Source organism: Phocoena phocoena, chromosome 4 (assembly GCF_963924675.1).
Source record: "Phocoena phocoena chromosome 4, mPhoPho1.1, whole genome shotgun sequence".
In the NCBI taxonomy this organism is placed as follows: Eukaryota; Metazoa; Chordata; class Mammalia; order Artiodactyla; family Phocoenidae; genus Phocoena; species Phocoena phocoena.
Genome location: NC_089222.1, coordinates 75,731,515 through 75,803,603, shown reverse-complemented (window position 1 = coordinate 75,803,603; position 72,089 = coordinate 75,731,515). Strand labels below are relative to the sequence as shown.

Below are 72,089 nucleotides of genomic sequence, written 5' to 3'. Positions count from 1 at the left end.
TCACCTGTGAAGCCATCTGGTCCTGGACTTTTGTTTGTTGGAAGCTTTTTAATCACGGTTTCAATTTCATAACTTGTGATTGGTCTGTTCATATTTTCTATTTCTTCCTGGTTCAGTCCTGGGAGGTTATACCTTTCTAAGAATTTTGTCCATTTCTTCCAGGTTGTCCATTTTATTGGCATAGAGCTGCTTGTAGTAGTTTCTTAGGATGCTTTGTATTTCTGTGGTGTCTGTTGTAACTTCTCCTTTTTCCTTTCTAATTTTATTGATTTGAGTCCTCTCCCTCTTTCTCTTGATGAGTCTGGCTAAAGGTTTATCAATTCTGTTTATCTTCTCAAAGAACCAGCTTTTAGTTTTATTGATGTTGGCTATTGTTTTCTTTGTTTCTATTTCATTTATTTCTGCTCTGATCTTTAGGATTTATTTCCTTCTGCTAACTTTGGGTTTTGTTTGTTCTTCTTTCTCTAGTTCCTTTAGGTTTAAGGTTAGATTGTTTATTTGAGATGATTCTTGTTTCTTGAGGTAGGCTTGTATACCTATAAACTTCCCTCTTAGAACTGCTTTTGCTGCATCCCACAGGTTTTCGATCGTTGTGTTTTCATTGTCATTTGTCTCTAGGTATTTTTTGATTTCCTCTTGGATTTCTTCAGTGATCACTTGGTTATTTAGTAACGTATTGTTTAGCCTCCATGTGTCTGTGTTTTTTACCTTTTTTTCCCCTGTAATTGATTTCTAATCTCATAGCTCTGTGGTCAGAAGAGATGCTTCATATGATTTCAGTTTTCTTAAATTTACTGAGGCTTGATTTGTGACCCAAGACATGATCTATCCTGGAGAATGTTCTGTGCCCACTTGAGAAGAAAGTGTAATCTGCTGTTTTTGGATGGAATGTCCTATAAATATCAATTAAATCTATCTGGTCTATAGTGTCACTTAAAGCTTGTGTTTCCTTATTAATTTTCTGTTTGGAGGATCTGTCCATTGGTGTTAGTGAGGTGTTAAAGTCCCCCACTATTATTATGTCACTGTCGAGTTCCTCTTTTAGAGCTGTTAGCAGTTGCCTTATGTATTGAGGTGCTCCTATGTTGGGTGCATATATATTTATAATTGTTATATCTTCTTCTTGGATTGATACCTTGACCATTATGTAGTGTCCTTCCTTGTCTCTTGTAACATTCTTTATTTTAAAGTCTATTTTATCTGATATGAGTTTTGCTACTCCAGTTTTCTTTTGATTTCCATTTGCATGGAATATCTTTTTCCATCCCCTCAGTTTCAGTCTGTATGTGTCCCTAGCTCTGAAGTTGGTCTCTTGTAGACAGCATATATATGGGTCTTGTTTTTGTATCCACTCAGCGAGCCTGTGTCTTTTGGTTGGAGCATTTAATCCATTCACATTTAAGGTAATTATCGATATGTATGTTCCTATTACCATTTTCTAAATCGTTTTGGGTTTGTTTTTGTAGGTCCTTTTCTTCTCTTGTGTCTCCTACTTAGAGAGGTTCCTTTAGCATTTGTTGTAGAGCTGGTTTTGTGGTGCTGAATTCTCTTAGCTTTTGCTTGTCTGTAAAGCTTTTGACTTCTCCATAGAATCTGAATGAGATCCTTGCCAGGTAGAGTAATCTTGGTTGTAGGTTTTTCCCTTTCATCACTTTAAATATATCATACCACTCCTTCTGGCTTGTAGAGTTTCTGCTGAGAAATCAGCTGTTAACCTTATGGGAGTTCCCTTGTATGTTATTTGTCATTTTTCCCTTGCTGCTTTCAATAATTTTTCTTTGTCTTTTAATTTTTGCCAATTTGATTACTATGTGTCTTGGTGTGTTTCTCCTTGGGTTTATCCTGTACGGGACTCTCTGTGCTTCCTGACCTTGGGTGGCTATTTCCTTTCCCATATTAGGGAAGTTTTTGACTATAATCTCCTCAGATATTTTCTCGGGCCCTTTCTCTCTCTCTTCTCCTTCTGGGACCCCTATAATGTGAATGTTGTTGCGTTTAATGTTGTCCCAGAGCTCTCTTAAGCTGTCTTCATTTCTTGTCATTCCTTTTTCTTTATTCTGTTCTGCAGCAGTGAATTCCACCATTCTGTCTTCCAGGTCACTTATCTGTTCTTCTGCCTCAGTTATTCTGCTTTTCATGCCTTCTAGTGTATTCTTCATTTCAATTATTGTATTGTTCATCTCTGTTTGTTTGTTCTTTACTTCTTCTACGTCTTTGTTAAACGTTTCTTGCATCTTCTCGATCTTTGCCTCTATTCTTTTTCTGAGGTCCTGGATCACCTTCACTATTATTATTCTGAATTCTTTTTCTGGAAGGTTGCCTATCTCCACTTCATTTAGTTGTTTTTCTGGGGTTTTATCTTGTTCCTTCATCTGGTAAATAGCCCTCTGCCTTTTCATCTTGTCTATCTTTCTATGGATGTGGTTTTTATTCCACAGGCTGCAGGATTGTAGCTCTTCTTGCTTTTGCTGTCTGCCCTCTGGTGGATGAGGCTATCTAAAAGGCTTGTGCAAGTTTCCTGATGGGAGGGACTGGTGGTGGGTAGCTGGCTGTTGCTCTGGTAGGCAGAGCTGAGTAAAACTTTAATCTTGTCTGCTGATGGGTGGGGCTGGGTCCCCTCCCTGTTGGTCGTTTGGCCTGAGGCGACCCAACACTGGAGCCTACCCAGGGTCTTTGGTGGGGCTAATGGCAGACTCTGGGAGGGCTCATGCCAAGGAGTACTTCCCAGAACTTCTGCTGACAGTGTCCTTGTCCTCACAGTGAGACAGAGCCACTCCCTCTCTCTGCAGGAGACCCCCAACACTAGCAGGTAGGTCTGGTTCAGTCTCTATGGGGTCACTGCTTCTTCCCCTGGGTCCTGATGTGCACACTACTCTGTGTGTGCCCTCCAAGAGTGGAGTCTCTCTTGTCCCCACTCCTGTTGAAGTCTTGCAATCAAATCCTACTACCCTTCAAAGTCTGATTCTCTAGGAATTCCTCCTCCTGATGCCAGACCCCCCAGGTTCAGAAGCCTGACGTGGGGCTCAGAACCTTCACTCCAGTGGGTGGACTTCTGTGGTATAAGTGTTCTCCAGTTTGTGGGTCACCCGCCCAGCAGTTATGGGATTTGATTGTATTGTGATTGCGCCCCTCCTACCGTCTCATTGTGGCTTCTCCTTTGTGTTTGGATGTGGGGTATCTTTTTTGATGAGTTCCAGTGTCTTCCTGTCAATGATTGTTCAGCAGTTAGTTGTGATTCCAGTGTTCTTGCAAGAGGGAGTGAGAGCACGTCCTTCTACTCCGCCATCTTGTACCCCTTATTTTTTTTAATTATAAAATATTTAATTAAAAAATTCCAAGGGGAGAAAAAGAATTCCAGGGACTTCTCTGGTGGCACAGTGGTTAAGAATCTGCCTGCCAATGCTGGGGACACAGGTTCAATCCCTGGTCCAGGAAGATCCCACATGCCGTGGAGCAACTAAGCCCGTGCACCAAAACTACTGAAGCCTGTGTGTCTAGAGCACACTTCTCTGTGCTCCGCAACAAGAGAAGCCACCATAATGAGAAGCCTATGCACCACAACGAAGAGTAGCCCCCACTCACCGCAACTAGAGAAAAGCCTGTGCACAGCAACAAAGACACAACGCAGCCAATAAAACAAGTAAATAAAATAAAATTTAAAAATTCCAGGAATATATAAATATAAAAAGTAGAAGCTCCTTCATTTCTTCACTTCTTAATCCTGATATCAAAGGGTTTATTTTTAAAACTATTTGAAATAATTGCTTTCCTTTTCACTTCATAATATAACAAATGTTTATAATAGCTATATAATATTCTATTAAGCGGAAAGTAAACATTTACCAGTTTAGTTAGACAATTCTCGACATTTAGGTTATTTCCGATTGTTCACTCTTATAAATCCATGATGAACATCTTTTTGCCCACAACTCTTTCCACATATTGAATTATTCCCTGAGAGAAGATTCCCCCAAAGTGAATGACTGGGTCAATGGAAATCAACATTTTTATGACTCTTAATAAGTCTTGACAGAGTTCAAAGGGTTTTGTTAATTTACTCACCCACCCATAATCTCTTATGAGAATGACTCTTCCATCATACTCTCATCAGCATTAGATTTTGATAATTTAATAGGTGAAAAGAGTTTGCTTTGATTCACAACAATCACTAGAGAGGCAGCTTGGTGAGTGGAAAGTCCCTAGTCTTTGGAGCCTGACAGTCGTCATGGGGTCAGTTTCAGCTTTGCCAGTTGATATTGGTCAATAAGCTACCCGACCCTTCTGAACCTCAAGTTTCCTCATTTATAACTTAGATTATGGCATCTAACATGACTATGGTTGTGAGGATGAAATAAAACTGTATGCAAGATGCTTGGTGCCCAGGCACGGGTAGTCTCCCTTCCTTTCCAGCTACACGTGTTAACATTTTTCAGACCATGTGTCTTCTTGCACTTTCTCCTTAGTCAATCATCTGTGCATGTCCTTTGCCCATGTATCTCTTGGGTTCTTAGTGGTTTCCTTTCTTTTTAAAATTAATTTGTATGGGTTTAGGAACATCAAGATATATTAACCCTCATTCTGTCATATTTGCTGTAAATCCTTATTCTTTGATTTTTAATATTTTTCTTTATACACAGTTTATATTTTTTATAAAAACTCTATCCCTAGGGGTGGGATAGGGAGGGTGGCAGGGAGATGCAAGAGGGAGGGGATATGGGGATATATGTACATGTATAGCTGATTCACTTTGTTATACAGCAGCAACTAACACAACAATGTAAAGCAATTATATTCCAATAAAGATGTTAAAAAGAATGAAAAAAAACAAAACAAAAAACCTCTCTACCTTTCTTCAGCTAAGAATTGAGAGGTCTCTGATAACACTGTTTACATTGGATAATGAGCCCCTTCGCTGAGGTTTTAGAATTTTATAGTGGTCCTTTGGTATCTGTGTGGGGTTGGTTTGAGGACCCCACCCCCCATAGGTACCAAAACCTGAGAATGCTCAAGTTCCTTATATAAAATAACGTAATATTTTCACGTAACCTATAAGCATCCTCCTACATACTTTTTAAATTTTTTTTATTTTATTTTTTGGCCATGCTGCACAGCTTACAGGATCTTAGCCCCCAACCAGGGACTGAACCCAGGCCCATGGCAGTGAAAGCGCCGAGTCCTAACCACTGGACTGCCAGGGAGTTTCCCCCCCTCATGTACTTCAAATCATCTCTAGATTACATATAATACCTAATACAATGTAAATGCTATGAAAATAGCTGTAAATACTATATATATAGTATTTATATAAATAGTTGTCAGTGAGCAGCAAATTCAAGTTTTGCTCTTTGGAACTCTATGGAATTAAAAAAATTTTTTTTCAGTCCATGGTTGGTGGAACTCCTGGATATGAAGGGCCTACTGTACATAAATATATTTCAATGAATTAGCAGAACCTTTGAGTGAGTGAAGAAACAATATACCATAATTTTCAAGTGCTCTTGGAATCCTTTTAGTCTTTGTCTCACCAAGCTTTGTAAGGGATACTTGGAGGTACGGTCGATACTTCGGAGTGTTTGCCCTGTTTGAGACCACTCAGCACCTTGGACGACCCTTCCTGTACTTGGGGATCTCCCCCATCACAAGACCTGCCACACCAAGATAGAAGCCAAGACCTTGCTTTCACAGCCTCTCTTGTCTGTGGGGTGCAGGCCTATGACTTAGCACCATAAACCAGAGGCACCTGCACATGACTTGTATTTGGAAGAGGAAATAAAAGGTAGCAGCACCAGATGGTGTCTACTTTTCTGTCTTTCAGACACAGAAACCTAAGGTGCCAGTATCATGCCTGGGGGCAGTGGTGTAAGCTGTGGGGTCTGGGTGGAGCAGTGGTGGCAGAGGGGTTGTCTTTGCTGGAGGGCTCATTCCCGCAAGGTGATCTGGCCATTGTTCTCCTCTGGGGATCTTCCAAGTCCCTCCTGGAGATTCTGTGAGACATCTGATGTCCTTTAATAAGACAGAGTGGATGCTCATCTCTGCAACCAAGAACCCCAACTAACACAGGAGATTACTTCAGTCAGGATTTAACACTTTTCTCTCTCCAAGAAAGTAATAATAATAGTGCCTTGCACCTACTGAGTGCCTACAGTATGCCAAGAACTCTGTTAGGATATCTATATCTGTATGTCTATATCCACACATATACATACATATATATACACATATACATACACACATATACATTCTTTTGACAGTTCTGAAAGTTACATATTATTGTCCTCATTTCATTTTTTAAATGAATAATTTTATTGCTCTTACTAAAATAACTCATGTTTGTTAAGATAAATTCAAGCATCATGGAAAAGCATAAAGAAGAAAGGAAAAGTACCCACGATCCAGTAACCAGCGTTAACATTTAGAGGACGCCAGGTGAGACAGCTCTCTCCGTGCTTGTAGACGGATAGTGGGGGAGAGAGAGAATAGGCGGAGATAGATAGGTGAGTAGGTATAATTTTTTAAGCATGAGATCACAACATAGAAACTCTTTTTCAATTGCAACAAGACATTTCGTTTTTAATTTGAATTAACAGAAGAAAAATCAGTCGAAGTGAAAATGAAATGATTGCTAAACTTCAAAAGATGTCTTTAAGAGATATTAATTCCAAGGACACTCCTCCAAGATCAAGAAAAAAATACTGTGAAAATCCATAATAGATATGTTATTTTAAAAAGCTCATTATTTAACTTTAAACAGTATGGATTGATGTACCAGCTATGAAAAACAAGGCAAAGAGCATCTTATTCTCCTATACCTTCTGTTTTGGTTACTTGTATTATTTTTACTTTGTCAGGGTTTTGTAACATTTATATTCTATTTCCAAATCTTAATTCTTTCATTTTCTTAATTCCGTGTCTTTATCTAGACAGATCCAACACATATCCCTCGTAGCTTCTCCATTCCCCAATTCAGTGTTTTTGTTCCTCTCTTGGTTGGCAGGACTTCACTATGGAGTGGTTTTTCTTGGGTGCTGGGTTCCCTGAGATCTTTTCTTTTGGATGACCTCTGCCTATTGCTTTGACTAAGTGGAAAACCTTACAGATATTGCTTCATGCCTTCAAGCTTTGCATGTTGCTGTGAAGAAGTGTGAGACTAGCCAGATTCAACCCTCTCGAAGGGGACTTCCTTTATATACATGACACTAACCTGGTCTTAAAAATGGAAAAAAAACCCCACCAACTACTAAGATGTAGGAATGACATAGCTTTCTCAAGGCATTATCCTCGTGAGCAGTTCACTGGAGCCCAGGACTTGTATCCAGATCTGTCTCTAGAACCTGCGTTATTCTCTCCCACTGCACGATGATGCTTCTGTCTGGCAAAGTACAACCAGTGACACTGGGAAACGTTGGGAAAAGTAACAGTCTTCAGCTTCCCTGGGCCTCAGTTTCCTCTTTTGTAAAATCCAGGGCTGGACCAGGTCAGTGGGTCCTAGATTTAAAGGTTTTAAAAAACTAGTGATGTGGAGGGGACTGACAGAGGTGCTTGCTGAAGAAGCATGGGTACTAAAAAATAAGCTGCCATCTGCTATTATCATTTTTTCATAAAATAAGGGACTTTTTTTTTTTTTTGCGGTACGTAGGCCTCTCACTGCTGTGGCCTCTCCCGTTGCGGAGCACAGGCTCCGGAAGTGCAGGCTCAGCGGCCATGGCTCACGGGCCCAGCCGCTCCGCGGCATGTGGGATCTTCCCGGACCGGGGCACGAACCCGCGTCCCCTGCATTGGCAGGCGGACTCTCAACCACTGTGCCACCAGGGAAGCCCTCACTATTGCTATCTTACAGAGGAGTAAACTCAGGATCAGTTTGGTTAAGAAATCTATCAAGGGCACACAGCTAATAAGCCGTAGAAATGAGTTTCAAATCTAGGTTACTCTGGTTCAAAAGCTCATTCATACCACAAATTCTCACACAACAGGCTTGGAAAATATTAGCTACTGAATAAGTGTTTCTGATTTGAATTATTATAAAACAAACCTAAAACAACTTAGTTGAAGAATTTTAATGATATAAATGTCCCATGGTGTTGAACTAGGAATCAAGCAATTCACTCAAGGGTAATAACCAGTGTTAACGTCTTTTCTTGTTCGTGTCTAAGCCCAGTCAGCAACGAGGCTATGTTGCTCTTAGTCACAGGGTCCCAGGCCAATAGTGGCTCCATCTCAGTAGATATTTCCATGACTGCTGAGGCAAGAGAAATGACCACCACACACAGCTCTTAAAGTGCCTTCCCAGAAGCGACACATTTCACTTCCCTTCACATTTCTTTGGCCAAAGCAAGACACACGGCCATATTTCAAAGCGGGTGGGGAAGTTTGGCTACCAGGTGCCTGACAGGAGGAAAGCTGGAAATATTTGGTGAACGGCAGAAAGCCCCTTCCCGACCTTCCCGACATGAGCCCATGTGCTGCAACTACTGAAGCCTGCATGCCTAAAGCCTGAGCTCCGCAACAAGAGAAGCCACCGAAATGAGAAGCCCACGCACCACAACGAAGAGTAGCTCTCGCTCACTGCAACTAGAGAAAGCCTGCACACAGCAACGAAGACCCAACGCAGCCAAAAATAAATTAAAATTTTTTTTAAATCCCCAAACACAATAAAAAAAAATAAAGCAGCAGTCCCCAGCCTTTTTGCCACCAGGGACTGGTTTCGTGGAAGACAATTTTTCCATGGACGGGGGGATTGTGGGGGGAAGGCTCAGGCGGTAACACAAGCGATGGGGAGCGGCTGAAGAAGCTTCGCTCGCTGGTCCGCCACTAAGCTCCTACTGGGCGGCCAGGTTCCTAATAGGCCACAGACCAGTACCGGTCCGTGGCCCAGAGCTTGGGGACCCCTTGTCTAAAGCCACCAGGGAAAATGAAGCCACAGTTAGAAAATGAAGACAGGAGGGGCTTCCTTGGTGGCGCAGTGGTTGAGAGTCCACCTGCCGATATAGTGGACGCGAGTTCGTGCCCTGGTCCAGGAAGATCCCACATGCCGCGGAGCGGCTGGGCCCGTGAGCCATGGCCGCTGGGCCTGCACGTCCAGAGCCTGTGCTCCGCAACGGGAGAGGCCACAACAGTGAGAGGCCCGCCTACCGCAAAAGGGAAAAAAAAAAAAGAAGAAAATGAAGACAGAGCAGACAGAACCAGCATGAAGTGTGGAGACGGTGGAGGGGGGGTGAGGGCACTGGCTGACTCAAACGCCACACCTGTGGGAGAATACAGTGACGAGAGGGGGGACTGGGGAGAGGAGATGGAATTAGGCTACAAGCAGTGTTAAACGCAGAGTAAGACGTCCCCACCCCCACCCCAAATAAATAAGGAAGTCATTGTGGGATCTGGAGCAGCGGGCTCCTGACGGAATGTGCTCGGGGGGTTAATCTGTGGCGGTATGCAGCCACAGGGTGGCTAGAGGCGGATCAGCATCCACGGGAACACACTAGTTAGGGACCAGGCCCTCCCTGGCCCTCCACTCGGCACCAGCCCTCCAGCGCACACACGTCATGTGTTCTTGGCAGAAACCTCACTTCTGCGCTGATGTCCCAGGATTCACTGTTAAGGCACTCGGCCACACTTATCCTGTCTCGCTAAGAGGCAGGGGTTGATCAAAACTATTCCTGAATGCCCCAAACCCAGCTCTCTGAAACACACTCAGGCCATGGGGAAAGTTCACCTCCCAAGAGGGTGGGAAGCCGCATTCCCGAGCAGGCATCACAGGAGGTTCTTCAGCCAAGATTGAGGCTATAAGCACAGAGCGAACCCAGGTGTGGGGCCAGGACAATGATATGTTCCGCAAGATAACATCAGTCACTACCAGTATCGGGACGTCAGACTTGGGAAGTACTAGCCCAGGAACGGAAGAGACCTAAAGTAGACAATGCAGCCCGGCTTCCTGATCCCACTGCCCACATTCCACTAGAAAATATCCGTAGATGACAAGGTTCAGGAGGCTTGGTTACTTAGCAGTCCCATCCACAAGCCCTCTCGTGAACTGATCTCATTTTGTACTCCCAAAATGCTGGAGGGTGAGAATTCTCATCTTCATTTTACATACCAAGAAAGTGACAATAAATAAATCATGGTAAAACTGAGATTTAAACTTTCGTTTTCTAACTCCATGTCTTTTTAGCAGGCTTCTTTTATCAAATATGAATTCCTGCCAGATTCTTGGCCAGATCTGAAGATGAATAAGACAAAGATTCTCAAGGAGATGATGATTTAATTGGAAGCAGGCATGAAAACAAATGCACAGAATAAGAGGCTATAAGTGCAACGGAAGGAGGACGGACTACAGGGGAGACAAAGAGGTAGTCATGGCCTGTACGTGCAGACACGTAATAAACAGCCACTCAGTGAAATCCTTCCATCAATCTTACTGAGCAACTACTATGTGCCAGGCACCAGTCAGGGTGTGGGGGATCCAGCAGTGAAGAAACCAGATAAAATCACTGCCATAACATTCTGGTGGAGGCAGCTTACACTCTCATTTCAGATGGATGGATGGATGGACAGATGGATGGATAGATGGTTGGGTGGACAGACAGATGTGTCTGGGGGAAAACCATGGAAGTTTTCATGGAGTAGATGAGTCTTGAACTAACTTTTTCTTTTTTTTTTTAATTTTTGGCTGTGTTGGGTCTTCATTGCTGCGTGCGGGTTTTCTCTAGTTGCAGTGAGCAGGGGCTACTCTTCATTGAGGTGCACAGGCTTCTCAGTGCGGTGGCTTCCCTTGTTGTGGAGCACGGGCTCTAGGCACGTGGGCTTCAGTCGTTGTGGTGCACGGGTTCAGTAGTTGTAGCGCACGGGTTCAGTAGTTGTGGCGCACGGGCTTGGTTGCTCCATGGCATGTGGGATCTTCCTGGACCAGGGCTCAAACCCGTGTCCCCTGCATTGGCAGGCAGATTCTTAACCACTGCGCCACCAGGGAAGCCCTTGAACTCTTGAAAACTGAAGACAAGGTGCTGGTCAGGGAAAGGAGGGGAAAGCCGGGAAGGCCCTGCAGGAGAAGCAGCAGCACAGGGAAAACCATGAGGGTGTACATCAGTCAGGACTCTCTGGGGACCTTCGAGCCATTCCCTGGGGCTAAAGTGTTGCGGGCAAGCAAGGGATGAAGGTGGGGAGGCAGGCAGGGGCTACAGAACTTGGATTTGTCATGCAGGTCATAAGGAACCAGTGAAAGGTTTTAAAGAAAGTTGATAACAAAGACAGTACAATTAAGCACAAATACGAGGGGTTCATATGTTGGGAAGAGTCCTCTCTCAAAGTAGCTTGTTTAGTAATCTTACTCTCTACTAGAAAAAATTCTAGAATAGTCACATGGAAGAGGCAGTGTAGCCTAGAAGAGAGAGGCTGGGCTCAGAAGTCCAGGAAGCCAGACTGAAACCCTAACTTTGGAACATGGTGTGGCCTTGAAACAGTCACTTCCCCTCTCTGAGACTGAGATTTTCATCAGTAAAACGGGTGTACTGCCACCCACCCGACAGAGCTGTCGTGCGGATTAGACACACGATATACGAAATGTGTGGCATCTAGTAGGGGGTCCCCACACGATTGTTCTCAGCCATCAGAGGCTAAAGGAGTCCCTAGACTTCTGCAGTTGCATCATGGCGATGAGGTCTGGCCTCCCAGGAGCCATCCTTGGTCCTCCTGACAGGCACGCACATTGAACTGCAGAGGCTGAGGCAGCCCAAATGGCGAACCTTGGGTTCTTTTAAGAATACCTTTAACGGTGTACTAGTGCAGAGAGGGTTTGTGCTCCATGGTTCCAACAAGTTTAGAAAAGTGACCCAGAAATTTCCCCCAAGACAGGAGGGTTAGAAATTGAATATTTCCTGATGAGCCCACCAAGCACTGGTATTTGTATTGCTTTACGATAGCAATACGCCTATCGCCACCCCAAACTTACATCCCTTCCTACAGGGTTTGAAGAAACAGCAGCCATTGTCTTCAAATAAAATCATTTCACAGAGGCCAGTTCATATTATTCATCCTCAGATAAGCCACTCCACAATGACTGGCGTCCACCAACAGGCCACCCACCCAGGCATGTTTTAAATTGTTATGCAACAGACTCACTTCACAAGCTCAGGTCTTTTACCAAACTGCAGAAAACTATACAAGAGTCATAACTGGTTCCCCCACAAAAGGGAAGAAGACCTTGCTTCCCCAAAACAGGATTAAACCATTCAACACTACCTAGAGACCCAACTTATAAAAATGTAGCTTTTCTTTTCGTCATCGCCTTGGGAGAAAGAGGAAGAGGCAATTCGCAGAATCTGCACAGTCAACTTGCGTGCTGTGGTGCAGCCCATGCCCTCCCCCACCCCGCTCCCACCCCTCCCCCACCCCTCACAGCACTCCTCCCCTCCCCCACACACATACCTCTTTGGAGCACCAGGCACATTTTGGGTGGATTAGCAGACATTCTTCACAAGAGGTGGCACTTCCACTAGTGCATATGTTGAGACCTTCAAAGAAAGATAAAGATGCACCAATTAGTTTCTGGCCGTAATCTCTATTAATGAGGCTTTTGAATGGGGCGGGAGGAGGAGTCACTTCCTTTTTTTTTTACCAGGGGACCTCCGCGAGGCTGAGGGGTGCAAGGCCCCTGTGCTAACTGCAGGTGAAGGCTCACTGGCCAAAGCTAAAGACGGACAGTTTTCGAAGCACCCACCACGTGCACACTTGTGTTAGCAACTCCCATTCCTTCTCCTGCACCCACTTAGTTCCCACTGCCTTCTCCAGTAACACAGCAGGTCCTGCCTCATTGAGGGGGAACAAGGCCCCTTTACACTTAGTCCAGCCAAAATGACAAAAATAGTACAAAAAGGCAAAAAAAAAAAACCGATCGATCTTCTTCAGGCATAAGAAAATCCTGAATCAGGTACTGTCACACCAAATCCACAGTGTACCAAAAGAAGCCAGCACAGCCCTTAAAGAAGAATACATTCCAGGAATACAATGTCAGCTTAAGATATGGGAAATCCATTAATTCAATATATCTACTAGTAGGTCAAGTAAGAAAAAAACATACCACCTCAGGAGGTAATAAAAAGGCATTTGAGGGGCTTCCCTGGTGGCACAGTGACTGAGCGGCCGCCTGCCGATGCAGGGGACACGGGTTCGTGCCCCGGTCCAGGAAGATCCCACATGCTTGCGTACCGCAAAAAAAAAAAAAAAAAAAAAAGGCATTTGATCAAATTCAAAATCCATCCCTGATTTTTAAATAAAATCAGAAACTAAGATTAGAAGGAAACTTCTATATTGCTATAAAAGTCACTCATTTCAAGCCCAGGCCAGTACCTCCTCCACCCCATCCCTGTGCCGTTCATCTGGGGAGGGGCCTCCCGAGGCAGGCTCCACTGTGGTACTGAGGTTAAAGCCCTTGTCCCCTCTCCTCACCTACCTCCCTACCTCACTCTACCCCACCTCCAGCTCCCACCCCCAACAGCAAAGACATTCTTGGTGAAACTTAGCATCCAGTTCTTTTTCTTCCTTTCTGAAACATCCCTGACAGATTTCTTTTGACCAAGAGCAGAACTGGTTGGTTTTTCTCTGAAATAGAAATAACTTTATTTGGTCCTCACAGCACTAACAGACCCACTGGGTCTCTTCTGGCTATTGCCCAGGGGCACAGCAGATAAATAGAAAAAAGAAAAGCCCAGGGCCACCAGCCCTAGGAAGAAGGGCTCAGACCATAAAGGGGAAAATAAAGAGTCAATGAGATTAACAAGAGAGAGTGGAAGAGAAAACACCGGGAGGCGGAGACTATTCCCTAGCTCCACAAAACAACATAACAATATTGGTTGTAAGACATCTTAAAACTGTAACATTTCCCTAATTTGCTCATTTTAACTGTCTGCTTCTTCTTTGTCACTAGCAGTGAAAATCCTCAGAAAGTGGGTGACGCAGGAAGCTGCACCGTGTCACCCCACACTAGAGGGAACAAATACCATTTGGGATAATAATGGCAGCTGGGATGGAACCTGAGGTGCTAGGAGGAAAGGCAGGGCAGCTTTGGGAGCCCACAGAGGGCAAGAATGATGGTTTTCCCCAGCCAGAGACCCCAACCTGAACCCTCCCCACCAGCCATCGCCCTGTTGGGACCCCTGCCTCATACCCCTGGAGCTGGGGGACCACAATCTCACTGCCAGGCCTACAGCAGGACCTCCTGGGTGCAGTAATGGACTCAGAACACATTTTCCAGAAGAAACAAGCTGGGACCAACCACCATGCACGCCTCATTTCAGGAGGTAGAGTCTTTTCCGGGTCCCAAACACTCACCAAGAAGGTCTTAGAATCCAGCCCACGGGGGAAGTTGGGCTTGCCTGCCTCCTGCCCGCCTTGACAACCCCCTTTCTCATTGTAAAATGAATCCACTCACTTGGAGACGTTCAGATAGACACTTTTTAAAACACCTTTTAAATAATGCCATTTGCAGCAGCAACATGGATGGTCCTAGAGATTGTCATACTGAGTAAAGTAAGTCAGACAGAGAAAGACAAATATCATATGATATCGCTTATATGTGGAATCTAAAAAAAGGCTACAAATGAACTTATCTACAAAACAGAAATAGAGTTACAGATGTAGAAAATAAACTTATAGTTACCGAGGGATAAGGGGGGAGGGGAGGGATAATAAATAAAACAAAATATAATAAAATTAAAAAGCCTTTTAAAAAAGAGAATGATGGCAGGAAAAGTTTCAAAATGCCAGTTCCATGTTTTGGTCTAATCTCCTTACTGGAATCGCTTTGCTGTACAGCAGAAATAAACACAACATTGTAAATCAACTATACTTCAATTTTAAAAAAAGATATTCCCCAGAATACTTAGCTTGAAGTATTGACATTAAATAAATAGATGTGGATAACTGAAAAAAAAAAAAAAACTCCTTACCTGTCAGAAACCACTACCTGAGGGGGTGAAAAAAAATCAAAACTAGAATGAAAGTGACTTTTCTTCTGCTCTCCTCAACCTTATCAAATACATACTCAGGCCCTTGTGGCATGTCATTTGCTTTGATGTATAAAATCATTTCTATAAAAATAATGGAACTGCAGAACCCTGGAGCTAGAAATGCTTTAGCATAAGCTCGTCAAGTCACCTCATTTTACAGTTGAAAACATGAGAAAACAAGAGTGACTTGAAAGAAGGAGCCCAGTCTACAAGTAAGCGGTCGGAAGGGGCACTGGGGCTTCCCTGGTGGCACAGTGGTTGAAAGTCCGCCTGCCAATGCAGGGGACACAGGTTCGTGCCCCGGTCCGGGAAGATCCCACATGCCGCGGAGCGGCCCGTCCGGAGCCTGTGCTCTGCAGCGGGAGAGGCCACAACAGTGACAGGCCCGCATACCACAAAAAAAAAACAAAAAAACACAGAAGGGGCACTGGTCGGCAAGTGCCCACGTAGGGTACCTGCCTGGGGATCCCTGCACCATCCCAGACGCAGGCCATGTGACCAGTGAGCTCCAGGGTCCTCTGGAGGAGAGAAGTCCAACAGGCCCTCAGTCAGAAAGGAATTTGAGATTGGATGTCTCATTTATGTCTCTGCCCTAATCAACATAAATTCACAAACACCGCTTTCTAAATAGCAGGGCCTCATCACTGAGCTCTGGGACCTTGGGTCGGGGTCCAGGTTCACAGCATTAAGGGCTCCTCTGTTCTGACCCATATCAGACTGGGCTCTGGTCGTCTGCTTTGTCAGCCCCAAAGACCTTGGACGTAATCCTGAAGAGGCTCCAAGGATGTGACAGGCATCTGGTAGGAAAACATACTGAACAACTATAAAATATTTGTCATCCTTAATTGTTTCTGTTACTCTTACATATTCACATGCAATAGTAAAGTAGTTTCCCTGCACTCAAAATGATTCCTCTAAAATCACATTGCTATCATCTGTAGTAACTGTAAATGGAAAGTAACCTTTTACAATTGTATAAAAATTAAGAATTTATTTTAAATATAAAAACAAAACTAGGTTGCTGTTGGGACACATTAAAATTCAAGAAACCCTGTTCTAAGCATGTCCCAAACGCCAAGCACCGGACTAGGGGATGCTAGAGATACAGAGATGAATGACCCAGGCCTTGCTCCCCAGGAGCTCACAGTCTGCCAGGGACCAGGTAGCAGCCAGGAACTCAGGGAACCAGAAGCACAGACTGTGTGCTGATATGAGCCACGGTGCCAGCCTTACTCCCTCTGGCATCTCTCCTCTTTCCACCTATTAATATTTCAGTAAGCTTAGATTTGGCTGGATGAGTCACTTGGCACCAATAGCATTTTGAAAGGAAGGAAGCAATGAAAAAAACGTTAAACAGCTGCAGTTCACAAATGTCAGAGTGTTGCGTCTAGGTCATGGTAATAGATGCTAGCGGCCCAGACAGTGGCCACAACTTTTCTTGGTTACTGTTTGCACAGTGACCATTCCAGCTCAATGTCAGCTGCCTGCAGCCCTTAATGTCTCTGAAGCCAGGGGTTTACTGCAAACCATCATCTGAAAACACTGTCTCCTTCCCAAACTCATTGACTCATCCTTGCCTGTCAACAGTCATATCCAGGCAGCCGCCATGTCCGGCCGATTCTGCCTTCAAGATGCGTGAAATGTTTCTCCTAATCCATCCCTTCCTGCCCGCACCCTCCTCCAGCTAGGTGAGAGAAACACAATCCCGAATTACATTTTACTCATTGTTTTCAAGACAACAGAAAATAAAAACATTTCATCATTCTTGTTTGGGGTGGGGGAAAAAAGTGGTAAGGCACTGGAGTGCCTCTTCCCATGCCCTGAACCACAATCCCCACGTGTGACAAAGTCTTTCCAGTGCTGATTCTAGCAATTAAAGAGTCATCAGTCTAAAGATGTTACCATGAAGTGTAAATACGCCCTAGGAAGGATCTGTCTTGTTTATATCTTTACTGTCTTTCTGAACAGCAGACATCTGCAAAAACACGCGACAATGTCGGCTTTACAGATGTGACTTGGTTTTTTTAAAACACCAATTCAAATCCTAGAATACTACGTGGCTTTAAAACAGAATGTGCATGCTCCCTATTCCCTGCATACTGATATGAAGCCCACTCAGATATACTTGTCGCTAAGTTAACAGAAAAGGCAAGGCACAGAACAGTGTGTTTAGTGCCGCCTTTCAATAAAACTGGGGGAGGGAGATTTGTAATAAATGTACAGAAAACACTATGGATCCATAAGAAACTGACAGGGATGGTCTGTGCAGGGAAGGGGGTGTGGGCAATGTCCCAGACTAACGGGCAACAAGAATGGAAAAAAGATCTCTCACCCTACTCTTGTTATGCTTTTAAAAAGTATGTGAATATATTACCTATTCAAAAATTTATTTTTAAAAAGACAACTGGGGACTTCCCTGGTGGCACAGTGGTTAAGAATCTGCCTTCCAACGCAGGGCATGTGGATTCGATCCCTGGTCAGGGAGCTAGATCCCACATGCCGCAACTAAGGAGCCCTGGATTTTCGTTAATAATAACATATTGATGTGGTTCATTAATTGTAACAAATATGCCATATGAATGCAAGATGTAAATAATAGGCAAAACGGGAAGTGGGGCATACGGGAACTCTCTATACCACCTTCTCAATTTTTCTGTAACTAAAATTGTTTTTACATGTTTAGGAAGTTGAGGGTTTTAAGGTCATTGAAACCATGGTAGGAGTGGCCGGCCGGGGAGGACCCAACTGAGTACCAATCATTGTGTCCGTATCAGGGACCTAAAGGTAAGTGAGACCCGGCAATTCACCACGTAGCAGATGAGGCAGCCCCCAGTCTCTCTAACAGACAGAATATGCTATGAGAGCAAGGGAAGGAGAGGCCAACTCTGCTCCATCTGAGGGATGCAGACAAGGCTTCACAGAGGACGGGACATTTGGGCTGGAGTCATGGGCTGAGGAAAAGGCTTTCCTGGCACGAAAGATCCAAGTACTTGTTCTGTCACTTATTGGCTACAAGTCACTTAACCTTTCCTGGCCTCAGCATCTACCTGCAAACAATTCCAGGGGTGGACTAAATGGCCTCTCTCATAGATTCCAGCTCAAAAAATCTTGACACACTCAAATGAGTTCTCTCCCTCACACGATGAATGTTTCCTCCTAATAAGTTACAGGCATAGTCCCTGACCTCAAAGCTAGTTGGAGGAGGAGGCAAGGAGGTGAGGATGGGACACTCCGCCTCCAACACACACACACAGTACCAAGACGCGTGTTCATCCATTCATTCAACAAGTATGAGTCAGGCACTGGTCGAGGCACAGAGGATACAGTGTCAAACAGAACGGACAAAGCTCCCTGCCCTCACGGAGCTTACGTCCTGGTGAGGGGCACAATGCTCAGAAGAGAGGATGGACGATAATCCAGATAAGGAAGTACATTAGATGGTGATAAGTGCTAGGGAGAAAGATCGAGGAAGGCAAGGAGACAGGAAGAACGTGGGGCAGGAGGCTGCAGCTCTGGCTGAGCTGGAGACACTGAGAAAAGGCTGGGGGGTGGGGGGGGGGGGGTGGAGGCGGCCCGCCTGCAGGGAGAGCATTCCAGGCAGAGGGAAGGCCTGCAGCTGAGCTTGAAGACAACGAGGCCCTCGGTGCTGGACTGAAGTGCATGAGGGGAAGTGGTGAGAGGCACAGGGGGCAGGGGGCGTTCATGGAGAGTCTGGCAGGACACTGGCAGGACTTCCGGAAGCCACTGGAGGGTTTGAAGCAGAGCGACACGATCTAACTTGAGTTTTAACAGGGTCACTCTGAGCGAGAGTTGAGAATAACTCTACAAGAGACAAGCAACCATCTCTGAAAAACTCTGGGGGGCAGTGGGGTAGGGAACTAGCCTGGAGCGGGGGAGGGGCACTCTACAGCCCTGCTTCAAGCATCCGCCACAGGGGAGGTGTCAAGGCCTGTCTGGGAGCAAACTTTTCACCACGTGGCCCAGTAACCAAACCCTGCGTTCAACAGAAGCAGCAGCCTCACCAACAAATGGGCACCTGTAAATCAAGTGTTCCTTTACATTTAGAAAGGCCATTAATCCCATAACAACTAGAAAGAAAGAAAACACACCACAGCCCTCCGCCCCGCCCCGACCAACTGAAAATACCTGTGAAGCGACCCCACCCCATTAACACAGCTGCACACCGCCACGTGAAAGGGGCACCATCGTTTAAGTACTGTGTAATCGTCCCACACGATGTTAAAACTTCTCAGAATGTTTCCATGAGCTGGCTGGAGGAGAAAAAGTAGTTACCAGGGTAGGCAGGCACAAAGGGCCTTCTGCCAACTACTTAGATATTTTAATTCTCCGTTGCCTCAGTAGCTAAATAAGCATGGAGAACAAGCAGGAGAGGAATACTAATTAGAGCTAATTAGGCCCTGCCCTCTTCTGCCTCAATCCCCTTTATTGAAAGTCCCCCTAATTCAAGGATGATGGCGCTAAAGTGTAAATACCTAGGGTAAACAGCAGCCAACACACCAAACCCCCTGTTTGCATTTCTGAACCTTTGCCTGGTTACCTGAGGAGGGCTGCAAACCCAAGGCCAAATTCCAACAGCCCCAGCATAGACCACGGAATCATGGGGGGAGGGAGTGCTGCCAAGAGGAGTGCAGTAAATAGGATAAAGGGCTCTCCTAGGATTTCCAGCATTCTAGCGTGCAGGACATTCACCAGAAGAACATTTGATTTTTTTCCTTTTAATAAACAATGATAGCAAACGTGACTCCAGTTCCACAGCCCGATCAATGCCACACTCCTCCCTCCTTCTTAGCAAAGATCAAGGGCCTCACCCCAGAGAAACCCTTCCCTGGTTATGTGGGAAGGCCACATCTTCGGGTCCTGTCTGGAGGCCCTCGGCAAGGGGATAATAAGGAGAGCAGATAACCCTGGGATGGGGGCTGTCAGCCTGCCAGGGACTTGTTTGAAGTGAGCCCCCTTAAATTAGAAGTCTATTTCCTGATGGATTAAACACACAGATGAAAGATGTATACAAACTTTGAAAAACAGAAATCACAACGCAAATGGAAAATAATGTATTGAAAGAATTATTTGCAACTGGAAGTATTTAAGGTTTTACTAGAATCAGAATGTCAAACTGTAAGGAAACTAAGAAGTCATCTCCTTCAGCAGTCCCCAAACTTGGATTTCACAGATTATTAGGATCATTATGATTTAAAAAGAAAACAAAAAGAGAAGGTAAAATGTATATAGGACTGCCAGACTTTTTCTTTTGCTCAAAATGAAAACCACTCTCTATTATCATTACAAATTATTAAAAAGTTTTCCCACCAAAAATAAAAAAGACATAATTTCAAATTAAAGGACAGTCCTTGGGAAGCAGGGGGCTGTTGGCAATGATATACTCCTGTGTGTGACACAGGATACATCCTTCTCTTTGCCTTTCCCTGGGGACCCATGAAAACATCAGCAATGGGCACTGGTTGCCAGATGGGTGTTTGGAAACCGGTGATCTACCCCAAGCTCTGGAGTGAAAAAAGAAACCTGCTACAGTAATAAGTTTGAATTAGGCCTTGAAGAAAGTTTTTGTTTGCCTAGACCTCTCCTCTCTCTCAGACAGAAACCTCCACTGCCTTCATGTAAATGAGACACGGCAGGGGACAGTCCTTCCCTCCCTCGCAGCCAGACATTTGCTTCACGAGAGCAATCAAAAATCTCGGGCTTGAAAGTGAATCGAGCACCCCAACACAATTATCTCCTACGGGGAAAGGAGAAAGTTTGGAGCTTCCTGCGTTTGGGGGAGGGGGGATGGGATGGCGGTAGCTCATCTGCCCGGCAGCCCCAGCGCCCAACAGAGCATCCCTCCGCTGTGGCCTCCCAACTGCCACATCCAGCCCCCTCCCAACTCCGAAAACTTAAAGCAGGTAACTGAGGGCTCCTCACGCAGCCGCCGACCCCGGGCAGTATCGCGCGAGTGCAACTGCACACCCCCCGCCCTCCGTTCCAGAATCAATCCTCCAGAATTAAGGGAGTGTGCTGCTCGGGGTGTTTGTAAACTCCGGGATAAAGCCTGGCAGAAGGAATCAGACTGGGAGGTTCCAGCTGGGGCTTGGTTCCCAGGTGGGGCTGTGGTTTGGGACGCGGGTCTCCCCTCGGGTATGCGAGGGCTTGGGGGAGGAAAGAGGGGGTTACATCTTTAAAGGAAGGCGGCTGGCCTAGGCGCGGTGAAACTCTAGGATTCGCTACGAGGGCCTGAACACCAGCGGTTCCAGGAGACTAGCCCTCGGGAGTAGTAGCCCTGGCCCCCACGCTTTGGCTCCAGCGAAGACTCCGGATCACGCGCCTCCAGCTGCCCTTCGTCTCCCCGGGACCAGGGTACCGGTGGCATCACTCGTCGCCTCCAGCAGCCCGGCCGTCCCCGGCCGGCCACAAGGGCCGCTTTGTGCCGGGAGTGCAGAACCCAGATCCCGACGCGGGGCTGGCGGCGGCCCTCCCCGCGCAATGGGCGCGGGCGCTCGCGGGCTGGGTCAGCAGACAGGCAGGGCTGTTTACTCAGGAAGGCTCCTCCTCGCCCGGGAGGGGACCGGAGGCCGACGACCGCCCTGCGGGGCTGCGGCGGGCCGCGCGCGGGGTGGCGCACGCAGTTCGGAAGCCCCCCACCGGGCCGTCCCCAGCGGCTCGCCACCTGAGAGTGCCCCGAGGATGCCTCCCACCTTCAGACAACGGCCCGGGGCCCTGCCCCTCCGAGACGCCAAGGGCGGCTCCGTGCGCCACAAAGTTTCTTTGCACCGCCAGCGGCACGGCTTACCTGGGAGCCGGGGCACGAGCGTGCAGAGCCCGAGGAGGCAGGCGTACAGGGGCGCGGGGACCCGCGGCATGGTGGGGCGCCCGGCTCAGCTGCGGCGCGGGCGGCGGACTCCGCGGGGACGTGCGGCCGGGGCACGGGGGCGGGGGGCCGGGGGCCGCGGCCTGGCGGGAGGCGGGGGCGGCTGCGCTGGCCCGCGCCCCGCCGCCACCATCCCTCCCGCAGCGCTTGCCGCCGAGTCCCGGGGCCGCCGCTGCGCCGGCTCCCCGGCCGGGACGCCCGGGGTGTCGCCGCTCGGGACGGTCCCGGCGGGCGGCTCTGTGCAGGGAGGACTCCGGCTCCTGGACGCACCACGGGCTGAGGCTCCCCCGCGCGCCGGTACACTGTGCCCGTCGCCTCCGCCCCTTCCCTTTTCTTCCTCCCTCCGGCCCGCGGGGCTCCACTTTCCTCCTCTCCTTACTCCTCCCCTTCTCTCCCCGTCCCGGCCCCCGCCCGGCTGCCACAAGGTCAGCTTACGGCGAGGCGGGGCGGGCCGAGCTCCGCCCCTCCCGGGGACCGGCCAGCACGGGAGGCCGAGGGCATCCAGGTGGAAGTTGCTTCCGGCGCACCTGGCGGCCTGGGCAGGGGTCGAAATCCTGGGGTAGCGTCTGGCCCTGCTTCCCTAGCAGCTACGGGAAGGGGGAGGGGCACGCTCCACGGGCGAGCCGAGATTATACTTGGGGTTGCTGGATTTGAGGAGAGAGAGCGGGTCCGGGGCGGGGAGCGGGGAATCGTGCCGTGGCAGTCTAGTCCTCTCGAAGCCGCGCTCGCCGGAGGGACGGAGGCACCGGCCAGTGTTACCGCGAGGCGACGTGCTCTGTGGGGAAGTGAGGGCACGTGGGGCGTGGAGACACACACAAAACGCACTTTTCCCTCCCTCATTAAAGTTTTGCCCCTTACGCGGATTCGAGACTGGCCAATAGTCACTATTCTGCGTTTTTCTTATGTCGATACGCTGGCGGTTTCCGTGAAGCCGAACAAATAAACTGAAGAACAGATGCTCAGGTTTTCACCTTATCCTTTACACCTGAGCTGGTTCTAAAATTGACTGTAAGGGGCGGGGGTGGGGAGCTTCCCCTAACAGCACGTGCAAAGCACCAGGTGGGCTTGGGCTGGGCCACGATGAGTGGGTTAAGACTGGAATGGTTTATAGGCAGCAGGAGAAGAGGCAGCCTTCATGTACCAATAGAAGGAAATAATAGTAGGATGCCTAACACGTACAGTACAGAAAGCACACAGCTAGCCAGGAACTGAAATGTAAATACTTACCTTGTTAATTCACAAAATCCTCCCCACAACCCTACTGTTATCCAGATGAGAAAACTGAGGCACAAAGGGGTTAACTTGCCAGGAGAAGTGACAGAGCTGGATGCATTGTCCAAAAGTTCAGAATGCTTCGACTAAAAACAGAAGCAGTAAGCAGTAAAGAGAAAAGTGATCTGAACTTTGCACATCAGGAACCAGTTGGCAAGATGGCTCTGAGTGGGCAATTAGTTCTAACTGCCCAGATTAGGGAGCCGGAGTTTAACTGTGCACTCCCACCCTACACTCTACCAGGGTGGTGCCCTACTGCCAGAGAAAATAAACTTCTCCTTGTGGCATCGTGTGCATAGAGGCCAAGCTCCAAATTCCACTTGAAGGACAGTGTTTTATGCTTAAACTCCATGGAAGTGTCATCGTACTCTAAATATTCCCCACGTTTATTCTGATGGAAGAGTTATGCTTGTCCCTAAACATTTTCCAGTAAACTTTGTGCTGCAGGGCCTGCCCCAGGTTTATCTTGGGTCTTTCTGCCTTAGCAGAATGGCCTTGCGGCTACTTTTATCCAAGCTTGAGAGGCAATGATTATAACTAATGGGCAGCCGGTGAAAGAGTTTGAACTGGGAGGTGTCAGTGCCAAGTGGTGATTTTAAGACTTTTCTGGTAGGGATGTGATGGATGGATTAGATGCAAGGAAAGTTAAGTTGCAGAAACTGGGTAAATATTGCATTGATAAGGACAAACAAATCTTGCATTTATCAAGCATCCTCTAAGTTTAGGCCTTGTGTTGTCTGATCTGTGCATCACCTTCCCCAGCCCAACATGGCGCTTTACTGTTCAGACCCAACACACACCCCTGTTTACCTGGACTGCACCTGGAAAGTGCTGCAACCCAATCTGCCCTCCTCCTGTCCCACCTGGCGGTTTCCAACCTGCCCAGACCTGCCATAAACAGCTGAAGCCCAAGTGATGACAACATTCTTCCACATTCCATTATCTCGGAACTAGGCTGGAGAGGATAGACGGCTCTTCTAATTCCTCCCAAGCTTTTGTTTTCTGGTTTGTGGCTTTTTCTTGTCCCGTCATCCTTCATTCTTTGTACTAAGCTGGAGAGTGGAAGTGCCTCTTAAATGCTTTGACTTCCTCTGACTGGCAAAGTCAGCGTGCACTGATGGCCTCCATCGGTGCTTCCCACAGCCACTGGCACAGTTCCCTTTGTGGCTGCCTCCACAGCATCCCATTTCTGATCATTGCTGAGCTTCTGGGCCCAGAGGAGGCTGCCGGTTGCACTGAGTTTGCATCTCAAGGTTTGAACACAGATAACCCAGAGGAATTTTATGTTTCTTATTAGTTTTAAAATAAGATTAATTCCTCAAAAAGTTAAATATAGCATTACCATATGATCCACAAACTCCATCTCCCAACTCCCAAAAGAATTGAAAGCAGGGCCTCAAACAGATGGTTATACACCCACATTCATAGTGGCATTATTCCCAGTCACCAAAAGGTGGAAATAACTCGAATATCCATCAACAGATGAATGGATAAATAAAATGCAGTATGTACATACAATGGAATATTATCCAGTCTTAAAAAGGAATTAAATACTGACACATGTTACACAACACATATGAACCCTGAAAACATTATGCTAAGTGAAATAAGCAAGACACAGAAGAACAAATACTGTATGATTCTCTGTATAAGCAAATTAATAGAGTCAGAAAGGATCAAAGAGGTTACCAGGGGCTGGACAGAGGGGCAAACAGGAGGTTATTAGTTAATGGGTACAGAGTTTCAGTTTGGGATAATGGAAAAGTTCTGAAAATGGATCATGGTGATGTTTGCACAACACTGTGAGAATACTTAATGCCACTGACCTGTACACTTAAAAATTATTAAAACGGTAACTTTTGTGTTAGGTGTATTTTACCATGATTTCAAAGAACATGAAATCGGATTAGTTAAAACTTTGCTATTTCATAATTCAGATTTACATGCTAATTCACTCGCACGACGAGTAGTCGTACTGTGCAATTCGATCTATAATCCAGGTCAAGAGTCTTTTACTGATACATAGTTGCGATGTAATATGCAGGGGAAAAAGGTGGAGGGGGAAAAGACAACAACCCTACAGTATTCACCTTAGTTTAGGGAATATGCTTAATGTACTCTGCTTTTAATAGTCATGCCTGGGGTTTGTCACAGTGCCGGAAATGAATGACCCTGATGACGGAATATTATAAAATTCTTTTGCAGCAATTGATAGGGCTATGAAACATCTATACAATTTTCTTTAATGTTAATTTTCACTTTTTTTTTTTTTGGCCACACTGCACAGCTTGTGGGATCTCAGTCTTTTTTTTTTTTTTTTTTTTGGATCTCAGTCTTTGACTGGGATTGAACCTGGGCCACGGCAGTGAAAGCCCGGAATCCTAACCACTGGGCCACCAGGGAACTCCCTAACTTTTTATTTTAAAAATATAAAATTATATTCTTTTTTATAGGAAAATGTTCTTTATAGGTTTTTCTCCCCCTATGTGACGTGGTGTTGGTTAAGAAAAAATACTCCCCATGACAGCCCTCAGAGTTTGCAGCCCGTACAGGACGGCCAAGGACAGACCTAAAGGCACCATCCACATAATGGATGAACACAGGAGATGGGCAGATGACAGGCCATGGTGAGCACAGCGGGTTCCATTTTGGTGAAAATAGCCTATTATGTTAACTGGCATATAGTAGATCTCTCAGCAATTTTTGTTTGTTTACTTTGGGGTTTATTTTGGGGACATCGTGGTCATGCGACAGCTGAGACGGGTGGAATTTCATATTGAGAGACAGAATACAAAACAAGTCTTGATGGAAATTTTCAACAATGAGGAAAGGTGTTTCTCTTTGTTGTTGCTTTTAATGTACAAATGTAAGTCATAGAAATGTACCATTTCTCTGAAGCTAAGAAGCACATACAAACATTTTAACCTTATTTATGGAGCAGCTAGCACACCCTCGATAAATAAGTCATGTGCTTTCAACCTCTCTACTCATAGAATTATCAATTTTGAAAACGCTTATGAATTATTATATCTTTCTGTAACCAATTTTCAAAGGTTAGTTTTGAAAATATTTTTAAGATTATATATTCTGGAGGGAATATATGTTTTCCAGCTTTCATGAACTGAAATATTTTAAAACAGTGTCCATTAATAAAATTACAGTAAAAGTTGTGATATTTTTCAATGAATTTTGGCATATGTTTTCCTTTTTTTTTTTTCCTTTTTAGAAAACTTTTCTTTAAAATTGCCTGTAGAGCTTAGACCCAGAGGAGACTGCTAGAGTCTTCCTCTAAATGCCCCTTTTCCACTCTGGCAAAACCATTACAATTTGTTTCTCTTTTCCTAGAAGTTATCTTACACCACCTAAAGGGCACAGATGCTTTTCCAGTTATTTAACTAAAAAGTACAATGAATGAAGACAAGTACACAGACACACTCACACACACATACCCCTTTTTAATCATATCTAGAGACTTCTAGCGTAAACACCAGGAAACGAGTGAGTAGGGAATGGGGAAGGAGCACAGAACAGGTATGGTCCATGCAGATGTGGCCTGGGAAGAAATGCCACAGAATGAGGGGAGCGTGATGGGATAGAGGGAAGTGAACACCATAGACGTTGGCAAGGATGATATCTGAAGAGCAGAAGGAAGCGGCGGGAACTTGGGAATGCTCTTGGAGGCTGAGCTAGCATTCTGCCCTCGGCCACTTGAGTACCACTTTTTTATAATCCTCCTTTTCACCTACAATCCCCTCCGTGTCACCCCCCACTTTCATCTTGCCTTTCTCTTCTGCCTTTTCTTAGCTCTATCAGTGGTCCTTCAGACAATGCTGGAGCTAGAAATTCAACAGCTTTTCAAAAGGTAGGACAAGCTTCTGACCCTTACCCCTTTCTGGGGGCCAGGTTTGGGGGTGTGATGGGGGGGTGGAAGCTGAGCAGCTTGCTGAAGGACCAGGTCTGCAGAAGTCAAGGGCCAACAGGCCCGCAAAAAGCCTCCAGCCCGGGACCCAACTTCGGCCTGTGTACAGGGGCTACTGCACCTTTTGTAGACTATAGCTCTTCATATTTAATTGCTAGTAGAGAAAAACTATAAATCTGGACTCAGAAGAATTCAGTTCCGGGCCTCAGTGCTATCAACTAGCTGAGCAGCCATGCAATTACCTGCCCCTCTCTGGACCTCAGTTTGCTCAGCTGGAAAGCAAAGGATCTGGTCCATGCCAGAGCTGGCTCTATAATTACTGCTTGTGAACTCAAATGCGTTTGGCACTTGGCAGCAGGCTCTGGTTTACATAACCTGTTCTACCAACTAAAAATTGTCCTTCAAAAAACTACTGCCCTTTAATAGGATACAGGACTTAGTTGAACACATTCACTATGTGGGAAGATTGTGAGGGCCTGTCTCGAGAGTAGACTCTGAAAATGACCATTTCACCTCTTTAAGGGATGTCCCAAGGAGCCCCCATCAGCTCCCTGGCTAATCTACTCTGATTGTTTAATCATCAATCACAGCGAGTTCTTCATTCCATGTAACCTAAGTTCCTTCTTTGGTAGTTTCCACTTCCCCAGCCTCACTGGAGATAGGCCACTATCTGCTCCAACATTTCAGAGACGATACAATAAAACACGATGCCTGCAATACCCACCAGAGGTTCCTCCGAGGGTCAACTCAGTATTCAGACACAAGCCTTCTAGAGGCCACACTTGGCTTTAAAAGTCAGGACAATGTAGGGAGGAACCACAGCTGGCCAGCCTGGCAGCATTGAGTTCATCTCATGGGAGTTCTGCTCTCAGTCTAGCATAGCAGTCAGCTCAGGTGCAGGAGCTAAGAGCCTCGTTGCTCAGGTGTAGGCCCCTCCCCAGCTTAGAAGCCATCATATTTTGTAATATAACTCTAGGAGTATAGTTTCCGGGTTCCTCACAAAGACAAGCACAGTTCAAAAAGTCCCCACACTCAGAGAGAATGGAGTCCAGCCAAGTATTTATAGTTCAATCAGGTATTTACAGTACAAATCAATGCTGTAAAACATACCTCATTCTCCCCATTTGGACGCTGGGGCTTAGAGAAGGGATAAGTGATAGAGCCAAGAGCTCCTGACTCCAAGGTCCACAGTTCTTTCTGTTCTATCACAGCTGCCTCATTTTGAATGGAACTCTGATCTTCACTATGACTATGACATAGTCTTAATTCGAGTGTACTTAAAAGAAATATATCTTAATATTTTCGAAAGTGCAATGTTTTCTCATAATTGGTCTTATTTGTGATCATTTCAGAAAATATTTACATGCAGGTTAAATTAGCAAATACATCTGAAAATACCTGGCACACAGTAGGCATTTAATAATTATTTATTGAATCTGCCTTGTACTTCCTAAATTGGGTACCCACCTGATTTCTTAGGGTAACAGCTTTGACCCACTATTCTTCTAAGTCATGTTATGTTATACAGGGTGGCCATCCAGGGGCACAGTGGACCTTTCATTACATGGAGCCCCATGCTTTATAGCTACCCTTGTAACATTCATCCCCAAACCACAATTAACAGCAAACGCAGGGCCTTTTACCCTTAGGTCAGTAGGCTGAAGTGTAGTTAGCTGTGGAGATCTGTGACTCCCCAGACTACGGCACCCAAATCGTGTTTTCCAAGTGTAGCTGAAGGACAAAGCCAAGCCAGACCCAAAGCAGGATACCTGCAAAGTATAACTTGAGATAGCTGGGCTCCCTTCTTCCAAAGGGGCCAGGGAGGGCATTGCAACTGTCTCCACACAAGAAGGCAGAACCTGAGTGAATGCCTTATTAGGTATAGCTGTTCAGCCTTCTCTTCAGAAAAAGCAGGTAGGGCACACAGTTGGTATAACTGAAAGATCAGCACACCAGGAACCAGATGACCATGCAACACACAAGGCCCTTCAGAGCCTGGCCCCAACACGCATCCTCACAAACACATTCTCACCTTTGCACATCGTGTCTCTTCTCCATAGATGGTCATGTTCCTGCTCTTTCCAGCTAGTAAACTTGACTCCCCTTTCCATACCCAGCTCAAGCCTTCCAGAACTGATGTTCATAGAACGTTTTCCTCCATGTTCTCAAAGGGCTTGGTCCTTCCTCTATCAGATGAGTTGAATTTGAAATTACTTGCTTATGGCACAACTGACTCTCTGACTTAATTGAGAATTAAGAGAGTAGGCACTTAAGTATCTGTGGGATAAACAACAAAGTCCTACTGTATAGCATAGGGAACTATTAATATATTCAATATCCTGTAACAAACCATGATGGAAAGGAATATGAAAAAGAATATATATGTATATGTATAACTGAATCAGTTTGCTGTACAGCAGAAACTAACCCAACATTGTAAATATAAAATAAATTTAAAAGAAAGTATTTGTGGAATGCCTCATATTTTAAACAAATATTTATTGAGTGTATACTCTGTGCTAGATACTGCTCTAGGTTAGGGATGGAATTGTGATATTTATGCAGAATCTTGAAGGGTGACAAAATGTTGTAAGGTAGAGGGAGGGAGAGGACCAGAGACGGGATAGCTGTTCCCAAAGCACCCATTTCCTGGTCTTCCTGGACATGGAGCTCCCTTATATTCCTCTGTCTCCCTGGGTGTGTTGGGTGTAGTTATGTGGCTAAGTTCTAAGCCAATGTGATGTGGAAAAAGATGAGAGGTGTTAACACCAGACCTGACCCATAAAATCTGTCTTGCGTGATCCTCCGTGCTTTTCCCTTTCCGGTAGATTGATGTAGATGAGTGCAGTATGACCTTGAGAAACATGTTCAAAATGAGGAAGCCGTAGCAGGAAGGAGCCTGGATCACCACGTAGAGGAGAGCAGAGGGCTCATGAGGAGCACCCAGGAACAAGGACAGATGTCTCCGGACTATAATGCAGTCCACCGTCCAAATGTCTATTTGTGTTGACCCTGCTGGGGTGTGTGTCTTGTTTTAAGCTTGAGACTTAGAATAATACCAATAGAAAATTTTAAAAGATTAGTGTAAAATGATAGACATTCTATTATGGAATAAGAATTACGTACAACTTAGAGGGTATTGTATAAGTTAATTCCTCTCAAGAAAATGGTAAAGCTGGTTGGTTAGGGCTGGCTAAGAGAGGCTTTCTGTTATGGACTAAGCTTAAAAACAAAATACCTCAAAAGTGACATTACAAATAGACATTTGGACAATCGACCCTATTATAATCTGGAGCCTTCTCTTGTTTTGCCCTAATTCTATTCTTTGCTTCCATAGTCCAGGATATTCCTTGCTCGAGGATGTTACTTCACTGAAATAGGGCCTTCATTCTTTCTTGTTTTGTTGAGAACCTTCTACATACCAGAGAAATAAGACAGAGGGTTTTTCTCCAGAAGCTCAGGAGCAGAGAAGGACTGGCTGATAAAGGTGGTACTAAGCAGGGGTGGGGGTTGGAGGTGTCCAGTGTCAACCCAGCGGGGCCTTGGACCCTGTCAGGAGGTTATTGTTTCTAGCATAAGGAAAGAAGCCTCAAGGATTCCTCTGTCACCACATATGGGCAGGATACCACAGCTGGGCAGAGAGAGAATGGAGAGACTTTTCATTAGAGAGAAACTGAAGGCCCCGCACCCAAACAGAGAGGGAAGCCACAGCCACAGCTGGGGCCATCGGTAATGCACAGCAGGCATTTTGCAGATGATTTTAGATGAATTACTTTAATGGAGAGAATATGTTCTGAAATCTGAACAATGACGTAAGGACAGAATTTTTCATTTTGGGTAATAAAGGCCCATTAACCTATACGCTCCAGGAAGATCTGGCACCAGGCCTAGTAAATATAGGACACTCTCGGTTTCAAATATATGTCTCATAGTCTCTACGAACCATTGAAATATCCTACATACGTTAATATTTTGGCATTAAATGACAGAGGGCTGTGCTAATTACTACCCATAAAACTTTGGGCAAGTTTCTTGCCTCTATTTCCCCAACTATTGAACAAAGGTAATAATAGTATTACCTCACAATTATTGTGAGAATGAAAGGAAGAATTGTGCCTGGCCTATATTAAATACTCCATAATATATTAACTACTATTATTATTGTTTTTTCAAACTGGCTGTCATCTGGAAGCAGGAGAGAATTCTTTTATTAGACCACATGTTCTGATTGTGGGCTCAGAAAATGTTCCTGAGCCAGCAGGAATAATGAAGCCTTTGTGGTTTGCTCCAAGCTTTGTCTTTGAATAAAAGTGCACACATGTCACAACCTGGAGCTTGAAGAAAAGCTCCCCATACTGTGCCCCAGGGCTCTTCCCAACCTCATTCTCTAAAAAATCCAGCCAGACCTTGATCACCTCATAAAAGCTGATGATCTTAGAAATCTCCCACTGGTGGCATTTTTTTTTAAACTTAAAATGATGAATTTTTCAATGCAAATTGATTTATCTTCTTTTTTATTTTGGAAAGCCATTAAATAAAACATTGATTATCTGAATAATTGTACCAAATTTTATGCATCATTAAGATGACATTAACATTACTTCAATTCTTAAGTTATTATAGGGCCACTGGAAAGAAACAATGTATGATTCTAATGATCCAGTAAAAATTATGCAAATGTGCAACAAGAGTGAACTGATAACATTCATGTTTCCCTGGCACAAGAGCAAGGAATGAAGAGACCAAGAAAAAGTCAAGGGGGAATTATTTAGAATTGTTGCATTAAAAGTGAATGATTTCCAACAAGGCTTTTAAAACAACTGTCCCACTGGAAGTTGGGTTTTTGCAAGCCATAGGAGACAGCACCACCTACTGGCTGCAGAATTTGCCCAGCGGCTAGGAAGAAGGAAGAGGGTGGTGGGTAGTTCAGGGGTAAAATTGCCCCTTTGGTGTTGATGCCACCTGGACGACTGACCTCCTCCTCCATAAGGAAGCTCAGAGACCACTGAAGCTTCTTATGCATAATAGATTCCTGGTTTCTAGAATCTCTGGGGAAGGAATGGGAAATGATGTGATCTGGGGCTTGACCTCAAGGAGCCAAGCCGCTGGTCGAGAGTAGTGATTCTCAAACTCCCCTGCGCATTCGAAGCACTTGCGGAGCTTAACCCAGCCGGATGCTCTAGACCAATGAAGCGCTCTGGGATGGGACCCAGGCATCAGTGATTTTTAAATCTTCTCAAGTGACTCCAGTGTACAGCCGAGACCTGCTGCCGTCGGGGCAATGGTCCATCCCCAGCTGGTTTTACCCAACGTTGACCTCAGAGAGCATTCAGGCTGAAGCAGAGATCAGCAGAATGACACGTATGTGCTCCTGTGCTGTCTGAGGGCAGTGATTAGAGGATGCCTCCCTCAAGGTCAGAGAGGCTCCCGCGGGAGTGTCCACACTCCACTTTAAAAAAAAACAGCTCAATTGAGGTATATATACAATAAACTGTACATATGTAAAGTCTGTAATTTAAGTTTTGCTATAACCGTGGTAACCTTCACCACCATCAAGATAATGAACATTCAAGATTGAGCTGGAAGAGTCCCGCTTTATACTGTTTCATAACTATTTAATATTCTATGCCAGGCATTGTGCTGGGTGAGAAGGAAACACAGACTTACCATGCAGGACCTCTTTACCAGGGAAATGAGTTCCAGGACCCGGCTGACATGAGTGAGGCGATACTTCTGCTTGAGAGGGCTGTGTGGAGAAGGGGAGGATTCGAAAAAGCTGGTCAGAAGAGATGGTGTTTTAGCTGATCTAGACAGTTGGAGGTGTTTATTAGGCAGTTGAAGGAAAGGGGCATTTCAAGTGCAGGGCACAGCACAGGCAGAAACATGGAGGTAGTATAAAATAGATAACTAATAAGAACCTGCTGTATAAAAAAAGTAAAATAAATTCCAAAAAAATGGTGGTAGGAGGAGGTGCCATGTTTAGGGAACAGCAGGTATGCCAGTGTTAGAGCACTGCGGGGGTAGTGGGAGTGGGGACGGGGGAGGAGAGGCAACTCTGGAGCACTTGAGCCACAAAGAGTCTGGCTTGAATCTCTGAACTTGATTCTCTCAGTGGAGAACCCCTGAAAGCCTTACGCAAGGGCGTATCATGATCAGATTCACATCTTAGAAAGTTCATTCTGACAGCCCTGCGAAGTTGCAGGACAGTCAGTTAGAAAACCTTTGCAAAGGTCCCAGTGAGCGGAAGCAAATGAATTACACGTCCTATTATGTAAGATCAAAAGCAACTTTGGAGGCAAAAGCCATTTTCATAAATATTACATATATACATATTTGGAGCATTATTTTTATTCAAACAATAGCAATGAAATTCACCCAAGAATGGATGTACTCTGGTCCATGAAGCCCAGAGTTCTGTATGGCCCAGGACCTTTGAGAAGTGATGGAAACTGACATGGTGTAGTGCAGAGGGCCATGAGAGAGGTGGGACTCTTTAGAAAAGAGGTTCAGGGACTTCCCTGGAGGCGCAGTGGATAAGACACTGTGCTCCCAGTGCAGGGGGCCCGGGTTCGATCCCTGGTCAGGGAACTAGATCCCACAGGCATGCTGCAACTAAAACTTTGCATGCCACAACTAAGGAGCTAGTGAGCCGCAACTAAGGAGCCCACCTGCTGCAACTAAGACCCGGTGCAACCAAATAAATAAATAATTTTTAAAAAAAAAAAAAGAAAGAAAAGAGGTTCAAATAGCCTACTTTTAGCACTAAATCCAGAATCATCTTCAAACGTAAAGGAGGTAACATGCAGGTCAGAACTAGAGACTGTGATGTCAAGTTACAGTGGTCAGCCAATTTTAAGTTATGTCTTCATTAATTCTGTTAACCTATTGATTGCTGACTAATATTTTTACTGTGGGCATTAATAGGTCATACGAGTTTCTTTTATTATGTTCACCAGCTAGCCTTGAGAACACAAGAGTAATCACAAGCTGTATCAGTGAGGATGCTTCCACCTGCAAAAACAGAAGCAACTACTCAAACTGTCCTAATAGTAAAGTCCAGAGCCTTCAGGGATGGTCTGATCAGAGCACCAGCTCCATTCTTCCATGGTTCTCTCAGCTTTGCCCTCCTCTATGTGTCAGCTCAGCAAAACTGAAGCAGTTCGACGCCTCACATCCTCAACCTCGCTCTCCAGAACGAGTTTCTCCTCCTCCAAGCCTCCTACCAACATCTGAGATTTATTCTAATCATATCCACTTGTGCCATATGCTTGCTAAGTCAATCACTGGCAAGCCGGCATGGGATTCCACTGATTGGCTTGGGCCAACCAAGGCCTACATTTGGAGCTAGGGGTCGGATCAATCCCACCCAAAATGCTTGGTTGCTTCAAAATGGAAGGGTTGTGGGATACGCCTGGGGAAGCAGCCAAAAATGTCTATTCCATGACAAAAGAAAATTACCTTGGGTAATCCAACAGCCCCTAATGAGCAGATGTTAATCAATTCGGTTTACCATGTGTCATGTCTGCTATTGAAAGTGAAACTTAACTGCTATGTGCATCACCCAGAGTCCCAAACACAAGGGAGGACACCATCTATTAAAGACACTTTATTTGTTACTGCTAATAGTTAACAGTCAAGAACAAATAATAACAACAAATAAAAATAACTTGCAAGGAGACCAGACATTAGACATAAGCAAGGATACTACTAACATTAAAGAAAGCCTGTGCTGGAGGTGGCTGCCCCCATTCTTAGCTCTGTGTGTGTGTTAGTGACCACGGCTAAGGCTCTGTCCCCAGGGAAGGCTGAGGCTTTGGTGGAATACCTCTGGAGTCTGTATCACGAGGCTGAACATTTGGATCCAGAGCACAAGCTCCCTCTCTCACCATGAGCCGGTCAGAATGTCTACAATTTCAAAGTGACTTCAAGCTCTTGCTCTGGGGGCTCTGTCTTCACATCCTCTCCTAGGTTCTAAATCTTGGGTAGGGCATGAATTAGAGGAAATGCCCATTTGCTCATTGAGGAGGGGAATCTGAGGATGAAGGTGGGCCCTGGGTACCTTCTGCCTTACTCAGCCTCCAGCCCAGCTTCCTTCTACCTCTGTTCCTCCTTCTCCTGGTCACATTTTTCCCCACTGACTCCCCTACCTACCGGCATTTCAAACCCTCTAGAACGTACCCCTGCAGAGGACATTTCTAGTTCAGGCCTTCTAGTTGACATTAAGAAGGCCCTGGATTGCCAGTAACTGCTCCCAAAAAGCTAAGAGACCTGTCTCTTTTTATCTGTCCTCTTGATTTGAACCCAGGTCACAAGCTTCTGGCAGTTCAAGGGTAATGAAATCCCTACATTTGAGGAAAAGAAGGAGCTTCCCTGTTTTAACTTGCCAGAGAATGAACCTGAGCATCTTCAAGGATGGTATGTCCTCCCATCTCCTGGGACCTCCACAGCTGATGTGTCAGAGTCTCCCAGAATACGTCACTTATCTACAGGGTATCAACTCAAAGCAACACTCTTCTAGACTCTTTCAGGAGTGAAAAATCCTGGGGAGCTTCCCTCTAGATAGATAGAATGATTACTGTTGCACGGCCAGGAAAAAAAAAACCTAACTATTGTACTGATTGGAGCAATTCAACTGTCTTAAGTATAGATGCTTACTAATAGCATCTATGTGCATTTAATTTCATAGGTACTTAGTTAGCAAACAAGCTGTATTCATTGCAAACAGTCACAACTTCCATTCAGAGAGGCTGGATGGAAGAGAAATACCAAAGGCCAGACCTTCATGGCTGCTCCCTTCTCCATCAGTCTTTGAAACACTCAAAATAAAAGCTCATACGTTGGGTTGAGGGGCCATGGATGGTTCCAAATTTTTACCGTTCTAGACAAAACGAGAGAGAGAGAAAGAGAGCGGGAAAAAACTCTTAGAAAAGAAGTATTCCAACAGAAACATATGAGAAAATTTAGGTTCATAAATGATTAACATTATTGTAATTAACACAATTTGAATACTATTATTCAAATTAGAACCCATCGTGCTGTGTTCTTTATGCATTTTGGCTTATTTGATATTTACCCTCTGAGGTAGGCTTCATTCTAACCATTTCACAGATGAGAAAACAAACCCAGAGAAGTCAAATAACTTGTCTGAGATCACACAGCTCGTAGCAGGAAGGGCCAGGCTGTGAACCCAGGTCTGTCTGATTCTAAATCCCATGCCTGCTCAGCCACTAAAGGGCTTTCTTCAGAGGTTATACTTGAAGTAAGGGCTCCACTGTGGGAAAGGGAGGTTTGAAATGAGTTCCATGGTTAAGGTTCACCTCATGTAGGAACAAAGGGAGGTCCATCTCGGCTCTTGCTGGCTAGACCCCGTGTCCGACCCCACACGGCGCATTTCCTGCAAGTCATCCCTTCGTGCACTCATGGAACACTTAGATTCCATGACTGAAGGAAAGCTGATACGTAAAATCAACCGTGGGATTTCAAACTAAAAATAAGTCAGATTTTCCCAGAATATTCAAAGTGCGTTAAGATCCACAAAGGATGACCTGCTCACCTGGGCCGCCTGCAGAAGCAAAGCTCACACACGGGGAGTGGGGATACTGTGCTCCCCTTCCCCGGCCCCTCTACCACCCTCCTGGGTCCCCCTTCTCTTTCAGCCTCTTTATTTTTCTTCTCTCCTGGGGATACCTCACCCCTCCTTCTTTCCCTTTCTCCCCACTCTTCCTCTTTTAAACAAGTCATTTCTCTCCTTTCCTCTCTTCTCCCCCCTCTCTCTTCTCTGGCCACATTTCCTCTCCCTTCTGTCTTGTCACTCCTCCCCAAGGGAGTCCTCTCTGACAGGCTTTCTCCTTTCAGTATTTCATTTGGTCACACTGAGCAATGCCAGCTACGATTCTCCAAAACAAATCTAACAAGGACAAGTTACTTGCCTTGAAAGTCCTCCCAAGGGAAAGAAAATATTATCGGCCTCACTTGCCTTGTTGCTTTAGAAATTGATCGGGTGGCCTTGTGGTCTGGGGTGGGGCGGGGAGGAAAGGAGAGATTTGCCTTCATGTGGGCTGGCTGGAAAGGATCCATGTAAACAGAACCATGTTTACATCCAACAGTCCTCCCCAGGCCTGCCCTAGGTCCTAGGCCCTTCAGCAGTCTGGGAATTGTCATCACAACCACTGGAGTTGTATCCCAAGAAACATATCATTTAAGGAGACCTTAAGGGCATGTGAATTAAGATTCCTTTTTTATAGCTGAGGAAATAGATGAACAAATAAATTAAGTGGTGTGTCTAGTCACATAGATGGTCAGTGTTAGGGACCAAGTGGTGGCTACTTTCAATAGCTTTTGATGAAAAAAAAAGTCTACTGGGCAGCCAGGGCTGCTGATGATACAACAGCCAGGTCCCAAGTCGGCCCTGGGGCATTTCACTCTGCAAAGGCAAACAGAAAGCATGCAAAGACTCACCTAATAGTCTGCGCGGGGTACACCACCCGGGATTACATAGGGATTCTGTGTCTGACTCTCTTTGGGCAGGTTCATGTTGATCTTAGGGAAGATGCTGCTGTCTGCTCCTAGATTGCTAAAGCTGGTATTCTGCAGTTTCAGATTTTGAAAATCGTCCTCAATCAATTTCTGTTCTTCCACACTCCTCCTTTTGTTCTTTGAGCTGTAATCGGTAAGAAGAATTAGGGTCTGACAATGGCAGCAAGTTCCTTGAAGCAAAAGTTAATATTTTTTCTTCAAAATGTTTTAAATTTTTGAAATAATTTCAAATTTACATGTAAGTTACCAAAAAAAAAAAGAAAAATTACACAGAGCTCCCATACATCTATCACCCAGATTCCCCGACTGTTAACATTTCTGAACCATTTAAGAATAAGCTGCAGACCTGATGTCCATTACTGGTAATACTTCATTACTTCATTCAGTGTAGATTCCCTAAGTCTCCTCATAAGCTCCATGTAACCATCAAAACCAGAACGTTGACCCTGATCCAACGTTACCATCTAATTCCTCCAGTCCCATTTACATTTTGCTAGTAATGTTAGTATTTTTCAGTGTGCTTTTGAATTATTTATGGAGATGGTAATAAAAGTCAAAGAAAAAGATGATTTGTGGTACAATTTCTCATTCAGGCAAAGTCAATGTCTACAGAAGCACCTCAGTGAACAAAATGAGTTCAAGGCATAAAGGTCTTAAGGAGAAATAGGAGTTTCCCACGTTGTTCTGTGGGCCCTCAAGGACCTCAAGTGTAGGCATTCAAAGCCACGTGGATGGACTTGCAGGTGAGGGAGGCACCTGTCCCCCAGTTAACTCTGATCATGACCCTTCTCTCCTTCTGGCCTGCAGCGACAGTCCTGCCCTGTTAGAATATGGGTAGTGGGGCCAGAGGCATCCATTATGGCCACAGGGCAGTCCTGGGGTGACTCTCAGACACTGGAACGTCAGAAAGGAAGACCCACTCACCTGGTGACCCTGACGGTCAGCCCAGCCCGCCACAGAGTTCCTGCCCTGTGACAGCACTCCCATCTAAGGTAACTGACAAGAGGCTTCCTTCCCTTTGGAATGGGCAAGAAATTATAATTCTTGGAGAGCTCCCAAGAGTCATGAATCTGTGGCTGAGCAAAGAGCAAACGGGGCTCTGCAGCAGGAAGGGGAACTGAGAACCGAGGCTCTCAAGGGGCACAAACTCTATCACAGTCCCTGAGGACCCTGGAGACTGGGGCAGTGAGCCGGGCCACTGTGGAGGAAGCAGCCTTGCTCCAGAGTCGCATGTCCTGTCCCCCACACCCCCACCCCTGGAAAAGGGAAAGTCGTGTTCTCAGTTCCCAGCTTGGCATCCTTATAATCAAGTCTCTGGGGAAGAGTTACTATCATAATGGAGTAAAAGAAGAAAAAAAAAGAAACAAAATATTTTAGGAATGTAAACTCTTATCCTCTCGCATTACAGTGCAAAAGAAACCTATTTTGCCAAAATATAAGATATTAGCTAAAGGTAATTTTCAAAAAGTAGCTTTCTTTAAAAAATCAGAGTAGCTCCTCACTTGGCACACTTAGAACGGAATAGATGATAGTATTCCGTCTTTATTAATGGAGGGAACTTTATCTGAATGTTTGTAGAATAAATGAATGGACCCTACTTAAGTTTTTAAGAAGGGCATTTAAGGCACAAGCTGAGAAAAGGCCATGCAGAGGTAACGTTTCTACTTAAAACCCAGGGGACTCAGTTAAGGTGGACGTTAGGCTATTTGCAGCGAGGTCCTGGGCAAGGGAGTGACTTAATGAAAATCATATTTGACAACATCAATGGAGTTAAATACTGCTAACAAAAGAGTGTTTTGTTTTGTTTTGTTTTTGAGCAGATAAAGGTTTATTGCAGGGCCAAGCACATGGGTGGCTTGTGCTCAAAAGAAAACCCCTGAACTCCCAAAAGAGTTTCTAATGACATCAGAAAATGGTTGCTATGTCACTTTATAGTATTAAGCAAAAACAAACCTCAACAAAAAAAATTTTAAAGCACAAAAGATACGAAATTACATATATAACTTCATTTTAAAAAGTAGCAGAAAACCTGGAAGGATGTATGCCAAAATGTTGGTTGCTTCAGGGTGGTGGGTTTTGTGGGTGACTTTTTAGTCTGCTCCTTTACATTTTCTATTTTCTTCAGTGATCATGTGTAGCTTATAGAATCAGAAGAAAATTCAGGTAAGACAAAAAGGGCAATGGTATTAGAGAGGCCTTGCCTTACTTTTCTTCTCTTGCCCAGGAAAGGCTGGGCGTGTTTGGAAACCAGAGTGTAATGCCGGTGGCACTGTGTCCCAGGAAAGGGACACTTCATACCTCACTGAGAAGATGAGTGCAATCACCAAGCCGAGAATGAGGATGCCAGCAATGGTGCCCACGATCGTGAGGATCAGCTGAAATGCTGAAAGGGAAAAGAGAAGAGTAGGAATGGCTTCCCCCAAGCAGACTCCCACTGTCTACTGCACAGGTACATGTGTTCCCAGTGGTTCCTGGCCAAGAGGACAACTGGGCTCTGGTTTCTGACCCTCTTCCAGGACCAGGATGGGTGGGGGGCTCACCTCCTTTAGCCCTCTGTCTGCCCACCACCAACTGTGTCTTCAGAACCCAATCAAAAGAGGCAACCTTGCCAGATAACAGAAGCCCATAAGCACAGAGGAGGCCGTGGTGGCAGGACCTTCCTGGGCTTTGTGGGGGGTGAGATCTCAGCGGAGGTCCACACTGCCTCCTTACCTCTGCTGGTTTGCCGGCCTGCCAGAATGGACTTTGCTGATAAACTAGGGGAACGGGGTTGGAGTTAAATTTGTCCCTAACAGAGGAGCTTGATGGAATTGATGAGGGAAGAGACTGGAGGTTCATTACCACCCCTTCTCTGGATCTGCTTGTTTGGTGCTCTTGAAATATGGCTATGGGGTGGCAGGTAAGTGTAATTTTAACATACACAGCAGATTTCAAACACATAGTATGAAAAAAATGTAAAATATCTCATTAATCATCCTTGTACTGATTGCCCATTGAAATATTATTTTCTATATATTGAGTGAAATAAAATGTTACTAAAATCAACTCCACCTATTCCTCTTTGCTTTTTAAAATTTACTTAGAGCTTTTAAAATCTGAAGCTCGTGTTACGTTTCTATTGGACAGTGCTGCTCTAGATCCCTTTGATCCTTTCTGCTACATGACTGCCCTATATGTCACCTCTAACCAGGATGCAAGGGACCATTAAGTCTGGAAAAAACCTCAAAGGTTATCTGATCCGAACTTGTCATTTTATAGGTGTAGACACTGAAAGCCCAGAAGAAAGAAATGACTTAGCAAACCCAGCCTCACAACAAAATACAGTAGAAATTAAAAGCATTTCTTATCACTAACTTTGTGGCTGGCTGGGAGGCTAACAGGAATATTCCCTTCATCTTGGATCATTGATCTTTTAGTTCATTATATAAAATTTAAAATATGAAATCACTTAAAATATACAGTTAGTATTGTCCCAATCTGGTGATGGTAGGGCCTGGGAGGGAACCAGGCAACTGAATTTATGACAACACATCCCAAAGTAGTAAATAGCTCTGAGACAGAAAGATGATTTGAGCATTTGAACGTCTGGTTTCTAGTTCTGCTCTACTGTGAACATAAACATTTTTGGAATATACTGGTCTTTATCCTTTTTAGTAGCAGACAATGCATATTTAATCTAATGTAGGAAATGAATATAATGTTGGGACAAACTTCTTTGGCCTAGGACAAGTCCAGAGACACCAGCCCACCTCTTGGGCTGAGTTCTATTATTTCCCATAACAGAGAGGCTCTGCCCACAACCTAAGGGTGAGCATGGAGTGGCCTGACCCAGAAGACAAACTCCAGGTAGATTTTTCTCTCTCTTTATGAAACAAGCCAGAGACTTTGGGGGACCGGACAGAATTTTGAATGTGGTCAATGTCTGTTTCTTAGAAGCTTATTAACAAAGCAAGACTCTTCTACTCACAGTCTTCACAATCAACTCCTCTGTAGCCAAACGCACACCTAAAATACAAGGAGTAGGAGACCATGGTAAGGAGCCTTGTGAGAGCAGGTCAGAGTTCCCACCCAACCTCCATGTCTTCCTTGCACCTTTCTTTCATTCTCTCCTCCCCGTTCCGTCTCCTCTTTCTCTTTTCTTCCTTACGCTCCCATTCTTCCAGGTGAGCGCCTTTCATGGCACTCTGGAAGGTTGAGGGGGTACACAATCCCGTGTGGTTCCAGTTGCTACCAACTGAACGCTCCATCTTCTGAGCGCCAGGAGGATTCAGCAGTTTGGGTGAAGCCGAGTCCCAGAGGCATGGAGCTTAGTGGGGCCCCCTCGGGCTGCAAGACCACCTGGCTCGGCCATTTATTTGCTGCCCTGGGAGTGGGGACGTGTCATTTATATTCTCCGAGATTCAGTTTCCTCACCTGAAAATGGGGAATAAATACATTCCTGACTGTTGTTGTATGAGAAGCATTACCTGCTGTGGTTCCCAGCACACGGAGAATGTTCAAAAACTGATGATGATGATGGTGGTGGTGATGGTGAGGCTCTGTACCTACCAACTTATGCCAGCGAACCAACTTCCAGACCCTAAACTCATACGTATGTGACAAGCTCTATCCTTTTTGCCTAGCTTCAGCTATGACAAGATGCAGAAGGAGGGATTTCTCTTACTGTTCACAGATCCCATGATCATCTTCCTTGTAGCCTGGCAGGCACACGCAGGTAGCGTTCTGGCCGTCCTTCACTAGGCATTGCTTATGTGTGTTCTGTGTGTTGCAGTCATCAGGACACTTTGGACCCAAAGCTTCAAAAGAGAGTGATTTCTGGGTAATTTTCAGAAACAACCCCTTCAGCACCAAAGTGACACATCACAGAATACAATTTTTTCACGTTGCTTTTTCTGGGTAAAACGCGGTGCTCAGTGGCTCTGCACTTGACGTGCGCCCTGTGAAGCGGCATGTGGGCCTCCTCACCAGCTCTTAGCCAAGGCCCTATCCAGGCCCACAGGACTAAAGCCAAAATTCACATCCCTCAGACTCTGAAATGCACACGGAAACTTGAGCAGGAAAGTGTGTACTTTGCAAATGCAAAAGGAGAGAGTGGAGGAGGCATGAAGAACATTTAGAAGCAGGTGGAACACTTACCAACACACTGGGGGATCTGTAGGTTCGGTCTCAGCAGCCCCGGTTTGCACTGACATTGTAAACCATTGGTGCAGTCATCCTGACCCTTCTCTTTCACACAACCATAATAATCACACCGATCTTGCTCTAAGAGGCACAAATAAATCAAAGACATATTTAGCAAGACAATATGGATAAGGTAACTTGTGAAAGCACCCCATTCCATTGTGGATATTGTTGCCTTTTGACACATTTTGGGATTCAACCAATGAAAATCTGAGATTCTGAAATTCAACTCCCCAGTGGATCTCTTCTATAACTATTTCCTTACATTATTCAATTAAAATTAATTCAATCCAGTGCAATGCAATGATGTCCCAAGTCTCTTTTGCACCTACCTCTTTGCTGGGTTCCACAAGGGACACAGTAGCTGCATAAGTTTTGGACCCCATCTTTGGAGAGTTACCTGTTTATACCCTTAGAGAATCGCATCCAGCAACTTATAATACAGACTTTAAGTACAGTGGGAATTCAGGGGCTCAGGTAGCTAAAGGTAACATCGTGGAGGAGGTGGAAATTGGGCTAAGTCTTGAAAGATAGGGAAGATTTGAACAGTCAAAGGAGAGGCAAGGTCTAAGTGGAGTAAACAAGGCATGAAAAGAAGTAAAGTATTCTTGTCCAGGAGTGATGGAGTTGTACTTGGGCAGGGGAGAGGCAGTGTGGTGAGGAGGAACAAAAGTGAGAACTCTTGGCTCTACCGTTGATTGGCCATGGGCTTTTTGTTCAAATGTTTAATTCGTGGTGGGTCCAAGTTCCCTCCATCTATGAAATGGGCTAATGATTCTTGTTTCACATGATTGTTGTGAGAACTGAATGAACTAATGTAAATGCAATTGTCCACTATAAGATACTCAGCAAGTAATCGTTCTTTTGTTCACTCATGGGTATAGCAGGGTTTGAATGTCAGGTTATAGACACTGACTTTTATCCTACAAGCCTGAGAATCCATTGATAGATTCTGAACAGAAGCATGGCATAAGAAAGCCATCTTTTAAGAATGTTAGTCTAGAAGCAGATTGGAAGACATTAGGGACAAAAAGATGAGTCTGAGAATAGATTAGGGGGAGAGAATAGGAGCAGGTAGAACAGATATGTGGTTACTCTCTTCTAAACATCCCAAACCTGTAACTAACCTTCCTTCATTACCTGCCACTTGAAAATGCCTCTAAATAAAAACCAGAGAAAGAGATTCTACAACTTTTGACACAGAAAAGAGAATCTGTCTTTGCAGCAGAAGCAAGAGAGCAGGAAAAAGTGTTTTTCTCTACAAGTTCTGAGCTCTCCCTTCCATGTGCTGGGCGGCTCATGCTCCTGTGGCCATCTCTAGCTGGCATCATTCGGTAATCTGCTAATGTACCTAAGAGCACATGCCTGGTCTCAGAGTGGAGAGATGTTGAGAAGAGTTGTCCAAAAAAAGAGCAATTCTCAGCCCTGAGACCAGATGCTTTCAAGTCTTCCAGGGCTCAGAACCAAGGCAGTTACTAAGTAGAGCCAAATGAGAGAATTGCAAGGGTCCCCAACTTTATTTTGAAGAATGCACTGGTTATTTTCATCTGACAACCACTTGGAGTGGTCAGTCCCCATGCTGATGGGGATCCTCAACTTCCTCACACTTGCTAGAAGTCTCATTCAGCCCAAAGCAGAGCCTATGATAAGGTTTTTGTCTTGCCTTGCTGACAATTTCATCTTCTGGGGGTAGAATTGCTACTCTGGACAAAATTGTGACCCTGAGGAGAAATCTATTGGCAGGTGGAAGTGATGAGTCCCTTGGAAGACAAGGACCAAGTGACAGTCAGAAAGAGGAGTATGACTTTGAGAGAGTAAATATTGAAATGTTCAAAAAGGATAAGGTGTAGTTCCATGGCATGAGACTCTGGAAGATGCAAACAGTTCAGGAAAGTAAGAAGCTCTGAAAATGTAATTCTAACTTTCAGCTGCAAATGATCCCAACAAGCTGTAAAGAAAAAAAAAAAAAATGGGAGAGGGCCAGGTAATATAAGAAACTGGCATGGTTTACACAGGAAGCTCTCAGATGAGAGACATAAAATATAAAAAGAAGATCCTATAACCAAAGATGGAATATTAAAAGTGTGACAGAGACAGTCTAGAGTCCCAAATGAGCTCAGGCTTGCCACAAACAAAACCCAAAACAACAACAGCAACAAAAACCCAACAACAAAGAGCAAAGGGTTAAGAATTAAAAAATGGGCAAATGAATGAAAGGGTGTATGTTTTCCACGTTACAGGGGCTCATGGAAAGGCCAGGCCTGGTTGGTGTAGTGTTGATGAATGACATGAGAAAAACAGAATGGCTTCAGAACAATTTTTCTCCTGTCTTGCCAGGAAATAATACTTGGATGGAAAAGAGTTGAATAGACATTGCTAAAGGGACCGCAGCCCATGGAGCGGGTAGAGTGCAGGGGAGCCCCCATCTTTTCTAATAGAATTTTAAGTGTTTTATTCCAGAGCATTGACATTCCAGGTCCTGAGAGAACAGTGATCATCTGTGAAATCTTGAAAAAGAGAGAAGGTGCTAGAAAACCATAAATGAACAGAATTTGATTATATTTTCAAAAAGAGAAATAAGTTTTGCAAACTAGGACATGGAGGTTACAATAAGCAAACAGCAAAAATTTAAGAGACTAAAGAAGGAGTCGCAGAAGGATCAAAATGAAAGATGAGGAAGGCAGAATGGGATCAGGAGAATGGTGAGTGGAGGTCCAGAGAGAAGAGGACTTCAGGAATGGGAGGATACTAGTATCAAATGTTACAGAAAAGTCAGATAAGTTGTGTCTCAACAGAGGCCTTTGGGTTTGGCAACCAGGACTGAAGACCAGTTGCACAGAGCTGCCCCCAGGGCTGGCCCTGGACACCTCTGAAATGAGGAACTCCTGATGACTGCTGTGGTGATTGCAGTAACAGTGCGAGTTTATTCCTGCCTTCCTGTGTCCATGCCCCTTTGTAGGGCCTGCCACACTGTGCTTTGTCATGTGAATTGCTTTGGCCGTCAGGACAGTTGTAAATATAACATTAGCAGAGAGTGAGAAGCACCTGTGTACTGAAATGTGCCCTCTTGTTGCTCTTGAAACCCTTTTGGACTAACCTGCTGGAGGATGGGAGACCATGTGGAGCAGAGACAAACTGTCCAGCTGAGCCATCTTAGATCAGTCAGCCCTCAGCTGATCCACCCAGCAGCTAATGCCCGATGCTTAAGTGAGCCAAGCAGAGATCAGCCGAGCCCCGCCTAAATGAGTAGAACTGCCCAGGTAAGCCCAAATTCTGACCCACAGAATTATAGCGTTATAATAAATAAATGGTTGTTGTTTAGGCCACTAAGATTTGGGGTGCTTGTAACACAGTAAAAATGAATTGTTAACAGCTGTCCTGTGGGGGGGGGGGTTGTGTCTGCCTAAAGGGGAAACAGTATAGATAAAACTTTCTATAGCATTTGGAAAGCTAAAACTTGGTATAGAGCCCTCTTGTTTCTCCTTTCTTCATCCTTCCTCGTCCAGAGGCTATTTGTCCAAGACTACCTTCCAAGAAGAGGAACAAACTAGTCAGTCTGATGACTTGGGGGATGGTTATAACGGAGCAGAAGCCAAATGACAGGGGAAAGGGAGGGAGAAAGAAAGGACAGATTCAAAGGAAACTGGGAGATGTCTGTGGATTCAATTATCAAGTGCTTCTGGCCCCCTTCAAACATATAATAGAAAAATTTATGAAAAGTAGATAGGTCTTCAGGTAATCGTCATATAAAATTATTTCATACTTACTGATGTATCCTGTAAACTCATTTGCACTGTTATTAACTGCGCTTTCAATGGCACGTGATACGGTTTCTGCAGTTTCTTTTGTAGTTTCCAGAAAAATGTTTACTACTGCTACATCAACAGTATGCATTGCAGATCTTGCTGAAGGAGATGTGCTAAAAATGAAATGAATCCATCACTTGATGAATTGAACTGAAGCATAAACAAATAGGTCTTCACAGCAGAAGCAAGAAGAAATATAATTCTGCAGCCTGTGGAAGGAAAACCACATTCACAGAAAGACAGACAAAATGAAAAGGCAGAGGACTTTGTACCAGATGAAAGAACAAGACAAAACCCCAGAAAAACAACTAAATGAAGTGCAGATAGGCAACCTTCCAGAAAAAGAATTCAGAATAATGATAGTGAAGATGATCCAGTACCTAAGAAAAAGAATGGAAGCAAGCATCAAGAAGATGCAAGAAATGTTTAACAAAGACCTAGAAGAATACAGAACAAAAACTTAGAAGAATTAAAGAACAAACAAACAGAGATGAACAATACAATAACTGAACTGAAAAATACACTAGAAGGAATCAATAGCAGAATAACTGAGGCAGAAGAACAGATAAGTGACCTGGAAGACAGAATGGTGGAATTCACTGCCACAGAACAGAAGAAAGAAAAAAGAATGAAAAGAAATGAAGACAGCCCATGAGACCTCTGGGACATTAAACACAACAACATTTGCATTATAGGGGTTCGAGAAGGAGAAGAGAGAGAGAAAGGACCAGAGAAAATATTTGAAGAGATTATAGTCCCAAACTTCCCTAACATGGGAAAGGAAATAGCCACCCAAGTCCAGGAAGTGAAGAGAGTCCCATACAGGATAAACACAAGGAGAAACATGCTGAGACACATAGTAATCAAACTGACAAAAATTAAAGACAAAGAAAAATTATTGAAAGCAGTAAGGGAAAAATGACAAATAACATACAAGGGAACTCCCATATAAGGTTAACAGCTGATTTCTCAGCAGAAACTCTACAAGCCAGAAGGGAGTGGCATGATATATTTAAAGTGATGAAAGGGAAGAACCTACAACCAAGATTACTCTACCTGGCAAGGATCTCATTCAGATTCAATGGAGAAATCAAAAGCTTTACAGACAAGCAAAACCTAAGAGAACTCAGCACCACCAAACCAGCTCTACAACAAACGCTAAAGGAACTTCTCTAACTGGGAAACACAAGAGAAGAAAAGGACCTACAAAAACAAACCCAAAACCATTAAGAAAATGGTAATAGGAACATACATAATTACCTTAAACATGAATGGATTAAATGCTTCAACCAAAAGACACAGGCTTGCTGGATGGATACAAAAACAAGACCCATATATATGCTGTCTACAAGAGACCCACTTCAGACCTACGGACACGTACAGACTGAAAGTGAGGAGATGGAAAAAGATATTCCATGCAAATGGAAGTCAAAAGAAAGCTGGAGTAGCAATATTCATATCAGATAAAATAGACTTTAAAATAAAGAATGTTACAAGACACAAGGAAGGACACTACATAATGATCAAGGGATCAGTCCAAGAAGATATAACAATTATAAATATATATGCACCCAACATAGGAGCACCTCAATATATAAGGCAACTGTTAACAGCTCTAAAAGAGGGAATCGACAGCAACACAATCATAGTGGGGGACTTTAACACCTTACTTACACCAATGGATGGATCATCCAGAGAGAAAATTAATAAGAGAACATAAGCTTTAAATGACACAATAGACCAGATAGATTTAATTGATATTTATAGGACATTCCATCCAAAAAGAGCAGATTACACTTTCTTCTCAAGTGCACACGGAACATTCTCCAGGACTGATCACATCTTGGGTCACAAATCAAGCTTTGGTAAACTTAAGAAAACTGAAATCATATGAAGCATCTTTTCTGACCACAATGCTATGAGATTAGAAATCAATTACAGGGGGAAAAAATGTAAAAAACACAAACACATGGAGGCTAAACAATATGTTACTAAATAACCAAGAGATCACTGAGGAAATCAAAGAGGAAATTAAAAAATACCTAAAGACAAACTACAACGAAAACACGATAATCCAAAACCTATGGGATGCAGCAAAAGCAGCTTTAAGAGGGAAGTTTATAGCAATACAAGCCTACCTCAAGAAACAAGAAACATCTCAAATAAACAACCAAAGGCATAACCTTACACCTTACACCTAAAGGAACTAGAGAAAGAAGAACAAACAACACCCAAAGTTAGTAGAAGGAAAGAAATCGTAAAGATTAGAGCAGAAATAAATGAAATAGAAACAAAGAAAACAATAGCAAAGATCAATAAAACTAAAAGCTGGTTCTTTGAGAAGATAAACAAAATTGATAGACTCACTTAGCCAGACTCATCAAGAAAAAGAGGGAGCTTCCCTGGTGACGCAGTGGTTGAGAGTCCACCTGCCGATGCAGGGGACATGGGTTCATGCCCCGGTCCGGGAAGATCCCACATGCCACGAAGCAGCTAGGCCCGTGAGCCATGGCCGCTGACCTGCACGTCCGGAGCCTGTGCTCCACAATGGCAATGGTCACAACAGTGAGAGTCCCACGTATGGCAAAAAAAAAAAAAAAAAAGAAAGAAAAAGAAAAAGAGGGAAAGGACTCAAATCAATAAAATTAGAAAGGAAAAAGGAGAAGTTAGAACAGACACCACAGAAATACAAAGCAACCTAAGAGACTACTACAAGCAACTCTATGCCAATAAAATGGACAACCTGGAAGAAATGGACAAATTCTTAGAGAGGTATAACCTCCCAGGACTGAACCAGGCAGAAACAGAAAATATGAACAGACCGATCACAAGTAATGAAATTGAAACTGTGATTAAAAATCTTCCAACAGGGCTTCCCTGGTGGCGCAGTGGTTGAGAGTCCGCCTGCCGAGGCAGGGGACGCGTGTTCGTGTCCCGGTCCGTGAGGATCCCACGTGCTGTGGAGTGGCTGGGCCCATAAGCCATGGCCACTGAGCCTGCGCGTCTGGAGCCTGTGCTCCACAATGGGAGGGGCCACAGCCATGAGAGGCCCACGTACCGCAAGAAAAAAAAAAACAAATCTTCCAACAAACAAAAGTCCAGGACCAGATGGCTTCACAGGTGAATTCTATCAAACATTTAGACAAGAGCTAACACCCATCCTTCTCAAACTCTTCCAAAAAATTGCAGAGGAAGAACCACTCCCAAACTCATTCTAGGAGGCCACCATCACCCTGATACCAACACCAGACAAAGATACTACAAAAAAAGAAAGTGACAGACCAATATCACTGATGAATATAGATGCAAATATCCTCAACAAAATACTAGCAAACAGAATCCAACAACACATTAAAAGGATCATACACCATGATCAAGTCGGATTTATCCCAGGGATGCAAGGATTCTTCAATGTATGCAAATCAATCCATGTGATACACCATATTAACAAATTGAAGAATAAAAACCATATGATCATCTCAATAGATGCAGAAAAAGCTTTTCACAAAACTCAACACGCATTTATGATAAACACTCTCCAGAAAGTGGGCATAGAGGGAACCTACCTCAACATAATAAAGGCCATAGATGACAAACCCACAGCAAACATCATTCTCAATGGTGAAAAACTGAAAACATTTCCTCTAAGATCAGGAAAAAGACAATGATGTCCACTCTCACCGCTATTATTCAGCATAGTTTTGGAAGTCCTAGCCATGGCAATCAGAGAAGAAAAAGAAATAAAAGGAATACAAATTGGAAAAGAAGAAGTAAAACTGTCACTGTTTGCAGATGACATGATACTATACATAGAGAATCCTAAAGATGCTACCAGAAAACTACTAGAGCTAATCAATGAATTTGGTAAAGTTGCAGGATACAAAATTAAGGCACAGAAATCTCTTGCATTCCTATACACTAATGATGAAAAATCTGAAAGAGAAATTAAGGAAACACTTCCATTTACCATTGCAACAAAAAGAATAAAATGCCTAGGAATAAACCTACCTAGAGAGACAAAAGAACTATAGATAGAAAACTGTAAGACACTGATGAAAGAAATTAAAGATGATACCAACAGAAGGAGAGATACACCAAGTTCTTGGATTGGAAGAATCAATATTGTGAAAATGACTATACTACCCAAAGCAATCTACAAGTTCAAGGCAATCCCTATGAAATTACCAATGGCATTTTTTACGGAACTAGAACAAAAAATCTTAAAATTTGTATGGAGACACAAAAGACCCCAAACATGGCATTTGCCTGCCATGGCCCCCTTGCTGGGGGAGTCCCTCCTGTCAGGACACTGAGCTCACAGGTAATGGGTTGCCTCCAAAACTCCCCTTTCCTTAAGAACGGAAGGAGTGCCACAGTTTCCCCAAGTGACTCTGTGGGACCAGCTCTCCATCATACTTGCAGGGTCCCATACTCTGGAAGGGAAACTAACTTGTTGAAACTGACTATGTGCCAGGCACTTTGCACAGGGAATCTTTCCAAAGGTATCTCATTTGCTTCTCCCAGGGTTCTGGGAAGGTTGATCAGATTATCCCAGTTATAGAGATGAGGCAACAAAAGTTCAGAGAGGTTAAAATGCCTACCCAGTCACACAGCAATAATGTGCCAAGGCAGGGATCCAAGCATAGATTTACACCTCATTGTTCCTGTTTTTATCCAGTCATCCTGATGCATGAACTCCCTGTTGTCCCCTAAATCAAACCTAATGTCCTTCAACAATGCATAGACATTCAGGAGTCTGCTGTACCTCCAGCTTCCAGCCTGTGTGTTGGGGCCCAGCCTCTCTGCCTGCTGCTTGCACTGTGCCTCCCATTAAGCTGCCTGCCAGCCTTCTGGCTACCCATCACACGTGCACCTTGCTCACCGACAAGATCAAAACTCACCACTTTTAGGAGGTCTTCTCTGAATTCACGTATCTAAATATATATAGTATGTTTTTCCACAAAGGACTTGACAAAGTTTATAAAGATAGATGCAATAGTAAAACCATAAACTATAAATACATTAAAGCTGCTTTTTCTGCATGGTCTCTTCACCTTAGAGCAGTGGTCCCCAGCGTTTTTGGCACCAGGGACCGGTTTCATGGAAGACAATTTTTCCACCGATAGGGGCGGGGATGGTTCAGACAGTAATTCGAGCGATGGGGAGCCGTGGGGAGCCATGGGGAGCCGTGGGGAACCATGGGGAGTGGCAGATGAAGCTTTGCTTGCTTGTTGCTCACCTCCTGCTGTGCCGCCCCCCGGGGTTGGGGACCCCTGCCTTAGAGCATTCTTTCCTCAGCCTGTAGCACTCATGTATCAATACGCTTCAGAGAAGGCCAAGATTCTTGAGAATCCTCCGCCCCTTTGGGTTCCCAAATAGCATGCAACCCTGGTCACTGCATGTTGCTATGCTCACTGCATTCTCGTTCTTACTGTAGAAAGAGCTCACGACAGGCCCTGCAGTAGCCAGGTGCATGACTGGGGTCTTCCTGTCTGCCTCATTCCCCCCTGTGAGGGAAGAGATGGCTGTGAGCCATTCATTCTCCTCCTGACCCTCTGGAATGCACATTCCAGGGATTGACCAGGTGTGATTTGTAGCCAAAGCATCAAACCAAACAAAGAGAACCAGGTGATGCCCTGGGCTATGTGGGCAAGTTGCTGAGTAGCCAATCACAGGCAGCATCTTGCTATCCCCAGGTTACACCCTGCCCACCCAGGCCAGGGTCAATGTGACGTCAGAGGCAGGGCCCTCCGTGGTACTCAGACTAATCATCTCTTCTTGACCTGTGACTAGCCATCCTAGGGCCTCAGTGCCACATGGGGTATGCAAGAGAACACAGAAGTTAGGCAAACACAACCTGCTTCCAAAGTACCCCATCAGTCCACAGCAATCTTACCTTAATTTACCAATTACAGTCTGCCCGTAATCAGGACTGTGAAATGCTTTTTTAAACTGTGGAGAAAAAGAACAGAATTAAGAACAACTACAAAGAGAGGGGAAAAGTGATATTACATCTAGGTTTTAACATAAATCCATTTCTAAACTCATTTATACAACTATAACACAACAAATTATTTATTCTTTCCATGCGCTCTAATACCTTTCAGTAATTTTTGCTGTAACATAGGAAGATTCTGATATAATTCAGAGCCACCCAGGAAAAAGATGGAAACCTGAAGCACCCAGCCAAATCAATACTCTTAAAAATAACGTGACTGACTTGTTTTGTCTTTTCAAAGTTACTGTTAGACTTACATATATGCATACTTTATACACTCATCAGTTTACCTAAGGAAGACTTAAATGCCTACCTTACCAAGGCATCATGCCTGAGACATAGAGATTACCAAGATGGGCAGACCCAGCCTCTGATCAAATAAGAGGTTACACCATGAAGTTGAGAGAGGTAAGTGACAGAGAGAGTAGAATCTACCGTGGAGGTTCAAAGAAACTCTCATCTAGTCGCAGAGAATCAGAGAGGGCTTCATAGAGGAGATGGGCTGTTGTAAAGCATTTCAGTAGGTAGTGCGGGACCAGGAAGTGGAAGAAGGAGCAGCCCACACCAATGCTCAGAAGCAGTGTGCCTCAGAAGGCAGCAGGCTGGGCTGCCAAACTTCTCCGCTTAGCTTTTGCAAAATTTAACTGCTTTGAACCTCACGTTCTCATTGGAAAATTTGAGATAGCAGTAATTCCCACCACACAGGGCTATCATGCATAGAAAGTGAGATAGAATATATGATACATGGCTTTGTGAGCTGGAAGGGGCTCCAGCACAGGTAGATCTTCTTAGGCCTGAGTTGCGTTCTAAGAGCAGAGACAATTCTAGACACTTGTTAACAAGTGGCCAGAGATTAAGCTGGGACCTCTGGCAGGGGTAAGGTGGAGGTAGCATGGGGGTCTCAATTAGAACATAAGTTTTTTGATGCCAAGAATGGGGTTCGTTTTCTCTTTCTTATGACACCCCCCTACCGCCTGCCACCTGCCCATCCCCATGCCTATTCCATAGCACTCAGCGCAGGGCAATCCCTAGGAAACACTCAACAAACACCAGTTGACCGATGATTGAATGACTTAACTGTGAAAGACATGACCTTGGACATGTCTTCCTCTCTTTGGACCCCATCTCCATATTTATTACATGAATGTTGAACTGGGTTGGTGCAAATTTTTTTATTATATATCCAAGAATTTTATTATTTTTCTCCCATGGGGACCCCACATTTTAAAAAATCATGGCAACCAATGTCATTTAAAAAGATGTTAAATCATTTCTCTTTTATTCTAGTCAAATTCAAATACATTTGATGCTCTAGTTAGTCTGGGCAACCTTGTATCCAGAATATGTCCATATTCCTTTTAATTCTTTTACATATCAGGAAGAGCTGGTATTTCTGTAAACCATCAGGGCCCTGGGAATCTACCTAGGAACAAGTTCACTGGATGACCTCCAAGGTTCTATCCAGCTCCCCTACTGACCACTTTTTGCACTTTTAATTTTCTTAATCCCAAAAAATGAGATTGCAAAATTAGCATCTGGCATAGGAAAAAGGTCTTCCATTTTTTTTCTTCTATCAGGTCACCCTTTGAGGATTTGCGGATATACACCTCTCAGTCTGAAGGGCTGCAGGACTGGGCAGGAGAGCAGGAACCATGCTAACAGGCCTGCCCAGATCTCATTGCACAACAGAGCCAGCGGGGAAGGAGAAGCAGCCCTGAGGTCAGGCAGGTCTGGGTTCAAATCCCCATCCTCACTCATCAGCTGGGTGACCTTCGGTCAGTTACTTAGCCTTCCTGATCCTTGACTGTTATTCTGTACTTTTTGGTCCATTTTCATGGCCACTGTGCTTCCTGGGCCCCCATTAAGATGTTAGTTTTTTAAAGTGTTTCTCCAAGAGAACCCTCTTGCACTGTTGGTGGCAATGTGAATTGGTACAGCCACTCTGGAGAACAGTATGGAGGTTCCTTAAAAAACTAAAAATAGAACTACCCATACGACCCAGCAATCCCACTACTGGGCATATACCCTGAGAAACCATAATTCAAAAAGAGTCATGTACCACAATGTCCATTGCAGCTCTATTTACAATAGCCAGGACATGGAAGCAATCTAAGTGTCCATCGACAGATGAATGCATAAAGAAGATGTGGCACATATATACAATGGAATATTACTCAGCCATAAAAAGAAACGAAATTGAGTTATCTGTAGTGAGGTGGATGGACCTAGAGACTGTCATACAGAGTGAAGTAAGTCAGAAAGAGAAAAACAAATACCGTCTGCTAACACATATATATGGAATCTAAAAAGAAAAAATTGTTCTGACGAGCCTAGGGGCAGGACAGGAATAAAGATGCAGACGTAGAGAATGGACTTGAAGACATGGGAAGGGGGAAGGGGGAAGGGTAAGCTGGGACGAATTGAGAGAGTGGCATGGACTTATATATACTACCAAAATTAAAATGGATAGCTAGTGGGAAGCAGCTGCATAGCACTAGAGCAGTGGGATAGGGAGGGTGGGAGGGAGGGAGATGCAAGAGGGAGGAGATATGGGGATATATGTATATATATAGGTGATTCACTTTGTTATAAAGCAGAAACTAACACACCACGGTAAAGCAATTATACTCCAATAAAGATGTTAAAAAAATTAAAAATAAAGTGTTTCTCCACCTAGAGTTCTAAGACATATTTCCAAGCTAACATTTTTCCCTTCAAAACTAAATTTTGAGAAACACTGGCTGGACACCCTCTCTAAGACCTTCCAGGTCTGACATCTGTGGTTCCAGAATAGAGATCTCCATCTCTTTCATGTCCACACACTCACAATAATCAAAATGAAATGAAGCTGTTGTTCATTTTGACATTTTTGACAATGGGAAAAAGAAGTAACATATAATTCAGATGGAGTTCCTCTTCCAGACATTAAAAAAGCCAGACTAGTATGCAAATTTGATTGTAAAAAGGAAAAAAAAATCATCTTTAATTTTTTTCTCTTCAATTCTATGGAAGTAATTTATTTTAAAACAGCATTACATTTCTCTGTCCACTTAAAAATATTTAAGAATATTTCTGTATGAATGAGTATGGCATGGCTGGAGGTGGCTTCTAAAGGCCCTCTGCTGTGCCAGATGTTACCCCTCTAGGTGCAGGATCACGGTGAGGACCCAGGGTCCCAGAGGAGGAGCCTGGGCAACCAGGAAGCAGTGGCCCGCAGGAGTTTGGAACAGCTACTGTTTACAAACCAATAAGCATGCATTTCACTACTTGATCCACCGGTACAGCTGTACCAGCATGTACCACCTGAATACCAGTCTACACTCTACAAGTCAGTGTTAGAATAAAGAATATTTATAGAGGAAGGATGTTTGGAAAATACTTACAAATCCAGTAATATTCAAGTGTAATTCCTGATAGGCCACAGAATTTTCATCTTCTAAGCCAGATGTAGATAATATATTGACCATAATCGTACCAGGGAATATCTTTCCTGAAATTCAAGCAGAATCTCTCTGTGGTATTTAATGTAAAGAATGCTACATAATATTCTATGAAATACATCTTTCCTTCATTGATGCAGTCATTTTTTGTTTTCAGTGCTTCTAATTATTTAAGAGGGAAAAAAACAGTTGCAAAGAACATCTTCATGCACAAACCTTCCTACATATGGAGTCATTTACTTAGAGTGGATCCCCAGAAATGAGAGTATTAGTGCTAAAAACAGGAACATTCTTTTGGCTTTGGGGATATCTCTAATTTCTGTGGCCAACACAATGCATTCATTTCCTGTACAGTTGGTCTGTTCTGGCAAGGAGGGATATTGCTCATTCATAAAACAGACAAAAACATGTAACTCAGGAAACAGCCTTGGACTTTCATAGCGCCCAGCTGATGTAACCAAAAAAGTATAGGGTCGCTTTGCTCTTAAAGTTCATTTCCAGAGCTGAGAGGCTCCTAAGTCTCCAAAAATAGGGTTTGCTGTTATAGAACCAGCAAATCCTATGACAGAGAACTGAACCAAGGTCAGAGACCAGGTTCCTGGCTCGTCTGACTCTGTGGTTTTAGGAAATCACCTCATGCTGCATCAGTGTCCCCATGTAACAGCACCACTTTGTATTTATGCAGCCTGTGTACTTTTCCAGGGACTCCGACATCTATCATTCTCATTTTGACCCCATGGCACCGTTCCCTTGAACAGCTGAAGTGAAGGGACCCATCTACTCCCGTACCTCTAGGACTAGCTCACAAATCTGAATTGGTCTATTTCCATTGAGATAAAGACAGGAAGTTTTTTCTACTTGGCTGGCCTTTGTTGCCTCCAAATTTTCCTCTAACTTTAGTATTCTGGAAGCTCTTTTTGTCATTATTTTAAGTTTTCTATTCCACTTAGGTCTGAGGTGCAGCTCTCCATGATTCATCCTTTGTAACTCACCTTTATTGCATGTAGAAGAGTTATAGTAATACCCTTCTAAACACAGGCAAAACCGTGTATCATGCAGATTAACACATGAAGAATCACCCTTACAGGGATCCTTTTGGCAAGGGCTTCTGGAACCTGAGATACAGTAGAAAGAGATTAAAAATCCATAGGATAACAACAAATAACACCAAGAAACATACTTTTAAATCTCCTGGGCACTTTCTATTCCTTGGCTGTGTTACTCCATGGCACACCCTTAGAACAGCTGAAACAAATACATATTTTCTTATGTTTCTAGGAAGTTTGTTGCTAAAATTCTAGAGCCAAGCGCTTGTCAACAGTAAAGGTCAGAGGTTGGTGGGTAAGAGTCTGCTCAGAGAAAGACAGCAGTCTTCTAACTCCAAGGAGTAAAGAAATACTTTGGACCTCAAGGGTCCTCCAGAACCTTGATGTCTGGTTCTCTAACACTAGGTAGAACTCTCCAAAACAATTTTAGAGAAAGCATCATATTTTTTTATGAAGATATGAATAATTGACTTATAGGGAAGATCAGGCCAAAAGCTCCCCAAAGAGACTAGATATTGTATTCTGGTTAGCATACATGGTATACAGACCCACGAGGAAAGGCAAGGGAGAGTAAGGGAACAGTGTGGATTAACTCAGTGAAAATTCTAAGAGGAAGTGATGAAGGGTCACTCTACTCTCTGGCTTTCTGAGTGGATGACCTGAATAAATGGAGAGAAGAATATTACAATGGTTTCTACACCACTGGCCAGGACTCCTAGAGCAGGCAGGGTGCAGCATCTTTCTTATCTTTGGAGAACTGACGGGATCCAACAAGGGAAGTTAGGTCAGTGGCCAAATGGTGATCTTGGCTAGTCATTTCCTTTATCTCTGTCAAATGAAATGATCCTGAGCTTTGATTTCAGGATAGATTATGTAACTGACAACCTTCAGAGCTGTCTTAAGATTCTTATAATCCTGTAGGTGCAAATCATTGCTTAAAAAAAAAAAAAAGAGACTGCATATGAGGTACGACGTGTATAACATTGTCTCTTTTTTATTGACGTATAGTTGATTTACAATATTACATTAGTTTCAAGTATACAGTCCAGTGATTCAGTATTTCTGGAGGTTATACTACATTATAAGTTATTACAAGATAATGGCTATAATTCCCTGTGCTATATAATATATCATTGTTGCTTATCTATTTTATACATAGTAGTTTGTATCTGTTAATCCCATACCCCTAATTTGTCCCTCTCCCCTTTGGTAACCGTAAGTTTGTTTTCTCTATCAGTGAGTCGGTTTTTGTTTTGCATATACACTCATTTGTATTATTTTTTAGATTCCACATATAAGTGATTTCATACAGTATTTGTCTTTCTCTGACTTATTCCACTAAGCATAATATTCTCTAGGTCCATCCACAATGCTGCAAAAGGCAGAATTTCATTCTTTTTATGGCTGAGTAATATTCTATCATGCGCATGTATCTTTTCAAATTGGTATTTTCATTTCTCTGGATATATACCCGGGAATGGAATTGCTGGATCATGTGGTAAAAACTGAAAATAGAACTACCATATGATCCAGCGATTGCATTCCTGGGTATATAGCCAGAAATAACATGCTCTCTCTTATGATAAAAAAAAAAAAAAAAAAAGGTGGGGGGATCTCCCTGGTGGTGCAGTGGTTAAGGATCTGCCTGTCAATGCAGGGGACACGGGTTCGAGCCCTGCTCTGGGAAGATTCCACATGCCGCGGATCAGCTAAGCCCGTGCACCACAACTACTGAGCCCGCGTGCCACAACTACTGAAGCCCGCGCACCTAGGGCCCGTGCTCTGCAACAAGAGAAGCCACCGCAATGAGAAGCCCGCGCACCGCAACGAAGAGTAGCCCCTGCTCACCACAACTAGAGAAAAGCCTGCATGCAGCAACGAAGACCCAATGCAGCCAAAACTAACTAAATGAATATTTTTTTAAAAGGAGGGAAATACATAGAAACATATAAGTCTATGTGTTTGTATTTGCACAAACACAAAAAACTAGCCACAGAAGTTGCCTCTGGGGAAGAAAACTGGGGGTCTGGGTCCTAGGGGTCTAGGATAGGAGGTTTAGTTTTTACTGCATATACTTTTGCCCCATTTAAGCTTCTTTTTCCATGACTGTGGGCCTAATTGACTTTTATAAAAAATAAATAAAACAGTACTGGTGAGGAGCTCTGATACTGGTTGGGAGTGTAAAATGGTGCAGCCACCTTAGAAGACAGGCAGGCAGCTTCTTACAGAACTAAACATACTCTTAACCATATGACCCCACAAGTGCATGCTTTAGTATTTATTCAGTGTAAATGCTGAGTATTCACTTATTATTTATCAACTTAGACCCACTCAAAGCCTGCAAACGAATACTTATAGCCGTTTTCTTCATGACTGCCAAAACCTGGAAGCAACCAAGATGTCCTTCAGTAGGTGAGTGGATAAACAAATGGCTACAGCCAGACAATGGAATATTATTCAGTGTTCAGGCCTTGAAAATTGACATGAGGGAATCTTAAATGCATATTACTAAGTAAAAGAAGCTAATCTGAAAACGCCACATACTGTGATTCCAACTACATAACATTCTGAAAAAGGCAAAACTACGGCGACAGTAAAAAGATCAGGGGTTGCCAGGGGTTAGCAGGGAGGAAGGGATGAATGCGCAGAGATTGTTAGGAAGGTGAAAATAGTCTTTATGATACCAAAATGATGGATACATGTCATTATACGTTTATCCAGACCTACAGAATATACAACACCAACAGTAAACCCTAATGTAAACTGGACTTGGGGTGATTATCATGGGTCAATATAGATTCATCAAATGTACCCTCTGGGGAGGAAAGTTGATAATAAGGGAGGCTATGCAGCTGTGGGCGTAGGGAAATATGCGAACTCTACCTTCCTTTTGATTTTGCTGTGAATCTAAGACTGCTCTAAAAACAAAGTCTATTGAAAAAAGTTTTATAAGAGTGAAGAAAACAGGCTACCTGGGACACAGGAGGCGTAGTGCAGTACCTCACAGACAACAGTAAGGGTCACCTCTCTGAGAAGGTGTAAACCACTATTCTAAGTAAAGTAAATGGCTTTTTAAAAAGCCTCAGCCACATTGCAAGGATGATTTGGCAAATCCTAGGGAAGAAACTGAGTGCAGCTCCATTCTGGATATACTGCTCATATCACTCCTGGTGTGCTTTCTCCCTGGCAATAGAGGACAGACTTGTTAGTTTTTCTGTGTGCCAGGAATAAAATCACAGGATGTTACAGTGGGAAAAGGATTTTGGTGGCTATTTAGTTCAATCACATCTTATTAACAGTGAATATGTTGAAGCCAAGAGAGAAGTGATTGGGCCCATGCCCCGTAGTTAGTGTAGGGCCAGAACACAAGAAGACTGCCTTACTCTGAGACAGTGTCTGGGGAAGCAGAAACAGCTTTAAAAAGCTCCCTTTTGGGCTTCCCTGGTGACGCAGTGGTTGAGAGTCTGCCTGCCGATGCAGGGGACATGGGTTCGTGCCCCGGTCGGGGAAGATCCCACATGCCGCGGAGCGGCTGGGCCCGTGAGCCATGGCCGCTGAGCCTGCGCGTCTGGAGCCTGTGCTCCGCAACGGGAGAGGCCATAGCAGTGAGAGGCCCATGTACCGAAAAAAAAAGAAAAAAAGCTCCCTTTCCTGACTGCAGGAGAACTGATTGTGTAGCTGTGTCCTTGTTGACCTAGCCTTCAGAGCGGCCCCTGCAAACATGAAAGAAGATTGGGAGCCAGGTTTTGATACAGGCTCTGGTTCCATTTGCTTAATCATCCATTTCTTAGATCTATTGCAGAACACTGGGGAAGACAAAAGAAGTAAGTATAGGGAAACATCAACTTGCTCTTTGACCCTGGGTAAGTTGCTGCCCTCACTGGGCCTCAGTTTCCCTAACTGAGAATAACAGGGTTTATCTAGACCCTTTAAGCCTAGGTTTGAGGATTCTTTAAGACCAGGGGTTGGCAAACTATGACTTGAGAGCCAATGCTGGCCAGTCCTCTGTTTTTGTAAATAAAGTTTTATTGATACACAATCAGGCACATTCATTTGTATATTGTCCATGGCTGCTTTGATGCTAATATGGCAGAGTGGAGTAGTTGTAAGAGAGACCTTATCATGGCCCACAAAACGTGAAACATTTATTAGTTTGCCTTCACTGATAAAGTTTACTGACCCCTGCTCTAAACTTTGGGAAATGAGGCAAGTGCTTTCTGTTTCAATAACTTGGGCTTGAGGTCAATCATCATCTCTTAGATAGTAGTCCCAAATATCTGTCCTTTGGACCACGGCTCTGGTCATGTCTAGGACTGTTTGAGTACTGCTGTTGTTTGGCTTTTTAATCTCTCAGGCTCAAATTCCATGAATTAGCTCAAATTCTAAATTGTGATCAGCTACCTTTGTAATGTCATAATTTTTCCATAACATTTGATGAGGAATCAGGATAGAAGTGACTCTTTTCTTCAGTAGACCAGGGATCTAGACCAGTGGGGCTGGAGAGTCAGTGCTTATTTGCACCTGACCTCAGAGAAGATGAAACTATTTGCAAAAATCTACCAGGGAGAGGGAAGCTGGAAAAGTAGCTTTGAAAAGTCCAAGTTCATAAAAATATTCCACATCTGGCAAATAACTTGAGGAAAGGAGAATGGAACAGGTAATCGTTTAGCATGTCTGCCATTACTATTAGCCCGTGCGACCCAGACTTTTTAATTGGAGGGGTTCATATCCAAGGACACCTTGGGTCTCTTTATATGCACTTCCCTACTCTGGTAGAACAAACTTACCTACCCTCCTCCAAAATACTGTGACTCCTCAGTGAGAAGCTTTGAGTGAATTGCTCTTACCTGGGGTATTTGTGGAGGGAGTAGGTGTACTCGTTTTGGTGGCAAGAGTTGCAGGGTCTGTGGTAGAAGGAGGAGCGCTCGTGGTGTCGGTAGGAGCCGCGGGGCCTGTGGTGGAAGGAGGAGCGCTCGTGGTGTCGGTAGGAGCCGCGGGGTCTGTGGTGGAAGGAGGAGCGCTCGTGGTGTGGGTAGGAGCCGCGGGGCCTGTGGTGGAAGGAGGAGCGCTCGTGGTGTGGGTAGGAGCCGCGGGGCCTGTGGTGGAAGGAGGAGCGCTCGTGGTGTTGGCAGGAGTTACAGTAACGTCTGTGGTAGAAGTAGGAGTGCTTGTGGTGTTGGCAAGAGTTACAGCAACACCTGTGGCACAGGCACAAATTTCTGATGTTAGTAAAAATAAAATTGGCTACTTTAAATTAAATCATGCCAAGGTTTTGATACACTTAAGATATTAATGAAACACTTCAAAACACTGATACAAAGTGTCCAGATTCTCAGATATTGTGTGAGTTTTGTTTCGTTGTATTTATTTTTTTTCAGTGAATGTCTGGCTCATTGCAATCCTCAAACATGTGGTTATCTTTGTTGTATTGGCATAATCAGTGACTTGTACATTCAGCGATAGCATTTGAGCAAATTTTATCAGCAAGCAATATTTTCAGTTAGTAAATAAGGTTTCAAAAATCACATAAGAGTGGATTTAAACTTGCGGAATGTGAACATTGAACCTCAAGTCACTGTAGCTTTAATAATTGCTTATTGTATTAGAGGCAGCTGAGCTTGAAGCAGTTTGGTTCTCGGCTGGAGGAACAAAGATATTAAGTTTCAGAAGACATAACATTGAATATATAATGACAGTTGCTATTATTTAATACTGATTAGTACCCAGTCCGTTTTTTTGTCTGAAAAATAAATGTAGTGGATTACATTAAAAATGAAAATACATGACTACTTCTTTAAAAAAAACCCCACAATAAATACAAATAAAAATTAAACAGACAAAACTGGAAAAATGTTACTGGGGATTTCCCTGGGTGGCCTAGTGGTTAGGATTCCAGGCTATCACTGCTGTGGCCCGGGTTCCAACCCTAGTCAGGGAATTGAGATCCCGCAAGCCGCGAGGCACGGCAAAAAAAAAAAAAAAAAAGTTACTGAAAAATATGATGTTCAACTGGTAGAAAAATATGAAGTTAATATTATTTATTGTATTATTGTTAATTATAATATATTAATACAATTTATAATATGAAACATCAATTATATATTAATATCAACATGTCATATTACTACAAGATGTAATATCATTTATGCCTGTAGTTGCAGAGCTGTCGATCTGAGTTTAATATTCCTCAGAGCAGTTCTCAGTGAGGGCAATTGAAAATGCCACCAGGTGGAGCTGTTTACCACCTGGCCATGCCTCCTTCTGTCTTTTTACAATTTACAGCCAATTGTCCCAATTTTCCATTACGTCGCTCATTAGCTGAGGGATGGTAGGGAAGGGGTTGTGTTTAAAGAATGATGAAATAAAAATACCTCATTAAGGTATTTAATGTATTAAACTTCTTCAAAATGTTTTCTAGTGATGTTTACCCATTCGTAATTCTAGAGACATGAAGTTTTTAAAGAATAAGATGAATACAGGTGGTTTTTGCCCTAAGGGCTATGCTGATCATCAAAGCTGCCTTTTTTCAAATCTTAGGAACCCCTGGACACATGGGGTAGCGTACTCTTAGTGATCCTATAATCACTTTTCTAGAACCCTTAATTGTCTCTAAGAGCTCTGACAATGACAATCGGTTAAAAAAATTATTAAAAGGAAAAGTTTTAGTGAGGAAGCTATTTGTAAACCTTTGGATATAGAAAACTGCCGAAGATGTTGCCTAATTCCCGCTTGGGTCTGGAAGCCCCTGGATGACAGAATCTGGCTCTTCACCTTGAACAGGGCTGGGCTTAACCAGTCATTCATAGGCCAGTGCTCTCCCAGGAGCAAGAAAATAGTTCAGCAGCTGGCCATCTCGACAGCTGCTACCCTGTTCCTCCTACTACTCTCACTTATCAAGGGCTTACCCTGTGTCCAACAGGCCTATGGAATGGTTATGAGCATCCACATTTGACAGGAATGCTCACCAATACTCAGAGGGATTAAGGGATTTGCCCAGAGGTAAGCCTTGACCCCCACGAGTAAGGGGCAAAAAAGAACTCTTGATGCCACATTCAGGGATTAAACCAGGTCCCTGCTCTGCATTAGGACCCAAATGACATCTGAAGGTTAAAGAGAAGGGGATTCTAGGGCACTGAGCCCTTGGAACTACCAAGTTGTTCTTGTCTGGCCTCAGGGTTCTCAGGGACAAATCTCTGGCTTGCTGAACCCCAAATCTTAGTCCAGAAGCTTCCTTTTACTACTGTTCTATCTGCCTTCATCACAGACTGAAATGCCTTGTGTCTTTGAGCCCAGTTGGAGAGGAAACTTCATCCACAAAATAGTCCACCTAATGGGGCCGTGGGAATTAAGCTTAAGCCTGCTGATTCTATCCCAGAGACAACAAACATGATTAAAAGAATTAAAAAATTTTAAATGTTCCTTACCTGAGATTAGAAAAAGGTGGGCAAGAAGACTGAGGTGAGTGAAGACTTTCATTTTAGCTGTTCTTGCTAGGTAATCCAGGGAGAAAATGATTTCCCTCCAGCTATCTTTCTTTTTAACTCTCTCTCAGGTTCAAAGTCCAGTAATTTACTGACGTCAAACCAGACAAAGGCAATTACTAGTTAGGGTTTGGTCATATAGCGTAGGTCCCTTCCGAGCTTTTGAGATAGAAGAGGCGAACCAGGAGTTATGGATTATTTCTGTCTCATAGTCCAAAATAACTCAGGACAGTCCAAACATCCTTGGGAGACTGGGGAGCAGAGGGGGGTGTTAGTTAATCTCCTTATATTCCAAACATCCCCAAGCTACCACCTTTTATGAGGTCACCGTTCCTTTAAACACTCAGTAATATAGTCTGTGCTCTTCTCCCTCAGCTGGAGTGCAGGAAATCCACAGTTTCCTCCAGCTATAGTTCTGAGAATCCCTGAGGAGTCCTCACCGTGTTTCTCCAGACTGTTTGTTGCTGAGCTTTTATCACCTTTCACTGTGGACCACCACTCTGGGCCTCTCTGACGGTCACTTCTAGCAACTTTGTATTCATGTCTCCAAGCTTCCCTGGTTCCCCACATATCACTGTACCTGGACATGACCCCCCATTAATGTCCTCAGAGGCAGTGAATATCAAATTGTAACCTTTAATCGAACTTTACTGAGAGTTTGTGTGTGACAGATCAAGGAGGGGAAAATACAGTGCAGAAAGAGAATACCTTAAAACAGATGACTTGATCTCTTGACTCGTGGTTGTTCATGGGCCAGGTCCCCCCCTCGCAGGTCCTCTACTCACCTCTTATTCCTCAGCCCCTGACCTCTCACCACGTTTCCGGAACCAGCTTTATCACTTGGATGAAGGTCTTTTTAATCCAGTCCTCCCTCTTTCAAATCCAGGACCCCCGCCCCACTGCATTTGGCCGCAGGCAGAGGAATGAAGCCAATAACACCTCGTGGATATTAGCCAGAGTTTTCACTCTAACCTTAGTGAAAACAAAAATTTTTATGTTACACAGCAGGCGAGTTCCCTGTTGTCCCAAAAATCTTCATTCAGGAATAGGATTTGGGATTTACTCTTCACAGCCGAGAGGCTCATTTAAATATCCGCCCGCCCCCCCCCCACCCCCCGCCCCAGCAAAGACAACTCTTGGGCCCATATGTGGTACATTATTCTCAGCTTGAATGATCCCTGGCAGCAAGAGTTAAACAAAGGCCTTTTAAAATTCTTTTTGTCCTTTAAAACTCACTTTATTTAGGTAGGTATAATTTACTTCAATAAATCAATCCATTTGAAGTATAAAACTCAATGAGCTTTGATAGATGTATATTCATGTCAAACCACCATTACAATCAAGATACAGAACATTGATCACACCCAAAAGTTTCCTGTTGCCCTCTTGCAGTCTATTCTGTCCTCCACCCCCAACCCCAGGCAACTGCCAACCTGCTTTCTGTCACTAGAGATTAGTTTGCTTTTTCTAGAATTGTATATAAACGGAGTCGTACAGTATGTGTTATTTTATGTCCAGCTTCTCTCCCTCAGCACGTTTTGTGAAATTCATCCGTATTACTGTGTGTCAGTTCTTCCTCCTTCCCTGTTTCCTTTCTTTATTTTTCCCTTCTTTGACAACTTTATTGAGGTACAATTTATGTAAACTCACACATTTAAACCTTTGACACGTACACACACCCATGAAACCATCACCATAATCAAGATATCAAATGTTCTCATAATTCCCCAAAGTTTTCTTGTGTTCACCCTTCCCCACACCTCCAGTCTAAGGTAACCACTGATTGCTTTCTGTCCCTACAGATTAATTTGTATTTTCTAGAATTTTATACAAATGGAGTCATACAGATGTACTGCATTTGGGAGGGGGTTATTTTTTGGTCTGGCTTCTTTGACTCAGGACAATTATTTTGAGATTCATTCATGTTGTTGTATATATTAATAGTTTGTTTTTTCCTATTTCTGAAGAGTATTCCATTGTATAGATATGGTGAACATACTCCGGTTTATCTATTCATCTGTTGATGGACATTTGGGTTGTTTCCAGTTTTTGACTATTACAAAGGTCCTATGAATATTCATGCACAAGTCTTTGTGTGGTCATATGCTTTCATTTCTCTTGGGTGAATACTTAGGTGTGGAATGGTTGTATCATATGATAGGTATATGTTTCACGTTTAACAAACTCTCAAATTGTTTTCCAAAGCTGTTCCATTTTACATTCCCATCAGCAACATATGAGTTCCAGTTGCTACCCATCCTTGCCAACACTCGCTTACTCTCAGTCTTTATAATATTAACCATTCTAAAGGCTATGTAGTGGTATCTCACTTTGGTTTTAATTTGCATCTCCTGACGACAAATGAGATGGAGCATCTTTTTTTCTGTGTGTGTGGTACGCGGGCCTCTCACTGCTGTGGCCTCTCCCGTTGCGGAGCACAGGCTCCGGACGCGCAGGCTCAGCAGCCATGGCTCACGGGCCCAGCCGCTCCGTGGCATGTGGGATCTTCCTGGACCGGGGCACAAACCAGTGTCCCCTGCATCGGCAGGCGGACTCTCAACCACTGCGCCACCAGGGAAGCCCCATAGCTCTTCTTTTAAAACATATTTGTTTCAAATCATTTGTCCATTTTTAGTGGAGTTGTCTCCTTATTTTTGAGTTGTCAAGTGTTCTTTATATACGTATCGCAAATATGTTCTCCCTTTCTGCCATTTTTACATGGCATTTCAACCTAGTACATTCCCTTTATAAAAGGCTAACCAGGAATTTTGGAAAATTGAGAAAGTGGCCTGAGGTCACATAATTAGCTGCAGTGTCTCAAATCCTGTCTCCTAAACCAGGAAGAGCCCACTGCTCTACCTTTTTCTGGTTTCAAGATATCAAGAGAGTAGGATCCACAGAGCACTACTGCCAGTGTCTGCTAATGCCACTCTATTACAACAGTGCCGATATCTACTGTGGTTTTCTACTCCACTTCTCTGCTGAGGACACAAGGAAGTATGACCAGGAAGGGATGGAGGTCTTCTAGGCACCTGCCTTCCTGACTCTTCCCTGGCCTTACCTGGCAAAACGTGAGCAACAAGAAGGTCAGGTAGTCCTGAACGTATGAATCCACAGTCATCCTTTCTTAGGCCTCTTTGAACCCTGGCCACACCAGGCTACAACACTCCAGGACTATAGAGACAAGTACATAGAGCTTCTCAGTTGTGGAAATGCTTCTTCCTCGTGGCTGATGGGAATCCTTCCCTGTGGAGCAGCTCAGTGAGCGCTACGCTCCTGGCCTCTCAGTGCCTTTACTGACTCTGCCCTAAGTGAGGTGTGCTGACTTATTTCAGAAGAATAAACTGGGAATACTCAGCTCCAATCCTGCCTTACCCTTCTGGGAGAGAACCTGGGTATTCAGGACTGTTGTAGCTGGGAGGTAAGGATTCAGTATTAGAAAGCCCTAAACCGCATTCTCCGAAATAAGCTCCTGTTGAAAGTGATATTTTGTCTCCATCTGCCATATTCTTTGTCTCAATTCTCACATGATTCAAAATGTGGGCAAGGAAAAGGGGTGATATTTATTAGCACCACACCAGCTATATTCTAGATACCTGTAAGTCGAAAACACAGATTCCATTTTCCCATAGAAACAACGGTCTGTTTAGGTGACTTAGTCGCAGAATCATCTAAAAAGAGCTAAGTTTACCCACAATTACCTGGTCACCAGAGAACTACACTTCAGCAGGGACCTTATCAATGATCTATTGGCTATGGAGAGGGACAGGACGGGCCCATTAATTTAAATTATATCCGACTATTCAGACATAGGGTAAACAGAAGAGAGCTGTGTCAAAGCCATTTAGGATTGGAATTTGATTTGGAAGAGCCCCTCTTCAGCTACTTTGATTCTGCAACATGGTGGTATCATCATAAGGGAATGCAAGTAAATAAGATATCATTCTGGGGCTTCAGACTCACCACCATTTGGATAATTTCTTTTCCAGAAGTTGATTGTCATAATCAAATTATCCACAGAGAGAAAATAAAGTTAGTAAAGAAATATGGGATAAAGTGGATAACTAATAAGAACCTGCTGTATAAAAAAATAAATAAAATAAAATTCAAAAAAGAAGTATGGGGAAAATACTAAACTTTTCACTCGTTTTAAAGACATGCTACTAACTAGAACAAAAATGAAATGACATTTTACATCTGTTAAAAGTGTTCACATTGATAATGTTCAGTTCTGGTGAGGGTGCAGATAATTTAACATGCTTGCAAATGCTACATCCCCCCCGCCTCCAAAAGGCAATTCAGCAACAAGTATTAAGAGCCATAAAAATGTTCTTACCTTTTGACTGAGAAATTCACTTAGGACTGTATCCTAAGGAAATGTTTTCAGTTCAAGGGAAAAGTATATGTACAAATACATTTGCTGCACTATTATGTATATTATAAAAAGTTTAAGACAACTTTTAATATTCAAGAACAGAGGAATAAATGTGGTGACTATCCTTGAAACACATGACAGCATTGCACAAGGGAAGCTTAGATACAGCAATAAGGGAGAGTGCTGCTTCTACTGTGACAGTGTGGGGAAAACGTAGGGTTCTCTCTCCTACACTGACTGTTGGTGGGAATGTAAATTGGTGCAGCCACTATGGAGAACAGTATGGAGGTTCCTTAAAACACCAGAAATAGAGTTGCCATATGATCCAACAAATCCCACTCCTGGGCATATGTCTGGGGAAAACTCTAATTCGAAAATATACATGCATCCCAATGTTCATAGCAGCACTATTTACAATAGCCAAGACATGGAAGCAGCCTAAATGTCCATCAACAGACAAATGGATAAAGAAGAAGTGGTACATATCTACAGTGAAATATTACTCAGCCATAAAAATGAATGAAATAATGCCATTTGCAGCAACTTGGATGGACCTAGAGATTATAATCCTAAGTGAAGTAAGTCAGACAGAGAAAGACAAATACCAGATGATATCATTTACATGTGGAATCTAAAATATGATACATATGACCTTATTTACAAAACAGAAACAGACTCACAGACGTAGAGCACAAACTTATGGTTACCAAAGGGGAAAGGGGAAGGAGAAGGGATAAATTAGGAGTTTGGGATTAGCAGATACAAACTACTATATATAAAATAAACAACAATGTCCTACTGTATAGCACAGGGAACTACAGTCAATATCCTGTGATAAAACATAATGGAAAAGAATATATATGTATAACTGAATCACTTTGCTGTATACCAGAAATTAACACAACATTGTAAATCAACTACACTTCATATACTTTAATAAAAAAATTTTTTTAAAGGCAAAGTTTTCATTATATATCTAATTATGTGAAAAATATACCTCTATAAAGATAGGCCCTAGAGAGAAACATGGACCAATTAACATGATTGATTTGTTGGGAGGCAGTATCATGGTTGCGCTCTCTTCCTGAGATTGTCTCTTCTCACGCACAGGTGATGTCAAGGGCTCAGAGGAAGGTTCCAATGCCGACATGTGGGCATTCCATCCCTGGAGCTGCGTTTCAAACACCTTAGCCTTCAAAAGGGCGAGGCATTGGCTTTTGGAGGTGTGGCTTATAAAACTTGACAATCACTTATCTACTCACTTCACTGAGTTTAGTCAGTTCTCAAAAAACTTTATTTTCTCATCATGGAGAGAGTCAAATTTTGTGGACTCCTTAATTCCATTTGAATATCGGTCTTTAGAAAATTCAACTCCGGGAGAAGTCATATGGAGGGGCATTCCCAAGGAAGTAGTGTGGCTTCTCACCTACTTCCTCCTCTGCTTGCCGATTTTGGGGAGGTTTTATGAAGGCCAGAAAGCTCTCTCCTGGCCACACAATGCAATTCAGCTTTCCTCCCAGAGGAAGTGAGTGTTTCTAGAAATTACAGCACTGCTCTCGGGGATGCCAGCCTTGGGCCTGGGCTTGTTGCTCTTTGAGAGGAAAATGGTCACAACGAACGGGAGTAGGTTTGCACCTGTTTGGAGTTGCAGTTGTTTCTGGTTTGCACCTGTCGGCCTTCCCTAGCCAGTTCTTCCTAAAGTGAGATGCGAGGCAATGAGGGCTGTGCCTTTTGGAGTATGTGCCCTGGACCAGCAGCACCAGCATGGCCTGAGCGCTTTTTAGAAATGCACATTCCCTGGTGGCGCAGTGGTTAAGAATCTGCCTGCCAATGCAGGGGACACGGGTTTGAGCCCTGGTCCAGGAAGATCCCACATGCTATAGAGCAACAAGGCCGGCAAGCCACAACCACTGAGCCTGCATGCTGCAGCTACTGAAGCCCGCGTGCCTAGAGCCGGTGCGCTGCAACAAGAGAAGCCACCGCAATGAGAAGCCCGCGCACCGCAATGAAGAGTAGCTCCCGCTCACTGCAACTAGAGAAAGCCGGCGCGCAGCAATGAAGACCCAACGCAGCAAGAAAGAAAGAAAGTGAGGAGGGAGGGAGAAAGAAATGCACATTTCAAGCCCTAGCCCAGACTTACTGAATCGGTGATCTGTGTTTTAACAAGACTCCAGGAAATGCTGATGCACGCTCAGGTGTGAGAGCCACTGTGCTCATAGCACACAGACGATTTTAAGTGCTCTATGGACACAGCATTCGAGAACGCTGGTTCACTTAGAAGGGGAAGTTAATTGCAATTTCAAACTTATTTCAGTCATTCTGATTGTAAAATCTCATTTACTGCTAATATATCTTTAACTGTTCTCTTTCTTGCATTATTTCCCATTACAAGGAAGAGAACTGCTCAAAGAGCCTTTGGCAATCACAGATACCCACCTAGAATCCAATCACACTTCACTTTTATTGTATTTATTTTATGGTGACTTTCTATTTATGGAAAATGAAACTAATGTTTTATTTGAGGTGATGATGTAAAGTTTATTTTAAAAGTAAATTCATTTAGGTCTTGAAAAAAATGTCGATATCAAGAAAACAAATTATGGAAGAAAAGAGTAGAGACGATATATGGTTTGTCAAGAATCCTGTATGGAAAACACGATGTTAGGACACATCATTGGGTGGATGTGGCGGAGGAGGGCTTTTAAAAGCATGGGGGTGGGGGAAGCAAACAGGTAAATAGAAATAAGTAAAAAGAAATATGAAATATCAACAACATGACAAATGTCACATGAAAGTAGTAAAAGAGAAAATTGAACCAAGCCTGCGTTGGAGCTGAACTCCGAGTTATTTTCTGATACCTGACTTATTCTCAGATAAGCACATGTTCCTGGGAAGTTACCCCCCACCGCCAGCTTACTGTCACTCAGGGGAGAGTGTAATGACATTTAACTTGACGTTCAAGGCTCCAACTCGACCTGCAACTTTCCCAATGATCTGTAACCAGACATTCTTTTCGGTCGCTGTTGTTCTTCATCACCTATAAAATGTCTCTTCCAAGAAGGAATCTTTTTTTTTTTTTTTTTTGCGGTACACAGGCCTCTCACTGTTGTGGCCTCTCCCATTGCGGAGCACAGGCTCCGGTAGCACAGGCTCAGCGAC

At 43.9% G+C, this 72,089-nt stretch overlaps 1 protein-coding gene across 1 annotated transcript; it reads right to left on the bottom strand.

Annotated features, from left to right (window-relative positions):
* Nucleotides 1-37,525: 37,525 nt before the first annotated feature.
* LOC136122015 (mucin-13-like) lies at nucleotides 37,526-63,506 on the bottom strand. Its single transcript, XM_065875850.1, has 11 exons — nucleotides 63,503-63,506; nucleotides 61,922-62,026; nucleotides 57,021-57,143; nucleotides 55,972-56,078; nucleotides 52,487-52,542; nucleotides 46,552-46,703; nucleotides 42,740-42,865; nucleotides 42,267-42,399; nucleotides 41,571-41,608; nucleotides 39,902-39,986; nucleotides 37,526-37,727 (listed from the first exon to the last, which is right to left on the bottom strand). The coding sequence occupies exons 1-11, from the start codon at nucleotides 63,504-63,506 to the stop codon at nucleotides 37,526-37,528; spliced, it is 1,131 nt and encodes a 376-aa protein (XP_065731922.1).
* Nucleotides 63,507-72,089: the final 8,583 nt, after the last annotated feature.

What these genes read in the sequence shown, in the direction of transcription:
- LOC136122015 (XM_065875850.1), bottom strand. An exon ending in ACAGATCCCCCAGTGTGTTG is followed by an intron (nt 42,400 to 42,739) that starts GTAAGTGTTCCA and finishes TCTCTTTTGAAG; the next exon opens with CTTTGGGTCCAAAGTGTCCT. An exon ending in AGGAGTTGATTGTGAAGACT is followed by an intron (nt 39,987 to 41,570) that starts GTGAGTAGAAGA and finishes TTTCCCTTTCAG; the next exon opens with CATTTCAGCTGATCCTCACG.